This window comes from Lygodium microphyllum, chromosome 28 (genome assembly GCF_053477565.2).
Source record: "Lygodium microphyllum isolate KBCC chromosome 28, Lygodium_microphyllum_v1.1.10, whole genome shotgun sequence".
Taxonomy (NCBI): domain Eukaryota; kingdom Viridiplantae; phylum Streptophyta; class Polypodiopsida; order Schizaeales; family Lygodiaceae; genus Lygodium; species Lygodium microphyllum.
In genome coordinates, this window is record NC_141162.1 from 70,909,123 (window position 1) to 70,981,211 (window position 72,089).

The window sequence follows — 72,089 nt, forward strand, 5'->3', positions numbered from 1 at the left end:
ATTAGTTTTGGGGGGACATTGATGTTTTGCTGATAGTCATTACTGTGGACAGCACTATTGCCTTTTAGCTATGAATAGCTGCACTATGGACAGGAGCATCCCACCTTTATATGAGCAGCATCACAATGGTAATGGGTATGTCAACGAGCATTTGGTATAAATAGCAGGATGCATATGATGATCAAGGTAGATGAAACCATCATGCAAAAACAATTCCCTCACTTCTTCTCGAGATGAGGACATCTCAATTTCACTCTTCTATTAATTAAAATATGAGAACTATGAGCGGTTTTAATCAAGATTAAATTTTATCAACATCAATTTTCCATCACAAAAACATAATTTGAAGATCATTCCAAACTCTTACATGGCTAAAGATGAACATAAACACTACAAAGTAACCTTAACTTCTCTAACATGGAAAATTTTAATCTCTTTATAAATTTTCTGCTCCTCAATATGATGGCGGGAATTTCACTCTTCTATTAATTAAAATATGAGAACTATGAGCGGTTTTAATCAAGATTAAATTTTATCAACATCAATTTTCCATCACAAAAACATAATTTGAAGATCATTCCAAACTCTTACATGGCTAAAGATGAACATAAACACTACAAAGTAACCTTAACTTCTCTAACATGGAAAATTTTAATCTCTTTATAAATTTTCTGCTCATCAATATGATGGCGGGATAAAAACGGCTCACGTTAAATCTCGGTCTGCCCGGTGACGTGACACCCGCAGTGTTTGGGCAAAACCCACCCTTTGGACCAAAGGGGTTTGATGTTGCTGCTAACAGGAGTTGAACTTGCGACTTCTTGATGCTAGACATTCTCAATACCATCTCACCTATGCACTTGTAGTTGAAATATTGTGGATTTTCTAAATTTATATATCATAAAAACGAATGTGACCCCTAAAAAGTGTTGAGTCACCAACACGTGGCCTGTCTACCGACGATAGCCCATAGTAGGCTGCTATATAACGTCAGCGGATAAAAACCAAGAACTCAAGTGCAGATCTTATGTAGCCCTTAATTTTGGAGGCCACTTAAGAAATAGAGGAAAGAGTATCTTTGGGCTATGCTTTTGGAAGAGTGCAAGAGGATAAAGCGATATAAATAGGAATTTCCTTAATAAGAAGAGTACTTTTTGAGAAGAAGAGAGTTCGCAAACGCCCTCCCCCCCCCCCCAAAACAATCATCTCTTCCACTTCTCCACTCCACATCATGGTTGTGTATCTCAGTGTCTTCTTCTTCTACTTGATTTTATCTCCATATGCTATCAAGTATAAGCTCTTTTATCTCACTCACTTATCTTATCAATCTTGTTTGACTTTACAAGACGCTTCCTATTGTATAAATTTAGGAGCTATGTTGGTTTTCATCCAAAAAATTCTAGCATATTGCTATGGGCTTTCTTAGCCTATGGTAGCACCATAATGTTGTGGCAGACACAAGATTCTCACATGCATACAAAGATGTCAACAAGATTCGTATGAAGACATAGAGATGACGCAAAGGGAGACCACCAATAATGAACTCGTGATGACTGACATGGTAGTAGAACCTGAAGCGATTGCATGACCTGATGGCGTAGAACTTACTTTTGAATACACTAGATATGGTTCAGCCTCCCTATATATTTTTATTATATTGATTAGGTGAGGGTAGAGACATTATTTGTTATGGGATCTTAGGTTTTAATATTCCAATCACAATGATGTTATTTACATGCTATATTCTTATTCCTTAAAAATAAACAAGGCCTTCACTAAAATAAGGTAGAGATTCTAGTCATGATAAACAATAGACAAGCTTAATATCAATCTAGAAGTAGTACAAAAAATCACGAAAAATAGCAAGAAGAGTCTTAAAATAGTCTAGCTAAAGATACAAAAGAAAGAGACTTAAGAAAAGTAAGAAACTATAATATAAAATTATTTATTTGAAAGGATAAATGGAAAAATTAGGGGTATGCACCTCATGGACTACTTGTTAATAGAATTTTTAAATCACTACTTATGAATGACTATCTTTGTTTGTGAATGCTATAATTAACTTTGGATTCATACCTATAACAGGTGCATGAGGGAAAGGATATTATGCAAAGGACAATTGGATTCCCATACCAACAAGTCATGAGCGTCTTGAGGGATGCTAGAAAGTCTTTTTGAGAGATGAGGATCTCTGGCTTGTGATGTGTGAGTGTTTTTGAGATTGCTTGAGTACCAATAGGGTAAAGAATTAGGCAGTAAAGCCTCATAATGAAGGACAATTTTTGAGGTATAAGAAGCTTAGTAGGGAGTTGAGCTCATAAATTTCTAATGGCCATTGAAAGTGTGCAATCACGTGTAATGTGCTCTATTGAGGGTTGATATGACTATGTTTTTTGTTGTTTTTTTGTTGGATTTTTGGGTGATTTTTGTATGATTTGAATAATAATTGATTATTTTGGAAGTGTTTGAGAGTTTTGGATAAGGTTGAATAGGTTTGAGAAGCTCATGATGTTTTTTAGTGAAGGTATGATGTGTTGAAAGGTTCTATTGAGTGCCTGATTGGTTCTGTTGAGCTTTTGTTTTCTTTCTATATGAGAGGTTGGAATGATGATTGTAATGGGAGCTTACACTCATCCACCAAGACCCACGGACTGCTTATTGCTTCAAGCATTTCAAGGGAGCACAAATGCTATCTCTCGTCTAGCCAACACACCTTCGATCCTATGGGGATGTAGTGAGCTTACCTTGATACCCGGATGAATAGCCTCCTCTCTCAATAGCAAACCAATAGCTCCATGATTCAAGAAGCGAGCTTAAGAAACCTCAAGCCTCCACCTCCAAGCTCCATCCTCCATAGCCGCACATGAGACAAGAGAAGAGAAGAGAAGAAGAAGACATGAGATGATGGAGAGCTTCTTCTCTAAGATCCCTCACCCTCACACTCCCTCTCTCAAGCACACACAAGCAAGCAAGAAGGAGAGAAGAAGAAGAGACTACTTTTGCTACACACCAAAAGAATCAGCTTCTCATTCAATTTTTGAGTTTATATACAAGCCCTAAATCCCTTGGGCACCCATCCCCTTTTTTTACATGACCAGGCATCTTGCCAATGTTCTCTTTCCCTATTCCTTTCTAGTTTCCTTATCCCTTTACCTATGTTTGTTTATACTTTACAATTTGCACAAGAGGGAGCCTGACACTCTTGCAAAATGAATTACATTGCGCCCTAAGCTTTCCTTGCTAGGATGTTTGGAGCACCTTGCTAGAATCTTCGGTACTTTCCCACGTTCTTTTTTAGCACCTTGCTAGAATCTTCGATACTTTCCCATGTTCTTTTTGAGCACCTTGCTAGAATATTCGGGTGCTCTCCCTCTTTCTTTCAAAGCACCTTGCTAGAATATTCGATGCTCTTCTTCGTTCAATCTAAGCACCTTGCTAGAATCTTCAGTGTGCTCTCCTACATTTTTTTGTGAGCCTAGCCTTCTCCTCAAATTTTCTCACCTGGGAAGAATGAGCTTCTCTATTCACTTTTTAACTTGGGCTTCCGTAGTCTTCCTCTACTTCTTTTTGGGCTACATGGTCTGTAACATGTCTGTAACATTACCCCCCTCCTAGACGAGTACCAGTCCCATGGCACTTGTGGGTCCAAGGAGCTGATGAGGGTTCGGTGATTTCAAGTGTGGTCATGTGAGTCGATGATGATGGGGCCTCATAGGGATTGGTTGTGGGGAGAAGCTGATCGCATGATTAAGGTGGTGGAGGCCCAGAGTGGATTGAATGGATGATGGGCCTCAAAAAGTTGGCGGTTTGCAACATTCGTATTTACCTAAAAAGAAAAGAAGGTGCATTACTTGGGGGGATGTGTCTACCTTGCCGTGTAGTGCATTGTACTCGTGCAAGTGGAATTGGGAGTTGGGTCGAACCATGGGTGTTGTCCCACACTTGAGGACCCAGTTCTTGCCTAAGGGGGGTGCAGTGAGTGTGGCTTAGGGAGAAGGTCTAACCATAGGTGAGGGTGACCTCCCTAGGTATGTCCTTCCCTTGATGTTCTTTTTTAATGTGAGAAATCAAAATGGGCAAGGGGGTTAGGGACGGAGCCAGCCGACCGAAGCCACCGGATGAACCTAACTTAAGGACACCTAGGTTTAGTGATTGTGGCTCGCATGTAGTGAGATGATTTAGTTGCATTCTCCTGTGATTTTCTTCTTGTGATCTCTTATTATTTTCCTTTTCTTTGTCTTTTTTTTTTCTTTTGAATAGATGAAAATATAATCTTCGCCATCAAAGTCATAAGAGGGAGGAGTTGGGGGCTTAAGATATTTGTTAAGGAATCTCCAGCTTTGCATGTATCCTTTGAGGTTCATTCGTGCATGGAGAGGAGTAGTGGAAAGAAATAGATGATTACAACGAGTGAAGTGGCTATCATTCATATCTTCTAAGAGACCTAAGCAAAAAGAGAGAGGGAGGGTAGCTCACATCATTAACCTAGTCATAGCGCATCTAACTATGCCATTTGGATTAAAAAAGAGTGGTGATACTCTTGTGATATAGGCTCTTCCTTTAATAGTACCCTAAGTAATCTGAGATAATTACACGTAGTTAGGAAGGATGGGTCTAGGCATGAAGTGAATTCATTAAGGAAGTGGACAATGGAGTCATATAGATCTTGTAGCGTGAAAGGTGAGGGCTTTCTTAGGCTTGATGGCATTGACATTGTATATTCTAGGGAAGTCGTGTCGATTGTCGATGTCTGGATTGTAATCCACTCCTACTCTTCTTGGATATGGCATGAAAATAGGGTTATTTCTTTCGAAGGGTAGGGTATTGCAAAACGACATCTAGGCATCTGCGTTGCCTTCCTAGATGCGCCTCCTCCACTTCGGTTGGCACTTATAGACCTTCACTATTTTGGGTACTTCATAGACATTATTCTCCCCGTAGTCAGGAGCCTCTGTTCCCCATTGGGTTGGATTTCTCTCTCTCTCAAAGGTCCACCTATCTCCCAACCTCCTTCTGACATCGATCACCTCTTCCACCACCTTGGTTGATAATACCTTGCTCAATGTGGTGGGGAATCTCCTCTCTTCTGTGCTCTTGTGGCCCTACTTCCTTGGGCTGTGCTACTTGTGCTTGGATGTGTAGTCCATGTCTCAGAGCCCTATGTGTGATTTCCAGTTTTTCCCTTAATAATTCAATGATCTCCTCCTCTTTAGATTGCATGGTGTTTAAGAGAGTATTGAGGAAGGTGCATTGTTGGGCTTTCGAACTTATTTGTGCAGCCTCTGCCTTGCTTTCTGCTAACACCTTGTCGCCTTCTGTAAGGGCTACCTGACACGCCAAGTTTCTCACCCTTCCTTCGCTCCTATCCACCCATTCATCCGTTCTTCCCTTCATTTTCTCCAAGATCTCATTATGGCTTTGGGCTAATGCCCTTAGTCTCCTCTCATGTTCCTCAATTTCTCTTTCTAATCATTTTTGCTCTTCTAGCTCCAAGGCTACCCTCTTTTCCAAATCTTCTATGTGCTTTTAGTGCCTTCGGCCCCTTTCTTCTTCTGTTGCTACTGCTAGCTACTTTGCGGTGTCCAGGATCTTTTCATTCTCCCCTTGCAGGTCTTTATACAACACTACTAGCTCATCATAATGGCATTGTAGACTCATGAAGTTTTGTGACTCTTCAGCGAGCTTTGCTTACCACCTTTCTTCTTCTCCTTCCTTGGCCTTGAGCTCCTCCTTTAGCTCGTTTATCTCTCTTTGACATGTATCCACTTGGTGGGTTCTTTCTGTTGGAAGGTTGCCATAGTCTCATTTTCAGCCTCTAACTCAACAATAGCTATTTTCTTTTCTTCTTTTGCTCTCTCAAGCTATGATAGAAGTTTCGTGACATAGTCATCATAGTTTGTAGACGTTGGCAGTGCTATAGGAGTAGTTACTATGGATGCTTCTATCTTCTGCCTTTTGGGATCTTGTCTCGACTCCGCATCCATAGCTGCCAGTCTTTTTGCTCCAATCACTAGGGTCCCTTCACTTCCACCTTGAACTATTTCTTATTGACTAGAAACTGCACCCAAGCCACAAGGTTACTGGCATCCACTATGGTAGAAGTGCCTCGGGTGGATGCAGATATTGGGGTGGTGGGCACTAGGCTGGCTAGAAGTGGGTGCAATAGGTTGTAGTGAGAGCTCACACTCATCCACCAAGACCCATGGACAACTTATTACTTCAAGCATTTCAAGTGAGCACAAATGGCTATCTCTTACCTAGTCGACACACCTTTGATCCTACGAGGGTGTAGTGAGCTTACCTTGATGCCCAAATGAGTAGCCTCCTTCCACATGTAGATCAGTAGCTCCACGATTCGAGATGCAAGCTCAAGCAACCTCAAGCCTCCACCTCCAAGCTTCATCCTCCATGGCCGTGTGCAAGGGAAGGGAAGGGAAGGGAAGGGAAGGGAAGAAAAGAAGAAGAGAGGAGATGATGAAGAGTTTCTTCTCCAAGATCCCTCACCCTCACACACACACTCCCTCTCTCAAGTACACACAAGCAAGCAAGAAAGAGAGAAGAAGAAGAATAAGCCACTTTTGCCACACACCAAAGAATAAGCTCCTCATTCACTTTTTGGGTTTATATACAAGCCCTAAATCCCTGGGACACCCACCCCATTTTTTACACGACTGAGCATCTTGCCAAGGTCCTCTTTCCCTATTCCCTTCTATTTGCCTTATCCTTTCACCTATTTTCATTTAAACTTTACAACTTGCACAGGAGGGAGCTTGGCACTCTTATAAAATGAAATACATTGCGCCCAACACTTTCCTTACTAAAGCCTTTGGAGCACCTTACTAGAATATTTGACGCTTTTCCACATTCTTCTACAGCACCATGCTAGAATATTCAGTGCTCTCCTTTGTTCCTTTTGAGCACCTTGGTAGAATCTTCGGTGTGCTCTCTTACATTTTTTCTAAGCTTGCCTTCTCCTCCATGTTTCTCACCTAGGCAGAATGAGCTTCTCCATTCACTTTTTGACTTAGGATTCCTTGGTCTTCCTCTGCTTCTTTTTGGCTACATGGTCCATGTCCGTGACATGTCTGTAATATAGGCCTTTACCCTTGTCCTCTATAACTAGCGGTGCTATAGCCTCTAGCACTTGGGTGCTAGTATTGGGGCTTTCGTATCTAGGTGGGCTCATGGCTGCCAACTCTTCTTCCCTTGAGGATTGCTCCACTAATAGGTGGATGGCTAGAGCTATGTCTTCTTTTTCTTTCCTCCTTAGCTCCCTAGCTTCTTCCTCAGCTTTCCTCCTCTCCTCTTAGCCCTCTTGGATTCCTCTTTTATTCTTTTTGCCTCCTCCTTTCTTTTTCTCCTTCTTCTATCTTCGACAATTTTGGACTCTCTACAGGCTCTTTGCAGGTTTATTCTTTCCTTCTTCCTGCTCTCTTATTTGTCACTCTCTATCCTCTCACTGGATTGTTCTTGTTCTTGAAGGGGAGGGGACCTATCTGGTATCTCGCCAACTAACTCATCTTTTTGTGCTTGCCCCAAAGCCTCTCTGATGATGGCCATCAATACCACTCCAAACCTAATGGTTGAGACCTTCTATGACGACTTCTTCCTTGCTTTGGAGGCCGAGATTCTCTAGCCGTGGGTCTTCCACCTATGGTGGCCAGTGCATTTGCTGAAGTTTCTATTGTCTTCCGCATGAAACTGTTCAGGTTTACTTTGTCCAGGGATTTGGCTGCAATGCTCTTCAACATAGGTACGTTGATTCAGCTCATCAATGCATTGTACCTATGACTAGAGAACAACGCATGGGCCATCTTTGCTTGCAGTTGGACTTCTGGATCTGGGATGTCTGTGAGGCTAATGCCATTGTTGGTATGGACTAGGATCTTATCCATCCCCAGCATATCATATACATCTCTTTTGGGCATTGCTCCACAATTTATTTTACGGTCTATTCTTCCATGGCCACATCCTTCAAGTTTAGGACATGCATAAACCTGAACTGGTTGAAAGGCCTCATCTCCATTGAGAGGCCGTATTTGGCTTATTCCTCGTCCAAGTACGAAAGTTTGTTGCTCTTCTCCTATCCTGCCATTGTGGGTCCCTGTCATAACACCATAGCTCACCATTAGTTTTCTTAAGATAATGAGTAGAGAGTGATTGTATGCTTATAGAAAAATGAAAAGCTTAAGTACAAAAATGGAATTTTTCTTCGCAACTTGCATAGTCTAGTAAACAATTCGCCCAATCCAATGAAGGTCCATGATAATTTTCTTAAAGTAAGTGTTTTTCCACCTTACCCCCTCCCCCTTTTGAAATGAGAAAAATCCTTCCTAGGATTAGAGGTTGAAGGGTTAAGACCATTCAATGCATGCTCATGGTGTTTCACTTTCGCATGAGCCAAGTATAGAAGTTTGGGTTGTACTACTCCATGTTAGCGTAGTGGTCCATGTCAATAGGTTTGATGCTTACATGAGTGATGTAGGTGAAGACATCCATTAGGAAATCACCGAAGCCCATTCTACTAGCAATGTGTAAGTCCTCCTTTATCAAAATGTGATCTAGGTAAGGGTGAGTCATGATGTGCTCTTCGAGGGGTTGGTTGCGAATGGTGGTCAATACCCTATAGGAGGTTGGGGCTAGGTAGGTTGGGTTGTATTCGGAGGTCTTGATTGCACATCTTTGCTCAACGTTGGTTATAATTTGGTATCCTTCTTGCTCCCATTGAAGTCGAAGAGTATTCATACCATTGTCGCAAGAAAGAGGAGTCGTTGGGTGGCCAACTGCTTCAACTCTGCAATTTCTTTGTCGGTGGCAAGGATTGTGCCCTTGTCATAAGATGTAATGAGACATTGCTTGTGTGTTTATTCGCAGAAAATCTCAGTGACAATGAGTTCCTCAGCTGCCCTGGGAGCCTTAATGAATACAAATTCTGATTCTTCCCATGAGAAAGGTAGCATCTGTACCTCTGTTGCTAAAGGCTTGTCTAAAAGATCTAGGTCTATCGGTCATAGCTTTTAGTGGAGTGTGGTAAACGTGGCATCCAAACGCTAAAGGCAACCAACCAAGTCATCCCCTGTATTTTCAGCTAAGTCTGCATCTAAGGTAAGGATTGATCGACTTTTGTAAGAGGGTTTAAGACTTGTTGGAGGCTGGGACTCGATAGCTCAGTGGCAGCTGACATCTACGGTTGCGGCTACTCCTGAGTGTGTAGTTTAGATTTTTGTGCACTAAGCAAAGTGTGAGATTCTGACAGTGTACTGCCAAATATTTATGAAGTTTTAGGGGCACTAGCATTGCTAGGTTGGTTCGGTTAGGATTTAGCAAGCTGGGGCTTCAGTTGATAGACTCGTTGAGATTCTACAAGCTTAACGATGTTGGGCTACATGGGCTTTGTTGCTTGAGCTTTTGGCGACTTTAGTGCCCAATTTGTTGTGCAACTTTGTGTGTTTGATTTTGAGGGTGACGTTTGAATAGTACCACTAGCCTTCTTGGTTTGAGGCACCCATATCTAAGCATTGCCCTCCTAATAGTCTTGCACTTGCAATAAGGTTTTAGGGACCCTCTCGGCTTGACCATTCGTTGGTGCCTATAGTTTCTCCGTTGCCTCATGGATCTTGAGTATGAGTTTCTAGGCTTGTGAGACTATGGTTGCATGCTCCTAAGTGTGGTAGTCCTTGATGTTTAGGCACCTAATTGAACAGTGGTTTAGTGGTGTAGTCGGTTACGATAAGTCTTGGCCCCCCTCCTTAGACTTGGTGGTGAGTTTCTCTACTAGTGGCCTCGCGAGCCTTTATGGAGCTGCACTACCCTTGTTGCTGAAAGCCATGACTATTTCTACATTACCGATAGTGAGGTGAATACGTTGTGATTCGTAATCAACATTAAAATGTGATTGCTTTTTAAATGAGTGTCCTAATAACGAGTTCTTATCGACATCTTTTATGTTTGGCAGCACATAAAAGATCATGGGTATACTTTTAGACTTGATAGAGGCTACGACTTTACACTTTCCTAAAAGGGCATACCATTGACCTTGTAGTGGGAGCTCATGCTCGACCGCCAAGACCCACGGACCGCTTATTGTTTCAGGCATTTCAAGCCGAATGCAATGGCTATCTCTCAATCAAGTTGCCTCCTCTCCATGCTCAATCAAGTTGCCTCCTCTCCCGAGCACTCCGATAGCTCCATGATCCAAGTGTAAGCTTCAAGCAAGCTCAATCCTCAAGCTCCATGCTCCAAGCTCCATTTCCGCGAGCAAGAGAAGAGAAGAGAAGAGAAGAAGAGAGGAGAAGATGGAGAGCTTCTCCACCATGGTCCCTCACACTCACACACTCACTCCCTCACACTCTGACCCTCCCTCTCTCAAGCACAAGCTCAAGCAAGCAAGCAAGAAAAAGAAGAAGAAGAAGAAGAAGAGAAGAAGAAGAGGAGAGCTACTTTTGGCCATATACAAGAATGAGCTTCTCTATTCACTTTTTTCCTTTTATACAAGCCCTAATCCTCATTGGGTAGTCATCCCCTTTTTGGTCTGGCTTGTCCCATTCCTCCAACCCTTCTCCTCCTCTTTCCCTATTGGCATGGCCTCAACCCATGCCTCTTGTGCACTTCTCTCCTTGCTTTAGGTCATTTTTACACTTGTGTTTCTAGATTTTTCTTGGCATGCCTTCATCTTCCGTTTCACTTTTGCCTTGGCCTTGTCTTCTACTTTAGATTTTTCGGATTATCCACCTTGTTCTTTTGAGGGTTAACACACCCCCAAATGGGCTAAGTTTGGCATTGGTGGGTTGTAGTTGTGGGTGACCAATTGGAGTCCACGATTGTCAGTTAAGATATTAAAATCAGCTTCCTCATCGATCAATGCATCAAAGGTATGTACCTAATGGGCAGTGACACCATTATGCACAAGTAAGTAGGTGTTACTGCCTCTTCATTTTCCTCAATTTCCATTATTGTCGTAACTCAGACCTTCATAAGGGACTAGAGCATGGGAGATTCGTGTAGTGGATGTGTAGGAGGGTAGTATTTCTTTATGCGGCTATCGTTGAAGAAGCCTATGCCCTCTCCGTCTAGGGTCTTGAGCTCTACATTTCTGGTTCGATTGATAGTGGCAGACTTGAAAAGGACCTAATCCCCTAAGCTTCATATTTTCTTTACAACCTTTTATTGAGTACAACTACACTAGTCACCCTATTCTAATTCTCGCTGCTTTACGTGCTTGTCAAAACAACTCTTGCGGCATGCCTTTTCGAAAATCACCATATGGGTGGCTCGGAGTCAAGTTTTAGATAAGCGTTCTAGCTCAATTAGATGCTTTGTCCATGCCTTCTTTCCATCCCATCTCTCTTGGATGGCCACTCTCAAGCTCGAGATAAAGAACTCTATAGGTAGAATGACTCTGGTCCTATAGGTCAACTTGAAAGGAGTCTGTCCTACCGATATTTTATAGGTTGTTCAATAGGCCCATAAGGCTGCCATTAATTTGTTCTCCCAGTCATTGTGCGAGGCATAGACTAATTTGGCCAGGACGTTTACTAAGATCTTATTAGTAGACTCCACCTGCCCATTTTCTTGAGGGTAGTAGGGTGAGAATTTTTTATGGATGATTAGAAAGGTCGATAGGAGATGAGTTATCACTTCATTAATGAAGTGTGTGCATTGATCACTAACTAGTTCAATGGGGTAGTCAAAGCCTGAGATCACATGCTCCCAAAGGAACTTAGAAGTAGTTCTAGTATCATTTTTCCTCATGGCTTGTGCTTATGCCCACTTTGTGAGATAGTCTGTAGCAACAATGATGTACTTGGCCTATGAGTATTGTGTCACAGGACTAATTGGCCCAATGAAGTCAAATTTTCATTTCTCAAATGGTTGTCTTGCAATGATATGACTTAGCTGCATTTTTTCCTTGTGAATGGGTACCTTGGTTTGTTGGCACTCGTCATAGTGCTTTACAAATTATGCTACATCTCGAAAAAGAGTAGGCCACCATAGTTGAGACTACAACACCTTGCGGGCTGTCGTGTCTCCATTGAAGTGTCCTCTTGCAATTTTGTCGTATGCCTTTGCAAGTGTGCCATGTATCTCATGTTGCCCTAACTTATAGAGTTGTCATGCTATCAACTGATATGGTTGTATTTTAAGGATGAGTCGCCCAAGTCGCCTTCTCAATGGGTCTTTTAGGTAGTCCATGCTCAAGCACTTGGACTATGTCATCTCCCCAATATGGCATCAAGTTAACTCTAAACAAGTCCCTTTCACTAAACAGGTTTAATAGATGCGCATTAGGCAAGTCATCAATGATGCTCTGTCCAACGGCTTCTCCTATGGGTATGTGAGACATATGATCGGCCATGTAGTGTGTTGCTTCCCTTTGTGTACAACCATAGAGAAGTGAAACTCTAGAAGTAGAAGTAATCATCAAGCAATGCATCCCATAGCAGAAGATGAAAGGTGTAGGCAAAAGATAATGCCAAAATTTCCTTATAACAAACACCATGGCTAACCCTTCCCTCTCCGTATTGAGTAGTTCATTTTAGCATCCGTGAGTTGTCTACTACTAGCAAAGCTCACTAGATAGTTCAAATTGTGTTCACCAAGCTGGCACAACACAGCTTCCATGGCATACTTTGAGGCCTCAATGTGAACGTGGAAGGTCGTGGTCTAGTCTGGGGCTCTTAGGATGGGTGTAGCATTGTGAAAAGATTGTTAGCCACTTGCTTCTCTCCTAATTTTGTACACCTTGGCGAATGACTTCAACTGATTTGCTGCCCATGGCATTCAAGCTTTATCTAGGTGGCACAATTTGAGATGCGGATGCGTCTCGGTTGTGTGGGAGAGATTGGTATGCTCATGCTAGAGAGATCATCGATCTCATCCTCCAAGATGGGCTCAACATCCTTTAGGTGTTTCTAGGCTTCTCTCACCCACTCCTTGACCTTTTCTATAGCTTTGAGTTGGTGCTTTGGGTTGGGATACTCCCCTACCTTGGCACTCCCTTTCTCAGCAGTCTTTGGAGCAGATGTCTCTATCTCAGTGTCTGTGACTTTCTTTCCAACAAGTAGTGTCATTGCTCTCTCGGTTTTTAGCATGATCTTTGCTTCACTTTTCTTCTTTCTTTGCCTACAACTTTTCTTTCTGATTGAGGTTGCATCCAGGTTACTAGGCCTTGGCAATGATATGCTAGTCTACTTCGTCTGTGTGCAGGTCATAACATGCAAAGGAATGGACGTGGCCTCCCCGTTGAGTGTTTTGTCACCGAATAGCCCCAATGGAACTGATGGCACAATTGTCAAACTAGAGGATGGTTTTTGCCTAAGGCAATCAGCAAAGGGATGGGTGATTCCACACTCAACACATCTGGGATCAACCTTATCTTAATACACCTCTTGCTTCATCTAGCTGCGAAATCTCCTTACATCTGCAAAGTGTGACATAGTGGAGTCCTTTGCCTTTGTGACTGTCATGAGAAGTAAAATCTCCCTTTTCCTAATATATTGTTTATTGAACAAAAAATAACTTCAATATTGTTGAACCAAATTAAGTTCAATTCCAAAAAATAAGAGAACATTAGTCCATGAGGAAAACATACCTCTATGTAGCAATATTAGCACTACAAATGGCAAACAATTTGTCCTTGGTAATAGCCATCATGTTCTTTTCATCCCAATTCAATGCAAACAAAACATAAAGAAATCCTCTCCATGCGCAGGATTAGCTATTCCAAGGTACTTGTATCCTTTGTCCCTTAATTTATCTTGCTCTTTGTTTATGAATTGTTTTCTTTTTGCCTCATAATTTGCCTCTGGCAATGCAAGCTCCTTGAGGCGGGCCTCCTCTTTGAGTATGGTAGAGTTATAGTCATCCTAAACAAAAAACCAATACACTATTCTTAGTTATGGTTAAATTCAAGATACCACAATTTGTTATGTTGAAAACTAAAATACTATACCAAATTTTTTACCTTCCACACCAAAAGCGATATTAGCAAACATGGGTCCACCGTCTTTAAGAAGGGCTCATCCTTTCCAAAAGACTTTGTTTGTCGGCGATGCCAAACTTTTGGAACATGAAAATTTCATGGCCTAGGTTGGGCTTTACATGTGCTCTTGTTACACTACAACATTGAAAATTGTCTTTAAATTTTAAGATTCACACATAAATTAAACCTATTCACATTCACATAACTAATAAATGAAACCTATTGGCATTCACACGTAAATGAAACCTATTGGTATAAATAAAATCTCTTGAAATTCACACATAAATTATTTTTATATTTTGAGACTCACACATAAATAAAAACTATTGGCATTCACACATAATTGATAATCTATTAATCCATTCAAAAAAGTTAATAGTGATAAGTATACTTATGCATTTGAAGTATCCAATGCTAACAATAGTTCTCCTTCTTTCTTCTTCTCCACTTGAATGAATTGACATAGAACTCTAACATGTCGTGAAATATCTTCACTACAGACTACATACATCAAAGAATAAAATAAATAATTAGTCAAAGAATGAAGTGTCATCACAATAAACAAGAGAAAACAAGACAATGCATAGTTACCTTCCTTTATCCTCTTCATCCATGTCTTCAATCTATGATTACCGTCCCATACCAAAAACTTGTGCCCTCTTAAATCAACCCACTCATCAGCCAATTCATCTTCAAACCTTTGGTTAACTTCTCTCTGAAGGGGGCCCCACTCTTCCAAATTTTGGGGAGATACATCCATTAGCTCACTAGTGGGCCTTCTCAAAGAAACCAAAAATTTGCCTATCGTTTCCATATATGAAGCATTACCGAAAGATGAAATCAACCATGTAGCAGAACTAGATGCAAGCCTTATAGCCTCATAGGGCACAAGTCTACACAAAGGGATAGGAGGAGGAGAAGTAGACCTCCTTACAAAAAATGAGGTCAACACATCTGACATAAGCCCAAACCTGACATTGTCTCCAATGTGTCTATCATGCTCACTCACCTCGTTCTTTTCTTCATTAGTAACATCCTCATTCACCTCTTTATTTTCGTCATGTACAGTTTGCAAATCGAAAGACCTCCCTTGTTTTGTTTCACCACACTCTGTTGGTAGTAGTGTGGGTGCTCATAGAATGAGCATGAATATCATTGCTTGCTTCATCCAGGCTATCCTCAAGCGCTTCATCATCAATGAAATGATATTTTTTCCTTGGTTTTACATCCTTGTTATTTGGAGATTCAGAGAATGCATGGGAGGATGCTTCTTGATCGATACTTACTAGTCTATTGCATAGACCAGATTTTAACCTTGTAATTGGAGTATCTACAAAAAGAATTTGAAAACAGAATATACCATTTATATGGAATATTAAAAGAGTTGCTTAACCATTAAGAATAGAATATGAAAATTTTAAAGAGCGATTGAATGACTTACCTAGATGGCCCCTTTTGCTTTGACCTCTCCTACCACCACCATGTCGATCGACCTCTAGCCATGCTCAAAAGCACTAAAACAAATCATAAATGATTTTTAAAATGAAGACAACTTAACTAAATCACATGTTGTATTAATTAATCTCTACCAAAATATGACCTTTTAATGCATACAACACAATTTTATACCATGTATTATTTGGTTTTAATAAATGTATTAAATTTTGCTAATCATTTGAATCTCCTTATAACAATTTCATCCCCACAGCCCCAAAGAGGGGATACTCCCAACCCCTTGTTCCTGTCTGCGTTGACGCAGACAATGCTGAGTGTCTGAAAATTCCTAATCCATAAAAATCAAATCATATCACATTTATTTCTTTAGAATGATTTTTGTACGATTTAAAAATGTTTTAATTTTTTATGCCTTGGACTTGCATGGTCTACATCGACTCTATATGGAGGGGGGTGGAGGGGGCACATCAACCCCCCTTACTACTGTCACCAGGGGGTTCCAAGGGGGGCCGACAATAGCCATTGAGGCTCCCCTTGGCAGGGGTTCGGGGGCAGCGCCCCCGAAGCCAAAAATTGTATATAACTTGGCGCATTAGTTTACAGAGGAGAGGCTGAGAGGGGAGTGGTAGAGATAGAGAATGCCACAACCAAGAACTGCCCAAATCTCACCAACAATGCCCTGCGAGGAGACAACTGGGAGGTGCTGAGGGTTCCCCCTCCCCACCTTCTCCCCCTCCTCCTCCTCCCTCCAAAGGGTGCTATGCCCAATCTCGGATAGTTGTCTGCATTGATGCAGACAGCCCCGGGTGTCCCAAAGGTTTCCTCCCCTCCCATTTTTTCAGTTTGTTGTCTCCTTCTCTACCTCCCCTTTCCTTCTCTCCCCTCCCATTTTTGTCTACCTCCTCTTCCATTTTTTTAGCCATGGAGAAAAACGAAACTTGAAATATAGATTTTCAGTCAATGGGGATGTAGTGTGGAGCTTACCCAGTGAGTTTGATGGAGAATGTTGGTCTTGTTTGAGTTTGTTGTAGCGGCTGATCTCCTTCTTGCTTCTTCTTTCTGCCTTCCAACTTGTAATGGGAGAGAAGAAGAGGGAAACAAAAGAAAAAAGGAAAAAGAATAAGAATAAGAAGAATAAAAAGAAGAAGGAGGAGAAGGAGGAAGAGGAGGAAGAAGTAATAAAACGTAAGACAAAAAAGAAGATATGTTTAAACTATTACACACAACTTCCAATGTAAGAGGTAGGTGCATATTGAATGTCCATCGTGACAGAATGTTTCTCTCAAACACCGAAAACTTATTTACTAAAATATGTAAATGATGGCGGCGCCTGACATTTGACAAAATAAAATGTGCTTATAAAAATCTGTGCTACATCATGACCTCGAAAGCAATTTATAAATACTTGCTAAATTTATTTTCAAAAAGATGTGATTTTTTTAAAAAATATTTTAACTAACTGTTATGATTTGTCAATATGTAGCCTTTTGTAATGATTTGGTTCATTAATAGATTGATTCGCAACTTCAACCGTCACTAAGAACTTGCCCATGGAGTAAGAGCTCATTTAATCCATATTTGGTGGGGGTAATGGACTATTATTTCTAGGTTTAAAGAAATTGATAAACAATAGGCATGCTATTAGATATAATATTTCGCATTCGCAGCTCCATTGTTTGTTGAGTTTCAAACCGGCTTTTGTGAGAGACGATGGTAGAAGTTACTCTTCAATGGTCAATCAGCTCCTAATCACTAGAACATATTGTGCCCCTGAGGGATGGAAAGATTCTTGTGAGCTCTTTTTTTCTTCAATCACTTCTACCCCCTAATCGGAAGCTGGTAGGCTTGCATGCTATTTTTCAACTTGATGCTTACAGTGAAGAGATCGCAGTTCATGGCCAGTCGGATATCAATGGTGCAAAGCAATTTTTTCTCGATTCTTCTCTTTCATGTCAATATAAAATTGTACATTGTGATACCACTTTCACAATGGACCACGGTGAAGGATTATACACTGTAGAAAATAACAAACAAGCTCATTCACTTTCAGGATCTGTGGTAGACATTTCATCCGATTCCTTTGTAGAGACGTCATCTCAAACTTCTTCACCACTTATAAAAAATGCTTTTTGTGCACCCGTATCAACTCTGGCTATTGACTTAGAGTTGGATGATGGACTTGATAGTTCTCATTCATTTCCACCAATAAAGAAAGAGATTTTACCTTGGATTGCAAACAGCCCTAGAGGAAAGAAGTTGAAGGCTTTATTGCAGATGAGTGAAGGCCCTTTTTTTGTTAGTGAGATTCCAAGAGAATACAATGGTTTTGTTGCTTTCGTTCTTCTGCCTACATATGCACATCTTCAAACATGGATGGGATGCAGCAATAGTATGATGGTCATGTCTGGACAAGACCCCATCCAACTAATATCTTCCCTGATGCTACTTAAAGAATTAGCCATTGCCTTAGAGATTTGCAATGTCATCGAGTCAATTGTCCTTACTATGAGAGCAACAATCAACATAATAAAATGTATCTTCATGGTTGCCTCAACAGCACAGTGAGCAAGGGGCTACTTGCAAGTGAAGAAAAACATTCCATCACTTGTCACTATTGTAGTAAAGTTGTCACTTGTTATGCAACTTGTAATTGCAAAGTTTATAATATTTTGCCAAAGGACACAAGCATGGAGAGATTGATGCTTCATGTAGCCACTCACACACACAATGTGCAACCAGGGACTTCAATGGCTGCAATTAAAAAATTTAGATCTCTAGTTCACTCGGTTTTACCAGTGAATCGACATTGTGGTACTAGGAAGATTCAAATGATTGTAGCAAAACAAATTATCATTGAATCTTTGACAACTAATGGTTCAAAGGTTAAGGGAGAACAAGAGTTTACAAACTTTTTGGAGGAGTTGATGCCATTAGTTCAAAATCAAAGGTTAGTTTTGGTTATTCAAGTCTGCAAACTATGGTTTGTAGCATTGCTATTGGTTTAACAAAATTCCTTTTGTTGAGGTTACAGGCTCAATAGTATCGTGACATGCCAGAAAAAAAAGGAAACGTGTATTGTTGGAGATGGCTTTAATAACATTTTGGAGTTGAAAAAAATATGCATGTTTCCTTTTTTTCATGGTAGTAGATTTCCAGGGCAAGGAGGGGTGCGTGAAAAAAGTTACATTTTCAAGATGTCTACTAAAGGACCTGGCTCTGGAGTGGAATTGGTAAATCAAATGCGACGCTCAGGAAATGGAGACCTTTGTAAGTTTTGGGTTCACTTTGACTTTACACATAGAATAGATGACCGGGCAACAATGTCTTGTTCTGTGTACGATCCATGGTTCGTTCAAAAACCTTACTTGTTATCAATTTTCCTTGACATATTTTAATTGCTAATCTTTACATTTTTTATTATAGCTTAAAGGGGATCATGGTGATTGCTATTTGTGATACAAAGGAAGAGGATACAGAAACACAAATTCTCTTTTGGAGATGCCTTAATAATGCGATGCTCAAGTGTGGACACCCTCCTACAGACTTTGCACATTTTATGGCAGATGAAGCAAGTGCAAATTGGATGGCGATCCGCACTGTTTTCAATGGGGGACCTGAGAATGTATCGAAAGGAAGAGAGCGATCATATTTGTTTCACTGGGAACAAAGCCTACAAAAGCACACAACAAAATATGTGCCTTCAAACCTTCGGAAGCATCACTTGAATTTATGTGAGAGGTGGCGCCTTTCAAAATCCATTGAAGAGGGCAAGTGGAATACCACACCTATACAAAATTGGTGGCAGCAAGTAGGACTACCTCGAGATAGTGCAGTAGCATTGAAGAGATGGATCAAACGGTGGGAGAATAGGATAGACCATTGGGGTAGTACTACACATGTAAATGTTTTTATTCGTTTCTATTTGTTACATGCACATGTACTAATATCATTGGGGTGGGAATATCCAAGTACGAGAACAAAATAGACCTGTAAGAGGAATTTTTGACTTTTTTTTTGGGTTGCAGGCTTCCTTGAGTCCTTGGGAGAGGGCTTGTATTCCCAACACAAATCTTTCTGAGAGCGTACGTGCAAGTTGGTTGGCAGGGGAGGATGGAAAGAAGAAAATTGGTTTATATGATGCATGCATCACTAACTTGATCAACTCATATATTCAATGTTCAAGGCAACTGGCCTTCACAACTCGAAGATACTCTGGAAGTGGCCCTGACATGGATGCTCTTATTAATAGGGTGGTTGCAAGAAACACCCCTTCACCTGCGTTTATAGCTCGAACAGTTCAAGGAGCAGTTCTTGGCACCCCCATGTATGGAGAACCTTTCATTTCTGGGAACAAAGAAACAGTTCAAATGAAAAGAAGAGCTCTAGATGGTTGTAGCTCTCATAAACTTGGCTATGCAATGGAGTCGAGGGATAGAAAATAAAAACGACAACCATGTAAGATAAATTTTCAAAATAGAAATTACCAAGCTACAGAAGTAGGCTTGGACCATGAGGTGCATGCAATGCCAATTGAAATGGATCTCCCAACTAATATTGTCTCAAAGGAGGAAATGCATAGAAGTTTATGGGCCATTCGAAGAATGCCCATTCATTGCAAACGAAAATGTTTTGGTATTATAAATAGAAAGAAGTGTTGCAATGTGATAGAAAGTAGATCACCTGGGTTACTATATCCTTCATTTTGGTCAGAGAGGGAATTTCAAGGTAATCCTATTGCACAATGGTTATGGTTTTGCAGTCATGATGTGGAGCATACATGGGATGTTGATAAACAAGTTAAGCATGTGCCCTTGTGACCAAGTATTTGGTCTATTGACAAGGGCACCAATGCTTCTGTAGAGGAGATTTCAATTCTTATAAAAGGAGGTTTTGCATTCAAGCATGATGGCATTCCACTTACCCCCAAAAATACTACAACCGATGGGACAGGACCACTTACCTCTTCAAGTGGCAAGCGAAGCAAAAAATGGAGACATGGTACTTCTAAGGATGCAGAAAGAAAAATAACATTGGCTGAGGCATTGGATGTAGTTTTCATGGAAGAGAAAGTAGTGGTGAAAAATGAGAAAGTTATATTTTATGTTATATCAAAGCATTTGTATGAGGTGCATATCAATCCCGAGCCCTTCTGCACATGTCCTGACTTTCAAAAGAGAGAGTTGGAAAGTAAACCCTTCCTGGCCTGCAAGCACATATATTATGTCTACATTTGTGTGCTTATGATAGACAAAAATCAACATATGATGATGCATCAACCTTCCCTTAAGCAAACTGATTTAAATTTTATGATTGCCCTTCCTCGACGCATAAAATGCAAATCAAAGACTTGAGAGTTTTATTTTGGCTATTGTTCAATGAGATGGAAACCATGCACTAGTGAATGGAAGATTTAAAGGGCATATGAAGAAGTGGAGGTGGACGTTCATTTTGGATACATGATGTGAAGGGACCACATATTTGGTATTTTTCTTTTTGAGCATAATGAGAACTCTAGTAAAAGTAGATATTATTAATCATGGGCTAATTGTCCATTTGTGGACGTGATTGGACGAGGATCTAAAAGTGGAATTATTGATCATGCTTTTTTGATTCATTGAGGGGGGGCCATCTATTTATAGGTTAGGGATCTCTTTATAAACTATACTTATTTAGTATGAAAATAATTTCATTTTTCTTGATTTTGATGCTCCAACTTCATTTTTGTTTGAGCCAAATTTTTTTCAAGGTAATCTAGATCTTGCTCCTCTGCTCCTATTATGAAAAGTATGCAAGTTTATTGTTTGCCTTTTGCTATGAAGAAGACATTCACAAAGCTTGGTATTCACTGAGGGGGCTACCTATCTATAGGTGATGGATCTCATTATAAATTATGCTTATTTTGTGTACAAATATTTTTTTTTCTTAGTTTTGATGCTCCAAGTTCATTTTTGTTAGTTGTGACCATTTTTTTCTCAAGGTAATCTCGATTTTGTTCCATAAAGCTTGTTGATCACTTTGCTTTAATTCCCCTTAGAGGGTTGTTTATATCCCTTCTAGATATGTTAAAGTTAAAGCTCCCTACAGCCATTGCATATATGAGAAGCTTTGGAGTGATTAGTGAAGAAGATGAGGAAGATATTGACCTTTGTTGCTACCAAGTCCACATATCGATACTATATAATAGTTATATATAAGTGGCTTTCATAATTTACCTAAATAGTTGCAAGAGAAATAATTATATTTTCCTATATTGAGTTCTTTTTGTGTTTTGTTTAGATTGACTCATTATTTTAGAGATTAGTTTAATTGATAAGGGTACTTTTTGAGATGTGTGATAGCATCCCAATTTTGTTCATTTTCCTCTCTTCGGTATATTTTGAGAGTTTGAAAAACACGATCCCTTGAATAGCTTGTACAAATTTTCAATATGGGTAACAAGATTATCACTCATAAAGTTACAAATTTTGTGAAAAAACTCCAAGTTTTGGCAAATACATTGAAAAACTCCAAGCTTTGGAAAATTTTGTGGAAAAACTCCAAATCGAGAGCTTGCTTTTTTAAATCCCCCAATCCCAATCTCTTCTCTTCTCTTCTCTTAGTCTAAAACTATAGAGGCATCTTTCTTTGAAGCTTCTTCTTTCACCATGCTCCTTTTTTGAATTTATTCTCTCAACCTTCTTCTCTTATTTATGGTTTCCATTAAGTCTTCATGCATTTATGCCTTCATCAATAGTGATGGGCTAGGAAAAAGTATTAGGCATGGTTATTTCTGTACGTAATAGTACAGCCATCTCAATCCTAGCAATCGTGGTTAACTTTAAGTAACAGTCGTGTTCACTTTTGTGTTCTACCATGGTGAAGATGTTAACATGGTATTCATGGTATAGATGCATGGAGTCTTGCTAAGCTAGGAGTGCTAACACATAAAAGTAACTACTTTTGGGAGGTCCTTGAGATGTTTGGCATAGTATTGTGGTAGCATACATAAATCAATTAGTGCTTTTGCCTTGATACTTTGCCAGCATCAAGGTTTACATGTAGTCATGGTCAAGATGTTCACAATCATGGTCAATATGTTTAGAGTTGTGGTTGGCTTTGGATGCATAGAAAACAGAAATAAAGTACTTTGTGATATCCTAGATTAAGTTATACACAATCGTGGTGTGTCCTTGAAGTATTAGCATGTAAAAAGCAAGGCCACTTTTTGTATTGTAGCCAAAAAGCAAACAATGTGAATGATTTCTACAAAAATTATGCTTATGCTATTGGAGTAAAAATTGAAAAGGCAAGCATTGAAATTTAAAAAAACATCGTCATGCAACCCTAGCTAGTCTCCTATAATCATGGTCTAGTCTAGCAATGTAAGCAATGAAAAAGCAAGGGTACTTTTTTTAAGAAAGTGAAGAAGGAAGAAGTAGGTTGCGTTTTGGTAGTCAAGTGAGAAAGTTGTGGTAAGGATGTATATAAAGCTGCAAAATCTCACCCATAATGATGTAGTATGTGAGACATATATTAGTAGAGAGATTTCCAAGATAGAAGAGATATTTGAGTTAAAACATTTTTATCTAGAAGTGGTTCACCTAGCACTACTACACTCCATTATATCTTCTTGTACATATATATACGCCTTGTACCTATGCAATAGGTTCAAGTAATTCTTCCATTACACACACACACACACACACACATAGAGCTCTCTTGCACTCTGTCACACATTCTCAACATGGTATCCACCATAGCTTCTCATCTTGCAATAACTAATGTCTCCTAGTGAGGTAATGGAGCATTTGTCTATATCATTGCATTTTTAGGTGGTGCCAACCTAGGGATATTGCATCTTAGTCTAGATCTGTGAACTCATTGCACTTGCATTCAAGGTCATTGTCTTCATCTACCCTAGATCAATTAGCAACTACTGCCAAGATAGTTTTCAACTCAAGCATCTCAAGGCTCAAGCAAAGGATGAAAGAATCTTGAAATTGGGTACATGTATTAAGGGCTACAAGAACACTCAACATTAGAGACTCATCATGAACTAAGTGAGGTCAAACTCCACATCGAAGTGATACATTTCTTGGTGATTCAATCTACTAGTAAAACTTTGTATTGAGGTGACACATTTCATAGTGCTTCAATTGACTAGTCAAAACATATATTGAGGTGATACATTTCTTGGTGCTTCAATTACTACGTGGAAAGTATACAAATAAAGGACAAGCAACTTTCTGTATTATCTATTGGACAAAGCAATACACCAACCAAGAACAAATTCAAGGTTTGAGTGAAGAGATTTATCAAGTGCATTATTAATCCTAACATGGGCCACAAGCATAAGAAGAACCTTACTTCACTATATCTCTACTTGGGCAATAGGTACTTTCAAATTTCGCAATGAACATAGGCCTCAAACCCAGTCAGAACACTCTAATCAACTAGAGCCATTCAACAAAAGAAAAGAAAGAAATAAGAATACTTACCAATGTATCAATCATTGTGAGTGGTACTCTCTATTGTCATGCTTCTGTTCATGACCTCTACTACTTCTAAAGTCTCTAAGTATCCACTACTACTACTCCTTTAAGAGGTACTATCTCTTCTCACTAACCTCCTCTATCATAACCTACTCACTTCATTAGCTCCATCTACTTCATCTTTGGAAAGCAAAAGCCGAGTAATGCTTTAAAAGTTAGTAAATAGATCACCACTCTCAAACCTCAATGCCTAGGCTTTTTTAACTTATTTATAATGGCTTTACTACCTCACTAAATTGTCCATTTGCCTCTTTTCTAGACTTCTTCATGTTGGTAATTTCCCCTAGTGGTTTTGAGCTATACTCGTGTAAGTTCATCTATGAGCCACATTTTGGTTCCCTTCAAACATTTTGATCCCTTTAAATACTACAATATTGTCTTTTATGTTTCCAATCTTTGAGGTTGCTTAATTCTTTCCTTGCTTAGTACTATACCATGTTACCATCTAGTCAAACCCTCTTTCTACCAATATTGCCCTTTTCTATCCCTAGCATATAGGAATCTAAATAGGTTCAAAGCTCATCATCTACTTCTTGACTCTAAACATGTTTAGAGCTCTTTGTCATTTAGTTCCTCGTGTTTCTTCATGCCACATGTTAGGGAGGCCTCTTACACATGCATTGAATGAAATCCTCTCTTGCAATGTAGCTTCACAAACCGACTCAAATAGGGAGCTATATGTCAAGCCAAATTCCTCAAGATGTTTGTTATTGTGAAGAGACGACTTTTGGCACAAACTCCATCTATTTGGTCTCATACTTTGTTGGATTGGTCCAACTACCAGATTGAAGCACATGGGAGTCGTAGTAATCGATACTAAAATACATCAAAGTATGAGTTGTTGGTGCTGAAATGCTAAACTTATTTAGAAAGCTTGGATAGTTGTGCTTGAGAATCTTAACAAGGCATGGACTTTACGCTAAAGTCTATAATTACACATGATAATGTGTTAAGCAATATTAAAAGTTTGCAAATACACCGTAGGGTTCCCAACTTCACCACTAAAATACATCATGTTCATGGTGAGGAATTATCAAGACAATGGTAGTGAACCTTTAACCCCTAACCTTTAACCCCTAAAACATTCCACCCTCCAAACATCGCATTTCAGCATAAAATGTTTTGCATAGATCAGTCCCAGGTGAAATGCCTCGTGAAACTCTAAAATAACACGTTTCACTTGTGAAACATTCTAGTGAGACATGCCTTAGTAAAGCGCCTTTCACGTTTCATCTTTGGGAATTACATGCAAAAACTTTAAGAGAACTGTTGGGGAAAAAGGGGATACTCATTATTCTTGTTTCCTCCACATACCTTCAACATATTACTTTCCTCACTATATTGTTATTCTCAGTATATGAGATTGCCTGCATCTAGCATTGTTTTGCTTCTTTTTTATGTGGATCCCATTTGAAAAAGTTAAAAACTGCATTCTGGTGTCATTGCCTCGTTATCACCATTTGAATTAGTTGAACTAATATAACCTACTACGTTCCAACATGTTTCAAAAGAGCAACAACGCCACATCTGCATTTTTTCAAGAGGTCAAGTTGTCTAATGTAGGAGCTAAATAAAGATACCATGTTGGGAAAAGGAGAATGAATATTTAAAGCAGCAGTTAGCTGATCATATCATTAAAGGTCTTGCTAGCTCATACATTGAATAAAACAAACACCCACCAAACTCAAGCGCAGGCCAGGCACCACTACTTTTCATGCACTGTTTCAGTTAAGTCTGCCATCCATGCTAGACACAAGTCTCCAACGTTACATTCACTTTGCATATTTCACACATGGAACTACACGGGCTAGACATACATTCAACAGAAAGTGATGCTAGCTTTAAAAGACAAGAACCACACTCCTGTTCAAACATTGTCAAGCCGAAATTCAACATCTTCACCAAACCTTCATCTTTCAAAGAGTTCAGATTCTCCTTTTGCCACAGTGATGGCAAGAAAGCATTCACTCCTGAGAAACCTGCACCAGCATTCTCCATGTACACCCATATGGAATATTTCATAGACATTTGTACACAGACTTCTCTTTGACCCAACACTTTCCCTTACCACATTGAACAAAATCAGAAAATTATGAGCCACGTGAACATCTTGAAACCATAGCAAGCCTGCACACTTCATCTGCAGCCTTTACATAATTGGTTGCACGAGCAACAAAGCAAATCTTCTTAAAGCAAAGCAAACAACACTACTGTGCCACCAGTGTCAATGGGATCTGCAAATTGAATAAATTGATGCTATCATCTGACAAATCAGATAACAATATGCCGATTTCAACTTTCACAAAGGTTAAGAAAATTGGAAAGGTGTTGGCATTTTGTACTGTTCCCACTGAGCATGTAACAGAAAAGAGATACGAGTGACATATTCCTTCCTCAGTCTCTGTGAATTATAAGTTTGTTTTATCTAACAAGACCAACTGCACAATGCCTGCCTTTGCAGGCAGACTATCCAAACTGCATATCTTGCCACTGAAGCCACTAAGCTTTGCCACCCTGATACAACTGAAAATAAAATTTAGCAGTCCCTCCTCCGCCTGTCCCCCCACCCTACATGCATGAATGCATGTACACACGCCCGCACACATATATATGGAGAGAGAGAGAGAGAGAGAGGTGCATGCGTGCACACACAGTGTGTCCCCTTCAGGCATCTCAGAGGACTTTAATACAGTTTTCTTTCTTTCCTTTTAGTGTGCATGGTGTTCGGTGAGAACACAACACCTGTTGTACATTCAACTCATTTAACCGCCCCCAAAAAAAAAGTGTGCACATGCACTCGCGCAATGCCTGTGTGTGTGTGTGTGTGTGTGTGTGTGTGTGTGTGTGTGAGTGAGCCAAGAATGCAGCCAGCCAAACCTAAGGAACAGAGACAGGTGAGGCAGCAAACCCAAAATGTACCAAAAGGTGATTCAGAATTTTTCTCATGATAAATATATTCCTAAAGATGTTACACTAGGAAGAACATTTTGAACTCTAACAATATCAGCATAATTCATATTATCAACATTCACAGTACAATTGGATTCACTAAGAATTCATATATTATTAAAGACAGTATTAAAGAACATTGTAAAATAAAACATTAGTATGATTTGTATCATCAAGACAGTACATTGCATTGAGAATGTAGGAACATGTGCAGTTGTCACATTACTTTTCAAGACTTCCAATAAAATATGAAAAGCTAGAAGCAGAAGGCCATAAAAGGGCTAAAACTTATGGCCTACAGTCGTACAAAGAAAGAACAGTACATGGTACTAATGCTGAAGAATGAAGATTGAAAACTGAATAAAGTACAAGGTAATAATAAGGCTTGAGAGCAAAGCAACAAGCCTCCGAGGTATCTAGAAGACTGAATCATCATTTAAAGTCAAAGTCTGCTGCAGAAGGCATTGATAACTTTGCCTCCAACATAGTACAAGGGCTGAAACACAACTTTTTAGTCAAAGTCCACTGCAGAAGCTCTTGATGTGTTGGCTTCATCACGATCACCAATTCCAGCAGGTCAAGCTTCCATCTAAACATCTTTCCGATCCTGCTCCAATCCCACCACTCTTACAAAGCCTACAAATTTGCAGTGACAAAAACGAGTTATTCGCCCTTTTCACACCACAGTAGTTCTCCTTCGAGGCAATATGACAGTACATGCTCCAGCCTGACTAAGACTGCAACTAGCCAACTGCACAGCTCAAGCCCATCAAAATCGATGCCCTCCAGCCTGACTAAGACTGCAACTAGCCAACTGCACAGCTCAAGCCCATCAAAATCGATGCCCTCCCACCATTACAGCATGAATGCGGGACATTCTTGTTGTCCTCTACTACATTTCCTTGTCTTGTGGAATCCTCTCTCTCTTTTGACTCTTGAGGCAATGTGATAATAGATGATCCACATTGTTCTAAAAAGAGGAGCTCACAACCTAGCTTAGAATGCAAATCGCCAACTACTGCAACTCAACCCCATAAAATCAACACCCTCCACCACTAAAACATGAATGCAAAATATATTCATATTACATTCACAGCTTCAACTCAACACTCTTGTTATTGTCCTGAAACCAGCATTCCTTTCTAAAGAAGGGTGGTGGAACCCTAAAATGAACTGATTTATAGCAATTTACAGCAACCAACAGATTCATAACACAAAAAATAAATCAAAATTGAACCATTTTACCACTTTGGGCTAGATTGCCCTCAAGAAAATTGAGATGATTGGACACCCGATTGGCCCCAACACATTGGCACCCCTTGTGGTATCTCTTTTCACATTAATTCCAAAATACCCATTGTACAACTAAGAATTGACCAAGTCAATTCTACAACAACATTGGGGATAATGATAATAATAAGCTCTCTTCTATAACTGGCAAACTTCAAGTTCAATTTGCCCCTTGATCCATTGCACATCCAGACACAAATTGGGTCAAGAACACTTGCATCCAGGTCTCCAATAACCAGCCCCATCAAGCCCAAAATTGCCCCTAGATTACAAGCACATGTGGGCACAAATTGGATCTTGAATACTTGCATGCAAATCCCAAATGACAAGTAACATCAAATCTCAAATTGTCCTTTTTGATGTTGCAAATCAGTCCACCTATAGTTCCGAAATCTCACCTGGTTGCTGTCCATAGGCTAAATTTACATTTACAACCTTCCTGAATCACTAATGCATAATGCATACATACCAATACTACCATGCAAGCCATAATCCTTGCTGGTTACAAACTGAGATCAATAAATCAGAAACCATAACACAATCGAGTTCAAATCTAAGGCTTGAGTCTTCAATTACCTTCACCCAATGGCACATACATGAACTTTAGGCTGTCACAAATGACCATAAGCACAGATTTCCAAATTGCCCCTTGATTACAAGCATATTCGAGACAAATTAGGTCCCTACACTTGCATGCAAGTTACAAATTGAGTCCTTAGATCTATTGTAATTTCTCAGATTTCTAGCAAATCCCCTTGCTGCATGACTGAGATTTGATGGCATGCTTTTCAAGATAGCTAAGAAACCCTAATTTTTGCAGAAATTCAAAGTTGTACTAACAAATTCAAGCTAACAAAATTCAAACTTGCTATCAGAGACAAGATGGGTAGTAAATTCAAGAGAATTCTCTAACTTTTCTATGACAGAACTACTTACATGGCAATTGCCCTAACCTAGAAAGTGCCGTAGATCATTTCAACTTGTTGTCCTTGATGCAGCCCAAAACCAATCCAAACTTGACATTGGGTAAATTTCCATTTTCACTCGTGCCTCCACATGGAAATTCAAGTTACATGGCCATTTGGCCCTTCCCTCATTTTTAATAACATTTAATATTGCCTCAAATTTCTAACCTCTTTGAACCTCAAAGTATTGAGACTTTCCACAAATCTTAGTTTAGGACATTAAATCATTTAAATTTGTGACCCCATGGTACCAAAAGTCATTTCCAAGGGGAAATTCAATGCCTCTAATCAAAATCTATCCTAGATACCCCACTGACCTTGTCCACAACAACTTCTGGAAATGTCCCCTGCTACCAAAGCTAAGATTGTCTTGTCACCATAACACACATACTCAATCTCACACTTGCACCTCACATGTGCACAATTTAAGTGTCCCAACTCTAGTATCCAAAGAGCATTACATTAAAAATTCACATCCTTGTGACATGTCCTCTAATATAATTCCTTGTATTCTACCTTCCCTTACACTTATTCCAATATACTTTTCCATGTGTCCATATTTATTGCAATAACATCTTCCTCAAGTTTTCACTTGATCAACAATTCATGACATCTTTCAAATCTCTTTGCATTCTTGACATTCTTTTACATGTATGTAGAACCATGTTAATGATTTTTCATATTTGACTATCCAAGCTTTCCCCCATCTCCTCCAATCTCCCAAAAATCACAAAAAGAGGGGCAGCCCCAAAAAGGTTGAGAAACAAATCCCAAAGTTTTACTATTTTACTAAACAAGCAAATCCACGGCCATGGGATGCACCCAAAAGTCGCACGTAAAAATATAAACACTTAAATGCAAAATACAAATATGAATGCAATCAAAAAGCCACATAAAGAATGAAGACCTTAGATACCATGACAACCCCTTCACATGAATTGAAGATAACAAACCAAACCTACTAAAAACTTCTCTTTCAAACCCTGCCTAATTTCCAAGGAGAAAACGAATGATGAATGATCAAAGGCAAGGGAAGCATCTTCAAAAAATATGTATCACATTGTTGATTTCGGCCTCCAATTTATATGGATTTCCAAGCTATCAACAAGTAGGCTTGAGTATATACACAAGGTCCTAAATCTTTGACTTATTTCTCTCAAAACAGCTATGTTGTGCGCACGTGAGATTAAGTTGAATGTAAGACTTGAGTCACAGTGATAGATGACCCTAGCTTGGACAGTGAGGCACATTGGCACAAGCACAGTTGCCTCTGTACGTCGAACAGAATTGTCCATATCATACGATCTGTGTGGTATGCACCCCCGTACAGATTCATATAAAAAATTAGCATCTACTGTCTACCGTGTCTAGCACCTTCTTGCATCCAGTCAAAGTTGCCCACTGTGTGTTTTTGCTCGTTTTGGCCTGTGTGGCAATTTGGAGCACATTCCCACTGATACTTAGAAAGTTGGACCATTCAATGCCATTGCCACCCTAGCCCCCTAAGATGCCATGTGGCATGCTCTAGCCTTGGATGCTCTTTTTCCACACCCTTCAGTCTTCTCTCTTCTTCCACCTAGGATCCCTCTCTTGTTCCATTGAGAATAAAGGGTCACCGTGTCTTTTATATGTGCTCAAGTGTGAACACACCCTTAGCACTTGTACTTTAATCCTTTACATATAACTATCAAAAACCTAAAGAGTGGTACATCTTTTCGTACCCACACATCGTGCAACACACACACACACACACACACACACACACACACACACACTCTCTCTCTCTCTCTCTCTCTCTCTCTCTCTCTCTTTTTGTGCCATCACCATTGCCTAACATTGAACCTCCATTGCTAGTCAACCACCACAAACTGGTATCAAAGCTGAAGGTTGCAGCTCATAGTCACGTTGCAAATCGTCAATCCTAGTCAAGCATGTGGCAGCCAACAAGCCCTCGACAAGCAAGCGACAGGGCGGACAAGTCAGAACAAGGCAGACAAGCCCGTGACGAGCAGTTCAGCAAGTTGTCCAGGCATCAACGTGGGGCAATTCATTGACACGCGTGTGGGCAAGTCAACGCGGGCACAAGTTCAACAAGCAATCAGCCATTGCCCATCATGCCTTCTTTTTGAAAAGAAATCATTTTTTCCTTCAAAGGTCTATCCTTTGTTTAAAATTTACAAGGTTTCACACTGCACAAGCATAGTCCAATAAAATCCTAGAGATTGGGCATGCCTCTACTCCCAGAATTTGGGGATTTTTGTCAAGAATCGCGTGGCGGGGGGAATTGCTCAAGATGTTGCGCCGAATACACACAGAATGCACAAGGAGAAACTCACTCAAGAAACAAGAAGAGAGATGGAGGCCAAAACGTTTTCTTGCTGGTTTCTTCTTCTTCTTCCACACACTTTTACAAATGTACACAAAGTATAGATAAGATACAACATAAAGGAAAGTGGCCTACTAAGTCAAACAATGCATAACCGACTACACTAGTCGACTGGCGCTATAACTATGCCAGCTGTAAATAGGTGTAACAACCTGAATATAATAAGTAATGAGTCAGTGGCCATGTGAGAGTCATAATGACCACCGACGTGCTAAGTGTAGACGTGTGGACCCATCTAACCAAGCGGTCCATCATCAATGTCCGCATATGTTGAGCTTGTCATCTCAACACTCCCCCTCAAGCTCAACTGCATCTCTGCAACTCCAAGTAAGCTTCGAAACTTTTGAAGCTTCTCTGGCCTTCATAAAGATGTCAGCTATCTAATCCTGTGTGCTGACATACACCAAGTCAATCTCACCTGCTAGTACCTTCTCTCTCACAAAGTGATAGTGTACCTCAATATGTTTTGTCCTGGCATGGAACACAGGATTCCTAGCCAACTGTATACTGCTCATGTTATCACAATAAATGACAACTGGACCTTCCACCTGCACATCCAAATCAGCCAATAACTTTTGTAGCCATACTACCTCACATACTGCAACAGCAGCACCTCTATACTCAGCCTCTGTACTCAACAAAGCAACTGTAGATTGCTTTTTGCTGCTCCATGCAACTGTTGCACTACCAAGAGAGAACATGTATCCACTGGTAGACCTTCTATCAGACATACTACCAGCCCAATCTGCATCTGTGTATCCAAACACCTGTACATCTGTACCTGCCTCATACAAAAGTCCATAATGTAATGTGGACTTCACATATCTCAATATGCGTCTGACTACATCCAAATGTGGCTTTCTAGATACTTGCATAAACTAACTCACAAGACCAACAGCATAGCTCAAGTCTGGCCTTGTAATGGTCATGTAGATCAAACTCCCCACTATCCTCCTAAACATAGTAGGGTCTTCTATCTCATCCCCAACATCAGCACTCAACTTTACATTCTGCTCCAACGGAACTGAAAGTGGTTTGCATGCTGTCATACCATACTTGGACAACATATCCAAGCCATACTGTCTTTGGGACAGCCATATACCATCATCACATCTGATCGCCTCAATGCCAAGGAAGTATCTTAGCTCACTTAAATCTTTCATCTCAAACTTCTTCTTCAAAGAATCCTTGACTTCAGCAATCCCACTGTCACTATCACCTGTAATAATCAAGTCATCCACATAGATGACTATGATGACCAAACCTGCATCTCCCTTTCTCACATAAAGTGAGTTATCAGCATCAGAAACATAAAAGCCAATATTCACAAGATACTCTCTGATCTTGTCAGACCATGCTCTAAGTACTTGCTTGAGCCCATAGAGCGCCTTCTTCAACCTGCACACATACGTGGGATGCTCTAAATCTTCATAACCTGCTGGCTGATCCATATACACTTCTTCTTGCAAATCACCATGCAAGAATGCATTCTTCACATCCATTTGCTGCAACCTCCAACCTTTGGCTGCTGCCAAAGCAATCACATATTTGACAGTTGTCATCCTAGCAACTAGACTGAAGGTTTCATCATAATCTATGCCATATGTCTGGGCATAGCCTTTTGCAACCAGCCTGGCTTTGTAGGTTTCATCATAATCTATGCCATATGTCTGGGCATAGCCTTTTGCAACCAGCCTGGCTTTGTACCTACTAATAGAACCATCTGCATTGTGCTTAATCTTATAAACCCACTTACATCCAATAGCTTTCTTGCCCTTCGGCAATGATACTAGATCCCAAGTCTTATTGGCCTCTAATGCAGCCATCTCCTCATCCATTGCTGCATCCCAATGAGCATGACCAACAGCCTCCTCAAAACATGTGGGCTCAACATCCTCAACTAGTTTCACCATATAAGCATAATGGTGAGCTGCATAACCTTCAAAACCAAATCTTTTAACAGGGTATCTCACCCTGCTAGACCTGCGTACCACTGGATCACTCAATGGAGTCTTTGCATTAACGCGTGCTCTCTGCACACCTGGAGTCCTCACTGAAGGAATGCCAAGCTCATCATACAAGCTCTCTGAGCCACTGGAGTCTCCATCAAGAACTGCATCAATGCCTTCTGACACTTTACTCTTTCCTTTGTCTTTACATGTAGTGCTACTAGATGCACCTGAAGATGTAGAGCTACTCCTTAGTCTCCCAGACCAAGGACTACCAGATGATGTCTCTGGTCCACTAAGAGTCCGTGATTCTTGCTTTTCAGCCTGCACATGAGTGTCATGATCATCATCCAATGCATCACCACTAGATGCATACCAACTGCTCATTTCATCAAAGATGACATCCCTACTCACTCTGAACTTACATGTGACAGGGTTGTAACAGGGATACTCTTTCTGCTCTAAAGAGTATCCAATAAAGACACACTTTTCAGCCTTTGGATCCAGTTTCTTCCGCAACTCATCTGACACATGAACATACGCAATGCAGCCAAACACTTTCAAGTGTGAAACATTAGACTTCTTACCTGTAAAACATTCTTCAAGGGTCATACCATGAACTACAGCTGTGGGAGTTCTGTTCATAATATAAACAGCAGTATGAACAGCCTCAGACCAAAAATGCTTAGGCATATTCTTTTCAGCTATCAAGGTACGTGCAACTTCTGCAATATGCCTGTTTTTCCTTTCTGCAACCCCATTTTGCTGTGGGATATACCTACATGTGAACTGTCTCTTTATTCCATGAGACCTCAGAAAATCACTGAACTCATTTGAGAGGTACTCTCCCCCTCCATCTGACCTCAAGCACTTTACTTTCAAGCCTGTTTCTCTTTCAACTGCAGCCTTGAAGGTTCTAAAGTGCTCAAACGCTTCACTCTTTTCCTTCAGAAAATATACCCACAGCTTTCTAGAACAATCATCAATGAATGTGACAAAGTATGAACTGCCTCCAAGAGATACATTTTGTATAGACCCCCAAATGTCCGTATACACAACGTCAAGGATATTTCTACTTACATCTCTGTCATGTGAAAAGGGTCGTCTTGCCTGCTTACCAAACTGACATGCTTCGCATATCTTATGAAATTCTCCAACTTTAAATGTAAGCAAACCTATAACCAACCCTTTGGACTGCATTAATTTCAGCCTTTGTACATTTGCATATCCAATGCGTTTGTGTCAAATTTCAATGTCTGCAACAACACCTTTTCCTTTGGCATACATAGCAACATTCATAGTAGGAATTCCAACATCCAGAGTCAACATACGTCCAACTCTACTTCCCTTTGCTACCAACTTGCACTTGTCATTGAAGTCTTCTACAAAGCAGCCCTTTGCATTAAATCTAACTTGCAGCCCTTGCTCTACCATTTGACCGACTGACACCAAGTTCTTTGTAATAGATGGCACATGTAGTACATCTGAAAGACTCTTTGTCTTACCATCATGCAAGGACAAGGGAACTTTTCTAATGTGTGAAATTGGGTGGCATGAGTCATCACCCGTCTGCACATAACCTACATTCTGCAAATCCTGCATCTCTCCAAACCATTCTGCATGGCTGGTCATATGATTGGATGCACCTGAATCAACATACCAAACATCTTCATGTGTTCCCTTTCCTGTAATAGCATTCAACATATACTGCATAACGAACAAACGTTCATTTTTGTCTTCATTCTGTCATAAAGACGATGCATAGTTTCCTTACTGCAACTTACAACTGCGGATATTATCTTTCTTAGCATAACATTGGACTGCAATATAACCTGTTTTGCCACAGTAGTGACACACAATACCAGAATTGTTAAAGCCTCTGTTTTGCCATCCACCTCTTCCTCTAAAGCTCCCCCTGCCTCTAAAGTTACCATGACCTCCTGAAACCTGCATATCACCAAATTGCTGATTCAATCTATTTTGCTCGTTGTCACTACCACGTCCTGTACCACGACCTCTTGAAGAGAACCTACCACGTCCACTTCCTGAACTGGAGTAGAAAGCTTGGACATGTTCACCACTTCTTTCAGATGTCTCACTCTGCATATTGATCTCTTCAGTGATCATAAGGGAGACCAACTCATCGAAATCTGAAAATGGCTTTCTGACATATACGGAAGTTACAAAAAACTTCCAAGCCTTTTCATTGTTAAGTCCACCCAAGGTAGACGACACCAAATCATCATCATTGGACATTGCATCAATCGCTGCCAATGCATTTGCAATGCTTCTTACCTTCAGTGCATACTCATTGATAGACATATTCCCTTTCTTTAATGTATTCAACTCTTGCTTGAGTTGAATCTTTCGTGCCTTTGTATTTACAGAAAACATACTTTCAAGTATGGTCCAAGCTACATATAAATTCTCTGCATTTTTAATATGTCCCAGCATATTATTGTCAATTACTGCAGAAAACCAATACATGACCTTTTTATCTTTTGCATTCCATTCTTTCCGTGCCTTTGTCTCTTCTGCAGTTGGAGGATCACTCACCTCCGGCTCCTTTTCTTCACCTGAAACAAACTCGTAGAGGCATTTTCCAATAAGGAAGTTCGTGATACGGAACTTCCATGAAGGGTAGTTGTTCTTGTCGAGCTTCTCAATGATGGGGCTTCCACTATTCTCTGCCATTATCACAAAATTAATACCAACAGCAAGCAAATCTTCTGCAACCTTCGACCTGTAGTGCACAGCAATACACCAGATAGCCTTTTTCACTATCTGCTCAACAATACATGCAATCTGCAACCTGTTTACAGATAAACCTTGTGTTTACTCACTGGTAAACACCTTTGAACTCACGGATCTGAAATCTGTAACCTGTGCACCCACTTTCGGTCAATACAGTCGAAGTCACAGCGTACCCTGAAACTGCTGTCCACAACCTTGTGGCTCTAAAACGAGCCCTAAAACGGCCTCAGATGCCAAAAATAACTGCGCACAAGCCCCAAAGGGCTTGTCTGCAAAATATACAGCGCTCTTCGCGCACACCAAATCTCACTGCAATCTGAGATTTTTGCTCTGCCCTGCTTCCGGTGCCTCCACATGCACTATCCAAGAGAAAGAGTGAAAGGATGGGAGAGCTTCTTACCCGTGGCTTGCTTGCTCGAACCTTCCTTCTCCTTTGCTTCAACCTTCAAAATCAGCCTCTCTCACTGGTGCGGCTCTGACACCATGTCAAGAATCGCGTGGTGGGGGAAGTTGCTCAAGATGCTGCGCCGAATACACACAGAATGCACAAGGAGAAGCTCACTCAAGAGACAAAAAGAGAGATGGAGGCCAAAACGTTTTCTTGCTGGTTTCTTCTTCTTCTTCCACACACTTTTACAAATGTACACAAAGTATAGATAAGATACAACATAAAGGAAAGTGGCGTACTAAGTCAAACAATGCATAACCGACTACACTAATCGACTGGCGCTATAACTATGCCAGCTGTAAATAGATGTAACAACCTGAATATAATAAGTAATGAGTCAGTGGCCATGTGAGAGTCATAATGACCACCGACGTGCTAAGTGTAGACGTATGGACCCATCTAACCAGGCGGTCCATCATCAATGTCCGCATGTGTTGAGCTTGTCATCTCAACAATTTTAGCATATGCCAGAGATTTTACTCATCAAAGTAAAATTTTTGGAATCTTGCACACTCTTGGATCTCAGAAATTGGGACTTTTCACATATGTGCAAAAATTGCAATGGGTCACGTGCAATTCCTCGAATTTTGACACATCGAACGCCATACAATTTGGGGTTTTCGCAAGATTTGCAAAATTTGAGTCAAATTTGGTCTTGGTATGTGCTCACAATGCATTTTCTACGCAAATTGAACTTTTGTAAAATTTGTGAAATTTTGGTAAAATTGGCTTTTTTGTATTATCCCATGATACGGTTGCAATTGCTTGTGGTGTGCTATACCACACATTTTGTACCTCTAAAAATTAATTTGTAGAGCTGAAACTTCTGCAATTACTTGAATTTTCATTGCAAGTTGGTACTTGCTTTATACCTTGGTCATTGACATTTGGGCTCACATTTGTTGACCTTTGAGACACCTTTGAGCTGTAAATCATGGCTGGTAGCAGTGATAGCAGCAATCTTTTGCACATTAAAAAGCTTGAGGATGCACACAACTTTGCTATATGGCAAAAGCAATGCTATAATGTCTTGGTGCACAAGAAACAGGTGAAGCCCATCAAGCCAAAAGCAATAAACCAGCAACCATGGATAAAAAGGAGTGGGATGATTTAGATGAGCTTGCACAATCTATCATAGAGCTTCCAGTGTCAGACACCTTGCTTTTCAACATCGAGAAACTAAGATCTGCCTATGATATGTAGCAACGACTTGAGGATTTATATGCTCAAAAAAGTGCGGCCAACAAGGTTTATTGGTTGAAAATTTTGACGGACCTTCATATAAAGATACAGCCAAATCTGCACATTTGAATGAATTTAACTCTATTTTCAGCCAACTAATTGCCTTGGAATTTCACATTGATAAGGAGTTCAAGGCAACATTTTTGCTATGCACCTTGCCTGAAATTTGGGACACTTTTAGTACAGCAATGAATAACGCTAATGCCATGTTGTTATATTTAGATGTGGAGAGCCCTTTACACATGGAGGAGCTCAATAGGCAAAATATTTCAGCAAACAAGTCTTCCGATGCACTACATACTAGAGAGAGATCCCAGCAGAAGGGCAACTCTAACAACAACACACGTACTAAGTCTTGTGGGAAAAACGTGGAGTGTCATCATTGTGGCAAAAAAGGGCACTTCAAGTGGGATTGCTTTGAATGGAAGAAAGATAAGGGCAAAGGCAAAAACACCGGTGATAACAAAGATGAGAAAAAGAACAACCAATATGCAAAGAAGAGCAGTGTGAAGAATCAAGATACAGGAAGTCAATGTAGTCAGTTCACTAGATTGACAGTGGCACTGATGTACTCTTTGCTTCTTCTCTTAGTGCACAGTTATTGATTGCAGATTCGATGATGACATGCACACCTAGATTCTTGATTTAGGCGCCTCGCTCCATGTAATACCACACCGTGAGTGACTCTCTGACTACGATGGTGGTAGACATGGTGTTGTCCACTTGGGGGACAACTATGCATGTGACAATGCAGGGATTGGCAGTGTGCAGTTGGCATTTCAGCATGGTTCAATGTTCAATTTGCATAATGCGATAGAGTTGTTTCTAAAGTCTCTAAAAGTGAGCCTCTGTATCCATTATATGTATCTAGTATGCGTGATCATGTTGTCGCCATAACAGAGCAACCAAGTGTGTCTTTGTGGCATAGTTAGTTGGGCCTACTTGTTAGATACAAAAAGTACGATACAATAAAATATGGTACTAAATGGTACCTTAAGATTTTATGAGGTACGGTAGGATATTAGTATGAAAAAAAATTAACATGATCTTTTTCTAAACCATAAATCATTAAATGATAGAATACATGTTTAAAGTGGAAATAGCCATTGCATTACAAAATAAAATGAATATATGAGGATGACCATCGCAAGCCCATAGGCTGTGCAAAACATGCAATACAACTACAATCTAGTGTATCATAATGGAATCATACATATGGATACAATGACAGTAGATATAAAAAAAAGAGAGACCTATGAATCTCTCATGAGGTATCACTATCATCATCGTCGTCATCATTAGAATCATCTAAGTGCTCATCAAGAGAGTCTGAAGATCGATCCTTGGCATCGAATGATGAGACACACTCATAATCATCCTCACTGATGCAGTACCATCATCATCAAATGATGGCTCTCTAAATCATGATTTTTTTGAAACCATAAATCATTAAATGATAGAATACATGTTTAAAGTGGAAATAGCCATTGCATTACAAAATAAAATGAATATATGAGGATGACCATCGCAAGCCCATAGGCTGTGCAAAACATGCAATACAACTACAATCTAGTGTATCATAATGGAATCATGCATATGGATACAATGACAGTAGATATAAAAAAAAGAGAGACCTATGAATCTCTGATGAGGTATCACTATCATCATCGTCGTCATCATTAGAATCATCTAAGTGCTCATCAAGAGAGTCTGAAGATCGATCCTTGGCATCGAATGATGAGACACACTCATAATCATCCTCACTGATGCAGTACCATCATCATCAAATGATGGCTCTCTAAATCATGATTTTTTTGAAACCATAAATCATTAAATGATAGAATACATGTTTAAAGTGGAAATAGCCATTGCATTACAAAATAAAATGAATATATGAGGATGACCATCGCAATCACATAGGCTATGCAAAACATGCGATACAACCACAGTCTAGTGTATCATAGTGGCATGATGCATATGGATACAATGACAGTAGATACAAAAAAGAGAGAGACCTATGAATCTCTGATAAGATATCACTATCATCATCATCATCATCATCATCATCAGAACCATCTGAGTGCTCATCAAGAGAGTGTGAAGATGGCTCCTCAGCATCGAATGATGAGACACACTCATACTCATCCTCATCGATGAGGTTACAATCATCATCAAATGATGGCTCCCTAGGTGGCAATTGTGTAGGCAAGGAGGGGATGTCATCATGAGACACAAGATATGAGCTACTAGAGCCCCGCCTTATATATGTCTGCAAGCCACTCGAACCACCTCTCCTCAATGTTGAAGAGCATTGAATGACCATGCCCCTACTACCACCTACTCGAACTCCTTGCCCACAAGCATACTAACTGCGAGTGTCACGAGTATCTGCTGCTATAAGCTCTCTATAGAGCCCTGCAAAAATCATCTCCTCCTTCTCATCCACTTCCTCATGTATACTCGAAAGGGTGTCGCCCGTCAACTTGAATGTATCAACATTCATCTACATAATGCATATAAGATTGTAAATGCTAAAGTCTAAATTGTAAAGTATAAACTTCAAAGTCCAAAGTTTAAAACAAAGAATTTTAAATTTCATGGTTAAGTGTTCAAATTTTACCTGCTTCAGACTATCCATGCTCATCATAGCCCTCATCATGCGTAAGTTAGTGCAGCAATAGACGAGTCGCTCAAACTATCATGTGCTAAGCCAAATGTAAATCTTCATGTGAATTAGAGAATATGTACTCAAATTTCTCTCACATGCATCTGAAGAGCAATCCTAGGCAAGGACCCTCATGGCTAAGGGCTAAAGGATCTCCAATGCGTATCCAAAGTTTTGCCACCAAAATAAAGGCTTCACAAGTGACTCTATCCTCCAACAAGTAGAAGAAGGAAAAGCCACATGCCCTCTCTGATTTGCATAGCATCACATGCATCTGAAGAGCAATCCTAGGCAAGGACCCTCATGGCTAAGGGCTAAAGGATCTCCAATGCGTATCCAAAGTTTTGCCACCAAAATAAAGGCTTCACAAGTGACTCTATCCTCCAACAAGTAGAAGAAGGAAAAGCCACATGCCCTCTCTGATTTGCATAGCATCCTAGCTCCTCCAGCACTGCATTGTAGTCATCCACAAGAACCACATGAGTCAAATAAGCAAGTTGGTTTGAACGGAGCTCTCTATCATCCATGACCATGGGCAACTTGTAGGCTGGATATACCAATGCAGCAAAACCATAGATGGGCTTATGCATCCATGCACATCTCCTCTCTACTATCTCTAAAACATGCGCACGTTGTGTCTCTATGATCACTGTACAAGCACGTGCCTCCACCAATGCCGCTCTAAAGAAGTGAACAAGAAGACCCATGGTGAAGCCCTCGCAATCACTCATACGTAACACCCTATAAAAGGGAGTCACGACAATGATAATGGCATGGAATTTTTGCAAAAACTGCTCATTAAGACACGAGCGATGTATGGCTTTGGCCTCCTCTGTCTCATACTCACCCACTCATTCCATAGAGTCGACACCATTGTTTGACCGCACCTCATAAAGGCGCTCCAATAATAACTACATGTAAGCAAAGTGAGTTGAAGAAGACTTCTTCAACTCCAATGTGCTATGCTCACAATACATCGCAAGCACCTTTATCTTGACCGTGAAAAAGATGACAACTGATGTAGCTTGCCAGACCACCCTCTTCACCCACTTGAGCTTCCCAATGCCCTCCATGAGCAAGTCTAAACAATGACTTGCACATGAAGTCCACACAATCGTGGGAAACTCAGCCTCAAGTAAACGACCCAGGTGCCGATAATTCGATGCATTGTTGGTAACAACTTGCACCACATTCAAGGGCCCCACCTACAACCACAATTTACAAATTACAAGTATACTAGCAATACTTGGAGGTTAGAGAGAGAAAGAGAGAGATAAGTCTTTCAAGTTTAAACTTTTAAGATTTAAGAATGAAGAGAGATGGGGGTTGGGACTCAGGAAAAAAGAGAGAATTAAGATAGATATTAGAGAGAAATTAGAATAGGGAGATAGATAGTTATCCATAAATCGATTATCATAATGAAAAAAAGTGAAACAAATTTAAAAGGCAATATTGGTAGACCTCAATGATAACTTGCCGAATGTAGTAGTAGATGAACGTGTCTGTCCCCTCTTGCCGATATCTACGACCCGCAAAAAGTAAGTGCTGAGTGGATATGAAACGAGTTTGTTAATGATACCCCATTTCTTACATTCACTTCATCCGTCGGTGAGAATGGAATAACCATATTTTATCCATGCAACCCAAATAGGATCAAGGGCTCTATCAATCCTCTCCTCTTCATCAATCTTTTTCGTCCTCATGTCATTGTATGTGACACCGGTCCATCCTTCACATGGACCCACATTAGCAATGGCTTTTACTATATTCTTCCATTGCTCTTACTTTAGGACATTGAATGAAAGATTGTACTCAATCACCGTGCGTGCAATTTCAATCTCCGCAAGCCATTGCCTTTCTCTGAGAAAGGCGATCCATATACATGATTGGGAGCCCTAGAGAGAGAGGATTGTCTCTCTGATGCCGCATGAGCCTCCACTCTTTGTCTTTCATCGGAGCCAAATGTGGATATGGAGCCCCCATCACCAATGGTAGATCCTTCTCCCACATCGGTTAAACATACGCCCACATTTTATGCTTCCTCGTTAGTAGACATGGGAGTTGGTGCCGATAAGCCACTTCCTCCTCCTCTTGTGCATCCTCTTCTCATCTTGGCAAGAATCTCCTCCGCGATGTTTTAAGGGATCTCCTTACATGGAGCAACTTACCTTCCCTCCCCCCCCCCTCTTCCCCATCTTGGAAAGATGTTGGAGAAGCCAAGTTGCACCACTTGTATAGCGCTTACTGCAACACCTGCATATCCAACAGTGAGAGTTAGACTTCTTTGTGTCCCTCTCCACATGAATCCCATGCAAATTGAAGGCCTCGTGCTTCTCACAAGTCATGGTGCCAATGACGAATGGAGAGGCCTAAGGGAGAGTGAGAGAGAGAGAGATGAGTGAGATGCTTGAGTCTTGACTCTTGAAACTTAAAACTTGAAAGAGAGGGAGAGGCACGAGGGTTGGGGTAAAGTTGAAAGAGCAGGAGTGAGAGAGAGGCTATGGGAGATCAGAATGGCAAATGCTTCGATAGGGTGCGAAAAAGAGGGGATGGGAGATGAGAATGACAAATCACAAATCAATTCAAGATCCAAGAGAGGAAGATGAAAATGGCAAATGCTTGCTGAATTGGTGTGGAAGCATGGAGGAGAGAAGCACCTTTTGTAGATGAGAGAAGGGTCAAACAGTCAAACAGGGATCAACAGTCAAAGAGCGTTGCCAGCTGGATGGAATCCAAGAAGGGTTGGGGAGGGGAGTGTATAGCTAGAAAAGGGGGTGAGATAAGGTATCCAAGGCTTCCCACCCCCCCCCAAAAGTGCCACGTAGACGAAACACGTCAGTTTAAAGTGCAAGTGAAATGCAGGGATACGTGGCAGACGCAGCAACAAAAGTGGGTCTATTTTTTCATAGGGATTTGTATGGATATGTATGATAAGGTACGGTATGATCAATACCGCATGATGTACGAAGACAACTATGCAGTTGGGGCACATAAGTCAAACTGAAAGAAAAGTACTTTCTCATTTGGGTTACTTGCTATGTTTGACTCATTTTAACAATTGTAATCATTGTATTTATGGGAAGCATGCTCAAACATCACACCAAAAAAAAAATCACTAAAATCTTCACCCTTAGAGTTGGTACATTCCAATGTATTGGAAATGCTAGGGTTGTCTCTAGGGAGAAAGAAATATTTTATCACTTTTGTTCATGATACTACACACAAAGTATAGATTATATCCGATTTGTCATAAAGACGAGGCCTTGGATAAGTTTTAAAAATTCCTAGCACTTGCTAAAAATATAACCAGCAAGACAATAAAGTATCTTCACTTTGACAATGGTGGAGAATATGTGTCTAAAGCTTTTCAAGCCTTTTGTGAATTGTCATAGCAAAGGGATAGAAAGGGAGCTCACCATCCATTACAATCTGCCCCAAAATGATGCCGCAGAGTATATGAATAGGACTAGTGAAGAGAAGGTCCGTATCATCTATCTCATGGTTTTTCGATAGAGCTTGTTATGACAGCCATACACTTGATAAATCGGTCACCAAACAAGTTTAATTTAAAAGGGGGAGGGGGGCTCAAGTAGTGTGCTCGAGCAAGCCACCTTCGTATACACACTTAAGAGTGTTCGGCTACAAGGCTTTTGTGCACATACGCAAAGAACAATGCAGCAAATTGGAGCCAAAGTCTTGTAAATGCATTTTCCTAGGATATGGTGACAAGGGAGAAATGGGGTATAAGTTATGGGATCCCGCAAAAAGTAAAATTGTACACAACAATGATGTGATATTCCGAGAAGATCGCATGCATAAATAGCCTGAAAAGACAAAAGAAGTGAAAAGGGTTGTGTTCCGAGAAGAAATACATGTAGGATAGCAGAGAGTGCCCACTGTACCACAGCAAACACTTGCTGTAAATGACCCTATAAATGAAGGAAATGATGCTGAAATTGATCAACAAAAAGTTACCCATGATATACCACAGTTTCAACAAGAACATGTGCCACCAAAGAATGACCATTGTACAACAGCAAATACCTGCTATAAATGACCCTATAAATGCAGGGAATGATAATGAAATTGATCAACAAAAAGTCGCCCATGATATACCACACTTTCAACAAGAATATGTGCCATTGGAGCAGCCGAAACAAGCAATATAGCATGCTGAACCTTTGGAACAATAAGCTATTAATGCAGATTTGCAGGCTGAACAGCTAACAAACTTTGATCATTGGGTCCATGGGTCGACCAAAAATACCAAACAACCAGATAGGTTTGTTCCTGGTACGAACCATGTCACTGATTATGCCATGTTAATAGATTATGGTGAACCGTCATGCTTCAAGCAATGGACAAAAAGAACAGCAAGAAATGGCATAAAGCTATGCTATTAGAGATAGAATCTCTAAAGAAAAATGGCACTTGGGATTTGGTGCATTTGCCTAAGGAGCAGAAAGTCCTGCCATGTAAATGGGTTTACAAAAGTGAAGGTTACCCCTTTGATTCCTCATTGAAGTAAAAGCATGGTTGGTTCCCAAAGGGTATAAGCAAGCACTTGGGATTGACTTTGACGAGATCTTTTCTCCTGTAGTCAAAATGATCACTTTATGAACCATATTGGGCTTGGTTGCATGTGAGGATATGGAGCTCATACAGATGGATGTAAAGACTACTTTCTTACATGGTGATCTGCATGAGGACGTATATATGCAACAACTAGAAGGTTTTGTGGCTAAGGGGCAAGAAAAGATGGTATGTAAACTCAACAAAAGCTTGTATGGGCTGAAATAGGTAATGCATGAATGGTATCATAAGTTTGATACATTCATACAATCTCAAGGTTTTAAAAGAAGTCAAATGGATCACTACTTGTACACCAAGGTGGCAAATGGCAGCCCTATTATATTGATTTTGTATATGGATGACATGCTGATTTGGTGGTAGGAATGTTCATGCGTTAGACACATTGAAGGAAAAAAAACATAGCAACTTTGATATGAAGCACCTTGGCGAAGCGAATTATATTCTTGGCATACGTATACTCAAGGACTGATCAAAAGGTCTTCTTTATCTGTCACAGCAAGAGTATATATCCAATATGGAGGGGGGGAAAGCAATTGATGTACCTCCATATGTGAAACTCAATGCAAACGATAGCCCTACATTTGATTATGAAAAGGCTGAAATGGCTAAGATCGCATATGCTTCAATTGTGGGTAGCTTGAAATATGCTATGGTTGCTACATGTCCTGACATAGCATTTGCCATGGGAGTGGTTAGCGAAAACATGGCACATCCTAGTAGAAAGCATTGGGAAGCAATGAAAGATATCGTGAGATATCTTAAGGGCACAAAGGATGTGAGCATTTGCTTTGGAAAACAAAAAATATTTGTCATTGGCTTTACAAATGCAGACTATGTTGGTCATGCTAACTACAAGAAGTCTATTTCAAGGTACGTATTCACCTTCACAAGGGAGCAATTTCTTGGATCTCTAGGCTACAAAAGTGTATTACATTGTCTACTATAGAGACAGAGTATATGGTTGCCATTGGGCATGCAAGGAGGTTTTATGGCTTTCATGTCTGGTGGGAGAGCTTGGCATTACTGAGACTCTTGTCCTCCACTGTGATAGTCAAAGTGCTATCATGCTACCACGGAATCCTATCTTTCATGCAAAGACGAAGCACATATAGGTGAAGTATCACTTTATCAGGGATGTACTTCATAGCAAAAGCATTGAGCTTGTCAAGGTACATACATATGATATTCTTGCAGATCTTCTCACGAAGGGACTTCCAGCAAAGTGGTTTACTCATTGCCCACCACAGATGATGGGAGTTGGATAGCAAAAGCATTGAGCTTGTCAAGGTACATACAGATGATAATCTTGCTAGCAAAAGCATTGAGCTTGTCAAGGTACATACAGATGATAATCTTGCAAATCTTCTCACGAAGGGACTTCCAACAAAGCGGTTTACTCATTGCCCACAGATAATGCGAGTTGGATAGTATATGTATTTCATCTTTGTACATACTTAGACTTGACAGATTCTTTTCTCAACCTTCAAGCACGCTGCCTTTAGGTGGGAGATTGCTAGGAATAAAGAGCCACCATGCCTTTTATACGTGCTTGGGTGTGAACACACCCTTAGCACTTGTACTTTAGTCCTTTATATATAACTATCAAAAACCTACAGAGTGGTACATCTTTTCATACCCACATATCATGAAACACTCTCTACTACTACTTATTGCTCACTCTCTCACTCTCCCCGCCATCGCCATTGCCAAACATTGAATCACCACATTCTTCCATTGTCTTCTCTAGCCTATAAAAGGCGCTCCTTTCCTCCATCCTTCCACACCAAATCAACAAGCATTCTCGAGCCTCTCTCTCTTCAAGCACGCTATCTATCTATCAAGATTCAAGCATATCCCAATTCCCACCCCCTTCTCTCTAACTTCCAAGCCTCTCACTATCTCGTGGGCCTCTCTCTCTCTCTCTCTCTCTCTCTCTCTCTCTATTAGCATCATGACTCATTAGAAACACGAGCCCTTCAATTTATACACATCCATGCAAAGAGGGACACAAAGAAGTCCAACTCCCACCATTGGACATGCAAGTATTGCGGAAAGTGCTACACAAGCAATGCAATCCTACTTCTCTAACATCCTTCCAAGACAAGGGGGCAAGCTGCTCCATATAAGAAAATCCCTCAAAACATCATGGACAAGATTCTCATCAAGATGAGAGGGGGATCCACTAGAGGAGAAGGGAGTGGCGTATCGCCACCAATATCTGTCTGTCAAAAGATGACGTACTAGCAAGATAGTACAGTTTGCAAGGAGGAACACGGAGTGAACTCGATAAACACTGAGAAAAGAAGAGAAGAGAAAAAAAACTCTGATGAATGGAATGATGAAGATCTGAATCATGGAGTGAATGTGATACAAGGAAACAAGGGTGCCATAGCACAAGGAAGATGATGAAGACAGCAACCACGAACCGCAATGTCCTCCTGAAGGGGTGTGAGAATAGTGGAGAGGCTGGAGAGAAGGGGTGAAGAAATGAATGAATCAGCCATGAAGAATAAGTCACAGAGGTAGCCTATAAATAGGCAAGAGACTGTCTAGGGTGCCCGGAGGGAGGGCATCAACTGTCTAGGGTGGTGCCTCACTGTGGACGCCCAACCCCTTTTTGGAGATATCCATTGTGAAACCCTAAACACAAAATGTAGAACGCAAAACTACGAGTGAAGGGTTTCTCAACACCCCCTCTCATGCCCAAAAAAGGGGAAACAAGAAAATAGAGAAGTGGAGATGCAATGATACATGCTGAAGAATGCTCATGCAGTAGGTGCCACTTGGACAGTGTCCCTCACGGAAAAACTTTCACTTGCCCAAGCACCCTAATACAAAGATGATGAAAACATACAATGCATAGGAGGAATGCCAAACTTTGTGTGGTGTCGAGAACCATAAGGATATACCCGTACTCGATCTCGGGAATTGGCTCCATGCTCACCAAGGAACGAAGAAGATCCACCCTATAATCTGAGAATACCACTTGAAATGAGACCTTTAAAGATAGTTAGGAGACTGGATGAGTTGTAAAACCCGAAACTCAACCTCGAGAGAAAAGTCAGTAGCTCCCTGACTCCATACTGGAAGGAATACGAAGGCCTAGCCACCAAGTCACTATTGAAGACCCAAGGACCCCAATCAAGGTAGATCCTCTAGATCCTGGGTATGAGTAGAGGAAATGGCTGCTCAAAGAAGAGCCACTCCTCGAAAGTGAAAGGTGGTGGTGTGTGAAAAACTTCATGGCACATAGGGTCCCTCTCTGAATCAAAAGGAGTATAAGTAGGAGCCCCCTATGAAGACGAAGAATAACTCGAAGCTCCCTCTGAGGGCAAAGTAAGAAAATCCCCCTATAAATCCCAGTCTGAGCGAAAGGGAATCCAACCACTCATGGTTCACGAATTGCAAAGCATCAGATGACGAAGAAAGTGCTGCCAATTGTGCCGAAGAAAGTATCTAGGCCTTGGAAGAAGCAGCCAGAAAACACCCATAAGTGGCCTCTCGAACCTGAGTGGAAGAGGGTGGGGAAGAAGGAGGCTCAAGATGAGCCAAGGGTGGAGAACAATCAAGGGGTCTTAGGAGAGTGGACTGTGAAGGAGATGTGGGCCATGGAAGCTACTATACCCGAAAGTGGATGGGGGAAACCTCCGCACAATGGGGTGGTCTCCAGGAGGGCTTATCGCCTCATAAGGTCTTAGAGCGTCCGTGTGCTCGAAAGGACTTAGTGCGCATCAGTTGCAGCTTATAGCCTTGAGTATAATACTCTGATAGCCGATGCAGAACAATCTCTGTGGCCCAGAAAGGAGAGGTGGCACAAGAAGTGCTAGTGCAAGACGCATATACTCCGAGAGGGTGGGGAGCAAAGGTCAAAGTCGGCAAGCATCAGTGGTGTGATCGGTGATGCCACAATAGAAGCATCCAATAGATTGGTCATCTGTTGCTAAAGAAGCCATGGGTATCAGTGTGCCTTGCTGAAGAAGGAAGAGGTCAGCCACAAACAATGAACCGCAATGTCCGCCTCAAGGGTTGGGAGGGCAGTGGAAGGCTGAAAGTGAGCTGCCAACTGCAGAAGGGTGCTGCCAGCTACAAACGCCGCTTGCAACAAACCAAGAGAAGCCGCCGACAAACAAGGAGAAACCGCTAGCAGTCAAGGATGAGCTGCCAGCAGTCAGGGAGGAGCTACCAACTGCAAACGTTACTTGCGGTAGGCCAGGAGGAGGCTCCAACAAACAAGGAGGAGCTGCCAGCAATCAAGGATGAGCCACCAACAACAGGGATGAGCCACCAACAATCTCGCTAAGTTGCCAGCAGCAAGGAGCCGAGCTGAGCCGCCAGGTTGCAAGGAGGAGCCCCCAATAGCAAAGAGGAGCCATTAACAATCTAGCTAGGCCACCAGCAGCAGCGAGCCGCCGCTAACAGTCTAGATAGGCCGCTAGTAGCAAAGAACAACCGCCAGCAGCACAAAGGAGCCGTCGGCCAACTAGGAGCTGGAGGTAGCAGCAACGGCCCTAAACGCAGGCTGGAAAACAGCAAACGCAAGAGGAAGCAGCCACCAGTTAGGATGTTGATGCAATAGAAGAAGAAGAGAAGTGGATGCCGAGCTCGCCACTGATCTTTGCCTTCACTAGAGTGGAGGATCTTTGCCATTGTTTGAGCAAATCAAGCTTTGATACCATGTCAAAAGATGACATACCAAGGAGACAGTAGGGTTTGAGGGGAGAAACATGGAGTGAACTTGGTAAACACTGAGAAGAAAAGAAAAGAGAGAAGAAACTTTGATGAATGAAATGATGAAGATCTGAATCATGGAGTGAATGTGATACAAGGGAACAAGGGTGCCATAGCACAAGAAAGATAATAATGACAGCCACGAACCACAAATGGCAATGTCCTCCTAAAGGGGTGTGAGGATAGTGGAGAGACTAGAGAGAAAAAGTAACGAACTAAATGAATTAGCTATGAAGAATGGGTGATAGAGGTAACCTATAAATAGACAAGAGATTGTCTAGGGTGGCGAGGCCGTTAGCTGTCTAGGGTGATGCCCCACTGTGGGCACCTAGCCTCTTTATGGGGCTGTCCATTGTGAAACCCTAAACGCAAAATGTAGAACGCAAAACTACGAGTGAAGGGTTTCTCAACAATGTCTACTAATGATAAGCATTGAATGTGGTCAATGTGGAGCATGATGCATATATCCATGTGGATAATAAGAAACATAGCAAGCTCGATCCAAAGTCAAAGATTTTTATCTTCATTGGTTATAGTACAACCACGAAGGGCTACAAGCTCATGATCTGCGAATCGAGAGATTGAGGTAAGTAAGGATATGGTATTTAATGAGGTTGCAACCTTGGATGATCCAATTGATGGAGATTCTACTACAAGTGGTACTTTGTTATCAACTAACCCCCCCTCCCACCATCAGCCCCTTCCCTTCCTTTCAAGTTACCAATTAGCACCCCTCCATCTTCGACTTCTCTTCCTTCATCCCCTCCTCCCCCTATAACTTCCCTTCCACCCTTGACAACTCCTTCTATTCCTTCTTCATTAAGTATTCCTTATTGAGCCAAGACATGCTTTACAAATAATTAGCATTTTTTAACACCCCCAAGACACGCTTGATTACTGAAAAGCGCAAATTTGGTATGTGGTTCAAGAGAGTTTCAATGGTCCCCCAAAACCTACTTTTTTGGGACACACTTCCACATCTATAAATAGACAGGCTGCCCACCATCAGCCTCATTCTTTGAGTACAAATTTCAGCAATTAGCCTTCACCCATGTGGTGGTCTACTCTTTGCGACTATTGCCGCTCCTCCATCAGTCCTTGCACTACCTAGCGTCTTCCTCCCTAGCTAGCACCCAACATCTCGGGGCGTCCTTCTCCCTCCTGCATTTGGACTCTTTTGCCATCACCAACACACAATCCGCCTCCTCCACCTTGCATTTGGACACTCCTCCACCAGGCGACAACTGGCAGTGATCTCCCATTACTTACGTCGACCTCTTGTTGCTTGCGTTTGGCCTTCACCCTACTTGGCGGCAACTGGCGACCTTTCTCCTCCTCCAAGCAACCCTTCTATTGCTATGTTTGTAGCTTTCTATTGATGTCCTCATCATCGAGCATCATCCTCTATAGTCGCCTCAGTTACCAAACACTGTGCCGCTTTAGTGATCAGCATTTGGTGTTTTAAGCACTTAGACACTCCGACTCTTGGTCACAACACTTAGGATCCATCTCCGAAGAATGTCACTCTCTGACACTACTTTGCTCTAACCCTTGACCCTCTATACACTCTTACATTCAATTACAAAATTCATTCACTTCAAAGTTTCTTCACTCTGTGTTTGAGTTTTGAGTTTTTGCATTTTGCATTTTGCATTTTGAATTTAGGGTTTCATTTTTGCTTGTCTCTGTTTGAGTCTTTGTGTTTCAGTCTTGGTCGTACATGTTGTGTTTTCTCAGTGCAAGCCCTAGCATATCTTCACATGGTATCAAAGCCGGTGCTCTTCTAAACTTTAAAAAGTATTCTGCAGTGATTGTGGAGACTAGCCTTTGTGCAAGACTCACATGCAACTCGATTCTGACTCATGTCACAGGCACCTTCTTCTAGGGATCGTATGACACCTTACACGGTTCTCCATCATTGGAAGCTCTAAGAAGGCATTATGGTCTAGAGGAGGAGATAGACACACCTTCACCTTTACCATCTTCTTCTCGTTTTGGTAATCTTACAGATAAAGAGTTTTAAGTACTTGTGTATCACGTACAGTTCGGTTTACACTCCTCCAACGAGTACTACTACTACGTCTAGACCAATTGGTGAGACTAGCCATTTCTCTGATCTTGGAGGGACCATGGCATTCCACATGTCTAGCGATCCATCTCTTTCATCACAACCAAGCCTTATGTCAAGTACGTATAACCCTTTTAAGTCATATGAGTCAAAACCCTCTCCTGTTTCTTCTTTTGTTGTGCAGGATCCGGATAATTTTCAATATGTTAACTTTAATAGAGGAGGCTCTCAAAGCAGACACCCTTCAACAAGTATATCTCTACCATCTATTTCATTTGAGCAAATAAACTACACTTCTCAACTCCCTCCCAACCCACCACTATCTTTTACACATTCTTATCTCCTCACATCTTCATTCCAAAATCTTGGATTACATTCCACTTTCGCTTAAAGCACACTAGGAGTTGGATCTTTCAACTACGCTCCTAGCACTTTCTCTTTCTCCATTCCACCATCTACCTACCCTCCATTCACTCCACCTCTTGGTGCATCGTCAAGGGGAATGCCACCCTTTAATAGTGTATCTTCCACATACCCCACACTTTACCACATCCTTTCACTTTGGGATGGCTGTGATGGGCATCCCTCTCACCACCCCCACACACTCACAAACCCCCCACACAACCTTTCAGATACAAGGATATCCATCCTCTGCTTATGGATTGTCGTCACACATCCCTTGGGTCACTCCTATGCAAGGATTTCCATCCTTTGCTCCCCGTATCCCTATCCCTTCACCTTGGGCTCCACATGCAATTACCATACCCATACCCAGTCTTCCCTTACCCACATTTGGATTTGCTATGCACACTTCTCCTATGCACGGTGGGCACCCTAGGATTCCTTCCCAAGTATACTCCACTCCCCCCTACACCCTTTACACACCTCCATCTGCTAGCATTATCACTCATGTTGCAAAGGCCAAGAATGCCTTCATGGATAAGACACGTTTTAATAGGTCGAATTTCACCACTTGATAGAACTTCAAACAACAAGTGCTTGAATCTCAAGGACTTTGGGACCTGGTCGTTGGTACCGAGCCTATGTCAAACCTCGATTGGCTCACCCTGATCACATCTGTCAATGGAGAGTTCACAATGCCACAACCAATGTTGAGTTAATGCAGGGGTTGCTTCCTGAGTGTTGGAGTCATCTCATTCACCGCTATGCGGCTCAAGATCACACTCCACGTATCAATCTCGATTTTAAGCTTCAGGAATTTTCCATTAAGGAAGGGGATGATTTGAAAGTCAAGTTAGCCAAATATTGGCGATTACTCCAGGAGTTTGCAACCACTTGCTCCCCAAAGTCAAATGACGATTAGGTCACGTTCTTCTTAAACAAGTAGCTCGACAAATACTTCCATTTTATCTAGCACATTATCTAATTACCTAGATTGCCAACCTTCTACGAGTTCGAGTGTCAGTTCTTGTGTTACACAAGGCTGCACGAACACCCCCACACACATCCATTCAGATAGGTGAGGTTAATTGCCTCTTCTTTAGAAGGGAAAACCACCAGTGGCAAAAACTCGCAAGATGCGAAGGCAAGACAAAACAAGGGTAACACCATTTCCTCCAATTGAACCAAATTGGGCCATGTGGACGACGAGTGTCATACCAAGGCCCAAGGTCTTCCTCCTGGAAAACCTCTGTAGACTGCTACGATTGCCTCCACTCTAGCTGCAATAAGAACTCACAAGATGTAAGGGCAACATCACTTCCTCCGACGAAACCAAAGAAACACGATCCCTTTGGCAATAAATTCCTAAGAAAAATATATTTTTCACACACTACCAAAGATTGGGCCATGTGAATGATGAGTGTCGTACCAAGGCCCAAGGTCATCCTCCTAGAAAACCTTCGTAGACTGCTGCGACTGCCTCCACTCTAGCTAGCCAGTTGAGTGGAGCTATGCCTCCCATTGTTGCACCATCTGCTCCATGTACCCCAATGGCTACTCAATATGTGGCGCACAAACAGCCTCGATAACCTATCCCCTTCAATACTCCTGAAGGATTGGTTGATTGGTCTACTAGTGGCTCGCTTATTGTACTTTGCACATCCATTCTTAGAGCATTCACTGTACCTTCTAGGATCCCAATCCTGCCTCATCCTATGTGATAGTGGACACACACTTAGCCCTTCTATCACAAGGATGTGAAATTTTGAGATACTTTAATCTTGGCGATAACATTTGATTAAGTTATTAATCAAATATGCAAGGTTGTTTGGCATGTGTGATCCACATGGCAAATATTTCATGGTTACAAGCCAAGGACCTCGAGGATATAGTAGATATCAAAGGCAAAAGTTGTGATAAGTTATGCTAATTGGACTTTGGGGGTCAATTGGTGTTAGTTTTGACCCTGAGACAATTATTTGGCCAATAAGTGTCGGTGGTGACACTAGGGACTAGTATTAATTAATTAATTAATGCCAATCTATGGGTCAATAGAGGTTGCAGACCACTCCAAATTGTAAATGGCCTAGCCAATTTAATTATGAAAGGACACAAGGTGTCCATTGTCCAAGATTATTAAGGTAAATTATACATTTCAATTTGTGTTTATTTGCTAATTGTTGTAATTAAGTGCTTAATCAAGGAATTACCACCCTCTCCAAGAAGGAAGGTTGGTTTCAGCTATCATCATCAGCTTGATCTAGTGCCCTCCTTGATGCTATGGACTACATGCCCTTACTAATCAATCCTCCTTCCATATTCAAAATTTGTTCCTTGTTCAGTGCAAATTTCTTTCTTATTTTCTTGCAATCTCTCTTTGTTCCTTCATCTTTGTAAACGTGTTTCTTTCATGTATACTCTCGCAAGTACAATCCCTAAGATACTAAAGTACCACAACCACCACTAATGGGGATAAAAAAACTTCTCCAACTAGAAGGTATGCTCATCGGCCATATTTTAGGTCCCAAATATCACGTCGGCTAGATTTAAGAGTGTTTGGCTATTTATAGCCATCTCCCACTCACTCGGCAAATCATCTCCCATTCTTCCCTTGCAGGTTTTACAAGTGCACACTCCGACTCCGTCATATTCCTCCGTCTCGAATGCTACCATCATCATCAACCTAATCTGATGCCCTCGCTGATGCTACGGGCTGTGTGTAAGGACTGATCAGTCCTTCTATATTCAGCATTTATTCCTTGTTTGATACAGATTTCTTTCTTCTTTTCTTGCAATCTCTCTATTCTTTTGTCTTTGTGTTCATGTTTCCTTTCCATTGCGCACTCTCGCAAATACAATCCCTAAGATACTAAAGTACCACGCCCACCACTGATAAGGGTAAAGAGACCTTCCCCAACTAGAAGGTATGCTCATCAATCATATTTTAGGCCCCAAATATCAAGTTGGGCAGATTTAGGAGTGTTTGGCTATTTATAGCCACCTCCCACTCACTTCGTAAATCATCTCCTATTCTTCCCTTGCAAGTTTTGCATGTGCATACTCCAACTCCGTCATCTTCCTCCATCTCCGATGCTGTCATCATCATCAACCTGATTTGGTGCCCTCACTAACGCTGCAGGCTGCATGCAAGGACTAATCAGTCCTATATTCAGCATTTATTCCTTGTTCAATACAACTTTCTTTCTTCTTTTCTTGCAATCTCTCTTTGTGCCTTTGTCTCTGTGTTCATGTTTCCTTTCCATTGTGCATTCTCGCAAGTACAATCTCTAAGATACTAAAGTACCACACCCACCACTAATGAGGGTAAAGAGACCTTCTCCAACTAGAAGGTATGCTGGTCAACCATATTTTAGGTCCTAAATATCAAGTCGGGTAGATTTAGGAGTGTTTGGCTATTTATAGACACCTCCCACTCTCTTGGCAAATCATCTCCCATTCTTCCCTTGCAGGTCTTGCAGGTGCACACTCTGACTCTGGCATCTTCCTCTGTGTCCGATGCTACCATCATCATCAACCTGATCTAGTGCCCTCACTAACGTTGCTAGCTACGTGCAAGGACTAATCAATCCTCCTTATATATTCAGCATTTATTCCTTATTCAGTATAGCTTTCTTTCTTCTTTTCTTGTAGTCTCTCTCTAGGCCTTTGTCTCTGCGTTCGTGTTTCTTTTCTGTTGCACACACTCAAAAGTACAATCCCTAAGATACTAAAGTACCACACCCACCACTGATGAGAGTAAAAATACCTCCTCCAACTAGAAGATAAAAAGTTCTCATGGATAAGGGAGCATTCACACTAGAGCTACGAAGAAACACGATAAGTGTAATTAAACAATCCATGACCAATTATGAAGACCCAACACTTATGTTACAGCTAGTGGCAAAGAGATTTATAGCTGAACATAAGGGTAGCCCATTCACTAATTATTGTGGCCCGCATGCAAGAGAGTGACGACCCAATCTGAGCTTGGATTGTTATACAATCAAGGGGCAAATTGTACCCAAGCAATGCTGGTCATTCTATGATAGCCAATGTATTGAACATTGAAGGAGATCAACTTATATTTCATTGTATTTCAATTTTAGAATGGATCTCCTACGTCCTCAACTATAGACCTGTAGCGGCCTATCTCAACTAGAATAGAAAGATTTGCATCCTTACATCTGAAAATGCTCAAGGAGTTGCCCAATATACTTAAGACTTTTGCAAAATAATGCACCTCTCAACTACAGTAAACTGTATAAGAGATAGTAGGGCAAATGTCCAAGATCTGTGACATCAAAAGTATGTTGCGATTCAACTTGTGTCTCATGAGGTCCGGTCAGCAACATACCATCCACATAAATAATGAGAATCAAGAGATTATCCCCATCTTTGTGGACATAATGCGTCCTTTCAGTGTGTGAATTACTGAAGCCAAGAGCAATCAAATATGCATGTATCTTCTTGTACCATGCCCTTGGTGCCTATTTGTAACCATAGGGGCCTTATGCAACCAGCACACTTTGCTCTCTGTTTGCCAGCAAGTTTTCATTCAACAGCCACCACACACAGTTTTTCCCTTCAGATAAGAATCTACTTGAGAAAGGAAAATGTCAATTAACCATTTTTGGTTTTAAGTAAACTAACCACTCACGCAGACATGCATAAACTGCACTTTCTGTACACTTTCTTTCTTGCCATAATGGACAAAAGGGCTCTAAGTTTTACTCTAGGTACATCCCAGCTGAAGCAAATCTAAGATATATTCAGCATAATATGGTATTGAGTGTTTCATTATTTATATTTCTTTCTTGGTTGATCATGTTGAATCTAAGGTATTGAGCTGGCCACATCCATCCGACATACAAACTAAAACATAGTAAGGCACATTTACTCATGAAACTGAATTGGGTTGAGCATTTCAGCTAAATAATTTGCTCACTTGTGTCTGTCATGATACTCAACATCCAAACCTGAATGTGCTCACATCCATCTGACAGTACTAAGCTTCTTGTTCCTTGCTAATACAACAAGAATTTAATCAAACAGCCCCAGATCCACCATTTGGAATTTATGGGTGATTACAGCTTATCATCTAACATGGGTTACTTTCCTCACATCCACTACTGCTCTAACTTCCAGCTCTCACTTCAAACACAAACAAGAGTGTGCATGAGCTTGCCATTTGTTTCATCCATATGTCTAATTATACTCCTCTAGTTCAATTTCAACAAGTCAAACAAAAATTCACATAGCAAACACATCTATGTCTATCCCCCCAGTTGCTGCATGAACAAACTAATTCTGCAAAAATTCAAGATTTTCTACAAACACATGCACAGCTCTGATGACAATCAAAGTGCCTCTTGAGTCTAAGAACTGAAATTCAGAAAAAGAAAAATAAACAACGAAAGTCTCAAAGAAAAAGGGATGCAAATAAGAAAATATGAAAGGAAATAAAAGAGATACTGACACATTATCCTCAGGATAATTACCTTTGCACCCCGAGGTGGTGTTCCTGGTCTTGCAGAGTTCACACTAGCATAAGAATATTTTGGCTTCTTCTCTGCAGGTTTCAGAATCTGAAAAGAGCACATGAGTGTCTCATCAACACTCATCATAGCACCAGCATTATCGAATTCGCCACAGTAATTTGGAGCAGAGAAAATTGTCACCAGCTGCCTATCAGCAAAAAATTCATAGCCATCTTCTACAACCTGCAATTTTTCTTCAAAGTTATTCATCCATGTTATTTAAGTTACACAATCCAACAACCAAATAACATATACTAACTTCCACACCTGATGTGCTCTGCAGATGAGATCAAGGTCATGCTTTTGTAAAAACTCATTTACTTTGTCTGCCCCAAAAGTGAAAGAGACACCTCTGTCATTCTCACCCCATCCTGAAATTTCTTTTTCTGGGTCTGCCCATAAGAGATCACATAAAAGCCCTTGATCTGGTACATCAGTGGGGCGTGGCAATGCCCGAATCTGATCCAAATTATTCAGCTCTGGTGAAAGTCCCCCATGCATACAAAGAATCTTCTCATCAATTAATGCAGCCACAGGCAGACAATTGAAGCAGTCTGTAAATGTCTTCCACAGCCTTATGTTGAATCTCCTTTTACACTCATCATAAAATCCATATATGCGGTTTATTGAGGCACATTCATGATTTCCCCTGAGCAAGAAAAAATTCTCAGGGTACTTGATCTTGTAGGCTAGAAGCAGACAGATAGTTTCTAAGCTTTGCTTCCCGCGGTCCACATAATCACCCAGGAAAAGGTAATTTGCTACAGGAGGAAAACCCCCATATTCAAACAGCCTTAAAAGATCTGTATATTGGCCATGGATATCACCTGTACCAAATGAACATGAAATAAGTTTTGGTGCGGCATTCCTTCCCAAAACAGGAAACTGATGTTGAAATATCAAATAGCATTGCCAGGGAAATAGGGCAATCTCTCCACAGTGCTTTAATTAATATGCAATGGCTGTGAATGCCTTGTGCTGAATTTAAAACACACACACACACACACACACACACACACTCTCTCTCTCTCTCTCTCTCTCTCTCTCTCTCTCTCTCTCTCTCTCTCTCTCTCTCTCTCTCTCTCTCTCTCTCTCTCTCTCTCTGTGTGTGTGCGTGCGTGCGTGCGTGCGTGCGTGCCCCTCGCTCTTATATGTGTGTAAGTGAGAGAGAGACATATACCCACACACATTGACCCCACACATGAGGTTCCATAGGGACACAGAGACGCGCACACAATTAGAAGATAAACATACCGCAGATCTTGATGGGGGCCTCCAGTTCCAGCAGGTTGGGCTGTTGCATGAAGATGGCCTTGGCGGCCAGGCAGAGCTGGCGGATCTCGGCCTCGGACAACTGCACTTGCTTTCCGGGCTTCGAGTCTCGTACTTCCACGAGGCGCTGAATAATGTCATCCAGAACCGCCGAATCCATCCCTGTTTTGTAACACAAGACAGAGCGACAGCCAAAATCAATTTCGAAAGCGAGAAGCCTGTTCCCTCCGACGACCTTCCCTCTGTCGCATAACAGAACGTCCTTCCGGACGAGAGGCTCGTGGCAACGCCGAAGAGAGGGAGAGAGAAGATAGAGAACCCTGCGATCCTATCCCTCCCCCCCTCTGTCTGTCTGTCCGTCTCGGTGGTGTGGGTGTGTGTTTTCTGCCGATCGATGGTTCGTTCGTTTTATTTGTGTTGTGGGATTTGGAGATTGATTTTCTTGTGTTTCTGTGGAGGCGCTTCCAACGGCCGCCTCTTGATGGCGCTCAGCCTGCATGCGTCCCCGAATGTTTTATGTTCTTCTTCTTGTTATTTCTTACGAGTCAAACCTAGACTTCATGAAACGTCCAACATCAACAACCACAACGATGAGGGAATGTTCTCCATCTTTTGAGAATCGATGAATGCCAAGGGCTCCAGTCATCCAATGAAATTCCCCATCGTCCGACACCCTAGCATGGGTGTCTCTTCAACGTTGCACACAAGTTTACTTGTCAATAGGCGAATATATGGCAACGTTGAGCTTGATCATTCAAATGTGAGACAATGGCGATCAACCTTATTCGACCTCAATTTGCTAAAAGTAATGGTCCATAGATGATCGCATATCACATTATAGAGCTAGATGTTATTATCACAGAAAACATGGTCTACAAATGTTTAAATGTTATTTATGAATGGCAAGGCCCCAACTCACCCAACTAATAGTTTATTCATTCCAATGTTAAGGAGATAAATCCAACGATGGTTTACACATCCTATAGAGTGTAAATACAAGTAATAACACGAGAATTGCTAATCTATGATGTTTAGCAAAATCATCAATGTGTGCATGACCTTAATTTGATAAAAACAAAAAGAGGAAAAGAAAAGGGTCTAAATTGTTCAAATGCTATCATACACCTAGCTCCCAATATGATAACATTTACCAACTATTAATAACAAGAGCCCAAAAGTGTGTGTGAGCATTGCCCTTTAGGCCTTTCTTCTTTCGATCACAACTAGAGAGGGACACTAACAACATGAAATTCAAAATCTAATTGCAAGAGAAAATATATTTTTATGAGTTGTGGATAACAAATATAGCGTACATATAATACGTTAGGGCAAAACAAACCCCAAGATAAGACATACACACTTGAACACCCACAAGGGGGCACCTCCCCTCCCAATGTGAGCCAAGAAGTAGGCAAGAGCCACATTGTCATTTTCCTATGCACAAATAGGATAACCACAAGTTGAATGAACCGTAAAGCTTGATCTCATTGAGATCCTCCTCTTCGGTCACCCTAGCGAGGAGGAGAGGAGAACCAATCAAGTGTTGGAGTGGGGAAGGAGCTTGGACTTACATGTACACACCATCTATTCACCATGTGAACATGCATATCCAACCAAGTGATGCTCCCAATGATACTTGAACCCACAACCTTGTGATTATGAGCCCAAGTGCTAATCACTAGGCCATCACATTAGGAGCAAATTTGTTAAGGATGTGGTATCATTTGGAGTCATATAAGTAGAATTGGCCCTATCACTATAGCAAATATCCCTTCAAATTTAAAATACTACAATAGAAGCATAGCTACTTAAGCTCAACTTTTATCCAAGTAGGTATACCTCATAATTTAAAATAATATAATAAATAGTACTCAACAATTATCCCAAAGTCTATGTTCTATTCTTCAACCGTGTCAATCTATTATTCATACTCAACAATTATCCGAGCCATCTGACTAGATGTCGACATAGTCACATTAGAGGGAGCTGGCATCATGGGCACACTATGCACTATGCTTCCTCTCCTATTCAAATTAATATAGGTACCCCTTGACTTCCACTGGTCAATGCCAAAATTACTTCCAAGCTCTAGACTAGAATTCAAGTTTTTCCTAAAAGTATAGGTTACTTGTAATATTGCGACTCTATCTCCTCTCCTCGTATAATACCAGTATCAATGTCGGCAAGAGAAACATTGCTCAATTGCACCTAGATATTAAAGTCAAGCCCGTACAAAAAGCATTGTAGTTGAGCAACAACTGGAATGGGAATATAAGTTTGCAATTCAAGAAACATTTCTTTCAGTTTCTTGTCAATCTATTATTCATACTCCATAGTTTATGTTTTTCACTCTTAAATCATATCAATGGTATGTTAGGTAGTGTTTTCTAACATAAACTAGCGCTTGGGATAAATCAAGCACCTCTATAAAGAAAAAGGACATGCCTTCAATGCTCTACTTTGAGACCATAATTTTGGAGACACTAAGGCTACTTTTCACATTACCTTCCATATGATGAAAAAGCCATGCAATAAGGGATTAGGGGAGGCTTGTGACAACGACCAAAGGCAACATGCATGTAACGAGGCACAAAAGGAGGTCAAGGGTGGTTGTGTTGATGAACGAAAGAGGCCAAGGAAATATAATTTTCTTTCTTGCCTCTTGTCATAGTGTATGCATATAAAGGATTTGATTCTTCGCATGTAAGAGTAATTCTACATGGCAATCACTTTTTGTTACTAATTTGATTACTTATTACTCATTCTCTATTTAATAAATTTATGCCAATAAATTAATGGCTCACTTTTCTTCAAGTGTTGATGATGATCTAGAATGGCCATGAGACCATTTCGAGATCAGATTTCCTAGTGCATCACTTAATGGGGTGATCAAAGCACTGTGACAGGGATATCTTGTACAGGCAGTACAAGTTATGAAGGGGGAAAGAAGTGTATGCCAAGTGTAAGAGTGTACACAAGAACCAAGGAGTTACACAAAAATGAAGATGGATTGAGTTCTAAGAAGAGGAAGTGCATTAGCATTGTGTATATGTATTTATATATACATCCAGGGACGCCTGGGAATGTTTACTTGTGTGTAATGAGCATTGCATTCATTTGGGGTCACCCTCTCCCCTACAAGTCAAGGTTTAAGGTCTTTTCTTTCATTAAGAAAGACAAGAGAGAGAATTCTCTCACTAAGAAAGACGAGAGACGTGATCCTCTGGAAGTGAGGAGAGAAGTGATTTTCTCTTTCTAAGGTCTAAAATGACACAAGATTTTGTGTGGAATTCAATCTTAAGGTTGAGGCCCAAGGTAATCTAATGAACTCTCCTTATCTATGACTCAACGTGGTTGCATGGACCACAAGCTAAGAGTAAAGTTTAAAAAGCTGTTTTTTGGAAAATCCATTTTTTAAATATCTCGCAATAGAAAAATGATCTCTAAAAACGGGATGTGAAGGTTATCAAAAACAGCGAGATCTACAACTTTTGTATTGGATCTTTTTTCATCCAAACAACGCACAAAGAGATATCTCAAAATTAGTGCTATAGAGAGGAACAACCACATCTTGCATGAAGATCAAATCAACTCTCTCTCTCTAAGAAGAGAAACTCTTGAAAGCCTATAAAAGAGGAGGCTCTCCATGGGTGTAAGGGAGAGGTAAAGAAAGCATCACTTTGCATGTATCTAAGTGAAGAAGAGAAGGTGCATGTGCTGCGGAAGCCCTGCTGAAATCAAGTTCCAAGAGGAGAAGAGAAGGTGCAAGTGCTGTGGAAGCTCTACTGAAATCAAGTGCCAAGAGGAAAGCCCTACACATATTGTATAGGAGAGAATGAGACTCAAGAAAGATCAAAATGTGCCAACTTCCAAGTTGTGCAAGTGTTAGCTGGTTGTATACCGTGCAAGAAACCGTGATCTTGTTTCCAAGATCTACAAGTAAGAACTGGTTTATGTGTAGCGGAGGAGCTTGCTCCTTGTCAATAATATAACTCCACAAGGGGGGCGACTAGCCCATCTTCCAGTCCCTAGTGTGTTACCAATTTCTCTACCTCTCTCTCTCTACATCTTTCTTTTCTCTCATTTATTCTCCCTCTATGCCAACATAATATTTGCCATATATATTTTATATACCGTGCAAGAAACCGTGATCTTGTTTCCAAGATCTACAAGTAAGAACTGGCTTATGTGTAGCGGATATAACTCCACAAGGGGGGCGACTAGCCCATCTTCCAGTCCCTAGTGTGTTGCCAATTTCTCTACCTCTCTCTCTCTACATCTTTCTTTTCTCTCATCTATTCTCCCTCTATGCCAACATAATATTCGCCATATATATTTTAAGTATATAAGAAAGTCGAGTGTGTATCTCGGATTTTATAGCACTTTTGGCTAAAGTGCATTATTTATGGTTACAAAATAAACTTGGATTGATTTCCAAAACCAATCTTAGTCACATATTCAAAAAGTCACAATGCTCTTGTTATAGCCTCGTGTGCAGCTAAAAGTTGACTCATGTGTGGATTTTTGAATTGACTATTCAACTAGCCACGGCCCTCATGTGTGTGGCCTTTCATCATAGCATCAAGTTCCATCGAAGCACTTGCCAAGTCCTCTCTTTGATCTCATGCATGACTATATATTGGGCATATGCTTGTCGCATGGTTTATATATTTTAAAATTTGAAACACTACACTTGACAATGATATTATCACAAAAATCATAAACATAAGATTCCACCATTGTGCTACAATGAGAATTTAATGATGGGTGATACATAATTCCTTTTGTTTATAGGCTTCTAGAGGGGACAGATATTATGTCGAATGTAGTGTTGCATGTGAGAAGGTAAGGGTAATTGCACTCACAACTTGTGCCTAATGTTCCACATTTAACTTCAATGCAAAGAATGGTAGCTAGATTAGATGTATGGAAGTCACTACTAATGCAACTAATGGACCTTATTCTATTCAAAACTTTGTAAAGGAAAGGAGGTGGAGTAAATTTACCCAAAATTCCACATATTTAGGAATACAACCACAACCTAGGGTCTACCATCCATGGTTTCTTGATACATATTGTCATATACTTGATGCCTATTTAAGAGGCCCTATTATTATTGATTAGTTTTTGCGATTTCTAACTTCATTTCTCTTGTTCAAACCTAGTTACTCTCATAATGAAGCATTTGTCCATAGATATTCATTAGGTCCATGCATTTCATCACCAAATAGGGCTCATTGAATGTTATTAAGGGCATAATATATGTATGCTACACTATCCATTGTTAGGTGTAGCCCTTGCATATGGTTTGCATGGCAACTTGCAAATGAGGACCATTCATTTGGAGGATATCATCATTTAGCTTGTCTGCCCAATAACAAAGAGGCTAACCATAATAACCAAATTTCTATATCAAACAAGTGGTAGGGATAAGAGGACTAGAGATGATGAGATATATATGATGAATCAATATGCATCCATATGATGGCAACATCAATCTACTTCTCCTTTCTCTAATTTTGTCTTACACTGCCATAAAGCAACCACATTTGCCATGAATGTGTAGGCACAAAAGAGGCTTACACTGTATGTAAGTGGGTGTAAATTCATATAAGAATGTTCCCATTCCCTCCAAATTGCACCAATTACTAAGCAAAGCATTGCCCCTAGGGCAAACTAGGGGCAATGCTAAATGCTAATAAAGTAAACCAATCAAATCATTGATCCTCATCTTGTTTATAAAAAAATGTGCATAGTATCTTGCCCAATGGAGAGATTGAATGGTTGGAACTAATGTGAGCTATACTCACCTCTTGTAATTGAATGCTTTCAAGATTATGTGAATAAATGATTGGATTGGTTGAGTCACTTCATATGCATGATGCACACCTTTGTGATCTATATTTTGTGCCAACAACAAGTGCATGAATTATAGTTTGAAACAAATGTTATGTCTACCATCTTAAAAAACAATTTCTAGAAACCCATGGATGTTCTATTTTGATGGTAAAAAACTAGTGAACAACATTGTGATTAGAGATAATCACTTTGTACTTTTCTACATCCTTTTGAATAATAATGATATCTAACATCATATTTTTCTTATGTTGGCCTATTCTCAATTTATATGATGGTAGAAAAACTTGCATTGACCCACTGCATTAATACTATTGACATTGCAATTGGAGAATGCTTGTATCATGAATATCACTTAGATGGTAGAGTCCAAAATTCCTATTGTGGTAAATTGCAATTGGAGATTGTTTGTGTCATGATTATCACTTGGGTGGTAGAGTGCCTTTAGATATAACATATGCACCACCAATTGAATTGTGTGGTTGTGTGTACATATTAGCCAACTGGTATATTTTCTCATGCTCAGAGTTCTATGTTCTCTAAGGCATTACAAAGAGTTGTAGTCTCATTACTCATAAAGCATAGGCAATTCTTCAACAATCTATAGGGTTTGTCAAGATTTTCTCCCTCGTTACATACATTGTTAGCTCTGTAAAAAAGTGAATTTTGTTACAATCTCTTTAAAGTTATAAATAGTGCAATGCAAGTAACCTACTATAATAACAAGGTACTACTGTTTATATTCTATTATAGCCACCTAAAGTGATGAGCACAACTTTGTGTAATGTTTAATTGCCTCACATGAATGAGGGATATTATATCTTGTGCTTCTATGAAATACACAATGGGTCATTGTCACATGTGCAAAAGGGATGCTTATGTATGTCTCAACAATGTTTCCTTTCTTAGAAGCAAATTGTCTTATGCATGATAGGTAGCTCTTGTCCAAAATTATTATTTGTGTTTTGATTGAAAGACAATGCTCATTTGCAATTTGTACGCTTGTTCCCAACCTCTTCCAAATTGACCATGGTAATAAGTAAACATGGTTCTAAGTTCATGGTTTGTTTTTGCTAAGACTATGACAAAATAGAATTTTGTATACATGGTTCTAAGTTCATAGTTTGTCTTTGCTAATACTATGACTAAATAGAATTTTGATATACCAAAAGCCATGGCCTTTTTCGTCTCAAGTTGATACAAAAAAAATTTAGTGATGGTTGCATCTTGAATACTAATTGCAAAAAGAGATTGGAAAAAAAGTAAGCAATATCATATATTAGCTTTTCTTGAACATATCTAATGGTGTTTTCACATTTTGATATTATTGGTTTGATATCTTTAAGAGCTCCCCACACATGCAATAATGAGGAAGCATTATAAAATTGTTATTTTATGCTTGGTGCATTCACTTTCATTGGAAAATAACACAAACATTATTTCCATTTACTACAATTGTGGAATGAATATGTATCTTGCTGCATCAAAGCTCTAGTAAATTGGATATTTGTAATGTGACTAGCCCTTTCATTCCAAACCCATGTTTAAGTGTTAGGTCTTAAAACTACTCAAATTAATGTGTTAGTTCTTGTGAACATCCCAATCAATGCTCTGAAGCCATCAAGGATAAGATGATGCAAATGACTAGCGAGACTTACTATATCTTACAAGGAAACATGTAGCTTAACAAGTAACCTAAACCTCATTTCATGTTGTCTCACTTAGATCTAACAAAATGATACAAAGTTATAAACTTAGTCTATACAAGTAGTCATATTTCAACCATTGCAAAATAAGGCATAACCATTAGTGTGGTCCACTTAGCTCTAACTCATTCGAGCTCAAAGCTCCTAGCATATTCAATAAAAATTAAGAGGCAAATATTACTCAAATAATCAAGTCCATGTATCCATAAGATGATGTTATCAAGGTAGTTGCACTCCCACTTTCCAAGCATGCACTTGAAAATGGCATTTTTCAAATAGGCACATGTCACATGTTCCTCGAAGTAGCAATATGGAATAGAATCAACTAGTCATAGAAAAGCATTTGATTGCAAAAATATTTGATAATTAAAATCACTGGTCTAGTAGAGCTTGTATTTCATTATTAATCTGGAAAATTGACTTTCAACCAATCACCCTAGTTGTTTGGAATCCTAAGAAGGACTATAAAACCTTATCTTTATAGCAACTTATGAGACTTGATCAACTTGAAGCCCCCTCAAGTTCTACTTCTTGATCCCAATGTTGTTGGAGAATGTCTAGTCTCAAAAGGTGAGTTCTAAGTATGTATGATCTTGAGTGTGTCACAATAGGTTACTTTACTCTAAGTGGGACCATACACCCGTATGTTCAAAGCAACTTGCAATACTTAAATAGCTTATAGCCCACCTCACATTCTACCATTTGATCCCTATGCTACCAAATAGATGAATTGCAATTTCATGAGGTGGACTTTGTTTATTAGACGAGCTTGAGCGCATAGAAAACTACTACCATGGTTTGCTACATGAATGTTAGCATAGAAGATTTAGGATGTGATTAGGGATGCACTAGCCATTTCTTATTTACACTTTTCATAGCCTTATTTGATGTCTTTAACCCATTCAAACACCAAAACATTTTCATGAGAAATCATGCTCAGTCAACTTTTTATGAAAAAGGAAAAAGAAGAGGAAAGCAAGATGCCCTTATGGTAAATGTGTTTTACTCAACTCAACATTGTATAGGTTGTTATATGATCCCTCATTAGCAAACCACTTTGAAACTTGATCAATCATAAGCAAGGGGTAATGGTTCTAATATAAGCCATGTTTAGCTCCAATTCTATGATATTTACATTGTCCATGACCATAATTATAGTTAAAGTCTGATGTGCATGACCTATTTCATTAGTGAAGGTGGTCTTAACTAAATTTAATAGCTCTTCCTTAATTCCTAGGCCTTTAACTTAATAATCAATATGCTTCTAGGTCTTATGATGATGGTCTCAACTTCACACATTTACATAGAGAAATTGTATGCTTGCATATTTCCAATCTTATCCCTTACCAATATATGAAAATCCTTGAATAGTCTACAATCCAAGGAAAGGCCAAAGGAGGTTGGATATGTTAGATTTGGCTCACCTTGAGTCAATATGTTTGTTGGATTTAGGCTTGTAGGAGTGCATACCCACAACATAGAGCAAAAGAAGCTTGCGAGAGCATAATACAAAGTGTATCGAGAGGTGTCAACAGAGAAGATTCACAAGACTAAGCATGTCGTAAAGTGAATATGCACAAATAAAGGGTCGAGGGAAAAAAAGTGCCTTGGTGTACATTCGTCACTACAAAAATATGGTAACAAATTCCCATTAGGAGTGATATGGTGAGCAATAGCTAGCACTCATGTATGGGGAAGTACCAAGCTCGATGGACTACATCAATCCACAAATGGGAGTTAGAGCAAAGCTTTGTAGAAAGCTTCAAACTTCTCACAAGGCTAAGCCTCTATGAAAATATTTGCAAGGTTCTAATGTTGACACATAGGCCAAACTAATCTCTCTTATAGAAAGTCTCTACTTGACATAATGATAATGCTCCTCAATATACTTGTACATGCATAAAACACTAGATTTTGTGCAAGTACCAATGCACTCTGACTCTTAGTGAAGATGGTGGTGGCAAATGATAGTCCAATGCCCAAATCGGCCAAATTGCGTTTGAGCCAAACACATTAAACCATAGCTATGAGAGCTACCTTGTACTCAGCCTCACAACTAGAAGTGGCCACATTGGGCTATTTCATGCTCAACCAAATATGCATGAATTATCAAGTATGAAGCAAAAACCACTCATGGATATATGAGTGTAAGACTAGCCTAGATTAGGGTATAGGGATGCCAAGTGATGAGCACAAAGGTATATGGGTCAGTGTCAAAGGATGAGTGATCAATGTGAATAGACTATGGGTCAAAGGATGGGTGATATGTGTGAATGGACTAAAGGTACTCAATATAGAGTCCATGGATTTACATAAAGATACCAATATGGTGGTAAAAAAGACTATTTGCTTGAGTGGCTAGAAGGTTAACTGAGCTTTTTTGAACTTTGGTTCTTGCAAGAGGCCATGGCTTTCGCATGTGCATGACATCATATAAGCCCACAATGGATAGTTGTTTACATCCTGCTTGTTCTCAATAGCTAACATATGGAATATATCGTGATTTCTAGCCATGGTCATTGACTATAGTTAATGAAAAAGCTACCTATGTAGAGGAAAATATGCACAAAACCAACCTGTATTATGCAACAGAGTATAAAAGAGATTATATGGGCTCTTACTTGTTCAATTGACATTGTTAAATGTTATACAAAAAACGATGAAATAACTTAGATAGTACTACAAGAGTGCAAATGGAGGTAAAAACAAACCTTAATCAAAACCTCATCCCAATTTGAGAAAATCAAGCAAAGGGTGTTGAGGACATTGACCAAGAGGTTGAAGCCTACTCTAATACCAATTGTTGGATTTAGGAATGAAGGCAAAAATCTCTTCAATTTTTCATTTATGTTTCCAAGTTCCCCCTTTGTGGTTTATCCAAAATAAACCAAAACAACATCAAATTAATCATAGAATCATATTTGTACAATATTGTTATGCTTGTTTTTAAATCATTTTTGTACTATGCTATCGTATGTTTAGGTAGTAACATCATGTTTACAAACAAGAAGAGTGTGTGTCAGGATATCATCCTATGGAGAAAGAGAGAGAAACTAAGAAAATGAAGATAGAGACTTACCTTGCCCACTTGCCTAAGGTTCTAAGATCTTGCATGATGCCTAGAGGAAAGGAGATGGAGTTTTGAGTCTCTTTTTATCACACATGCACACACGCACACACGCACGCACGCACGCACGCACGCACGCACACACACACACACACACACACACACACACACACACACACACACACACACACACACACACACACACACACACACACACGTACACACAGGTAAGGAATATAGAGTCTCTTTGTAAGAAAAGGTTGGGCAAGGAAGATGTTTGAACATTTAAAGAAGCTATATTATGATGATATTCTTCTCGTATTCGGCAACTCCTACTTGCACAATAGCAACATATATTGGCAACATGACTTGTGTTTGTGTATAAAGTGTTGGACTCTAATATTAAACATATGAACGACCATTCTTCCCATGATACAAAGTAATAGTGATATCATATGACATGGCTAAACTAAAAGCATTAGTGCTCTCAATCTTCATGAGATATTAGAGTATTACATTTATGATTTTATTCATGCTTGGATCTAGGTTTCTTGTTGTCATTCTTAGTTCAACATTTCTATAATGAGAAATAAAACTAAGCATAAGCATTAACTCCGTCTCCTTATCCATAATAATTTGCCAATACTCATCCATGAATGCATCAATATACTTAGCATGCTCTTTACTAGTAGTGTGTCCACTACATGTCAACCTATCAACTAGATATGTGATCGTCTGAGAGCTCCTCACTTTTAGGATGCTTGATTCTACTCTCTTTTGAGGAGATATCATATATGTACCTACTTTTGCTTGCTCTAAATTAGGCATGCTCAATTCCTTGTCCAAACTATGATTGCAAATGAATCATAACTACAATTTAATTATGCAATAGCATCCTCAATCCCTTTCTCTTTCCCTTCATCTCTTCATTTGATTGACATGTTTGTGTGAGTGGACATAGATGCACCATTTCTCAATATGCAAGTCTTGAGATGGAAGCAATGGTGGGATGTGAGGTAGAAGCTATGGAGTGCAAGAGGGTTGAGAGAGAGAAGAATATGAGAGAGTTATGTGGGTACAAAATGAATGGTGTCCTTATTATTTGTAATCTTCACTTATTTATGATTGTACGTTACAATACAAGGGGTGCCTGCCCGACTATATGCCATTGGCCTTTACCCAATAACCTTCCACTTAAAGGATGATGTACCTTTATGGGAGTATAAAAAGAAAGTGAAAACACTATCCAATGGCCATCAACACTTTGCAAATGTTTAAAGCATTCGTAAGGTAAACTCTTCATGAGAATATCTACATGGTTATCATCTATATGCATCTTGAAAAGTTCAATGTGCTTTTCTCAATAACCTCCCTCATGAAGTGATATTTCATCTCAATGTTCTTTATCTTTGTATGAAAGATAGGATTATATGCCAATCGAATGGAACTCTAATTATCATGGTGCAATGTAGGCATCTCATCTGTAATGTCCAAATCTCCCACTAGATGAATAAACCATTTAGATTCCTTATAGACCTAAGCCATATAGATTCCTTGTAGGCCTTAGTAGTTGCAACATACTTTGCCTTAGTGGTAGATAAAGATGTTTTGGTTGGAATTGAGAGATCCAAAAGACTACACCATCTATAAAAGTGAGAATAAGACCTATACTAGACCTCTTAGAGTCTACACTCCCTCAAAATTAGCATCTACATATCCAAGAACATATGCATCATTCCCTCTAAAGCATATGCATATCAACCTAGTGCCATTAAAGTATCTCATGATTACTGCCTCCCAATGCTTCTTACAAAGGTTTTCCATATGGATGCTAGCCACTCTCACTGCATAGGCAATGTTTGGACATGTAGCAGCCATGACATACATTAAGACACCAATTAGGATGCATACAAAACCTCAAAGACATGACCTATAGTACACCTCTTAGAGTCTACACTCCTTGCAAAATTAGCATCTACATATCCAAGAACAAAGGCATCATTCCCTTTGAAGAATATGCACATAGATCTAATGGTTTTCAAGTATCTCATGACACTCTTTACTTCCTCCCAATGCTTCTTGCAAGCAAGGTTGCCATATACATGATGACCACTCCCATTGCATAGGCAATGGACGTGTAGCAACCATGGCATACATCAAGATACCAATTGATAGTCTTCCCGCCCTCCATATTAAAATACTCCAATACCTTTCTAACATATTCCTTTTGAGACAAATAGAGTAT

General features: G+C 40.3%; 1 protein-coding gene across 6 annotated transcripts; it reads right to left on the reverse strand.

Moving 5' to 3' along the window:
* Positions 1-25,830: 25,830 nt before the first annotated feature.
* LOC148011584 (serine/threonine-protein phosphatase PP1-like) lies at positions 25,831-59,817 on the reverse strand. Of its 6 annotated transcripts, none has more exons than XM_087670070.1 (4): positions 59,198-59,814; positions 58,211-58,770; positions 57,905-58,126; positions 25,831-26,490 (listed from the first exon to the last, which is right to left on the reverse strand). In XM_087670070.1, the coding sequence occupies exons 1-4, from the start codon at positions 59,373-59,375 to the stop codon at positions 26,467-26,469; spliced, it is 984 nt and encodes a 327-aa protein (XP_087526196.1). In that variant the 5' UTR covers positions 59,376-59,814; the 3' UTR covers positions 25,831-26,466. The 6 variants fall into 6 exon arrangements, with proteins under 6 accessions (XP_087526196.1, XP_087526198.1, XP_087526199.1 ...); XM_087670072.1 differs by having other exon boundaries at positions 25,833-26,481; positions 59,198-59,812; XM_087670073.1 differs by lacking the exon at positions 25,831-26,490 and adding an exon at positions 27,247-27,552 and having other exon boundaries at positions 59,198-59,811.
* Between the last annotated feature and the right edge of the window lie 12,272 nt (positions 59,818-72,089).

What these genes read in the sequence shown, in the direction of transcription:
- LOC148011584 (XM_087670068.1), bottom strand. Translation starts at nt 59,375, where the DNA reads ATGGATTCGGCGGTTCTGGATGACATTATTCAGCGCCTCGTGGAAGTA. An exon ending in GGCCCCCATCAAGATCTGCG is followed by an intron (nt 58,771 to 59,197) that starts GTATGTTTATCT and finishes CATTTGGTACAG; the next exon opens with GTGATATCCATGGCCAATAT. An exon ending in TCATCTGCAGAGCACATCAG is followed by an intron (nt 58,127 to 58,210) that starts GTGTGGAAGTTA and finishes GAAAAATTGCAG; the next exon opens with GTTGTAGAAGATGGCTATGA.